At 49.6% G+C, this 72,089-nt stretch overlaps 1 protein-coding gene and 1 long non-coding RNA gene across 2 annotated transcripts; one reads left to right on the forward strand and one right to left on the reverse strand.

Moving 5' to 3' along the window:
* Positions 1-24,295: 24,295 nt before the first annotated feature.
* On the reverse strand, positions 24,296-28,318 carry egr1 (early growth response 1). The gene is made up of 2 exons (XM_049027675.1): positions 27,598-28,318; positions 24,296-26,876 (listed from the first exon to the last, which is right to left on the reverse strand). Exons 1-2 carry the CDS (start codon positions 27,806-27,808, stop codon positions 25,606-25,608), a joined length of 1,482 nt encoding a protein of 493 aa, XP_048883632.1. The 5' UTR covers positions 27,809-28,318; the 3' UTR covers positions 24,296-25,605.
* Positions 28,319-30,332: 2,014 nt separating this feature from the next.
* Positions 30,333-38,741, forward strand: LOC125750235 (uncharacterized). The gene is made up of 4 exons (XR_007400307.1): positions 30,333-30,779; positions 34,525-34,643; positions 35,626-35,689; positions 36,551-38,741. It is a non-coding gene; the product is annotated as an uncharacterized LOC125750235 (long non-coding RNA).
* The last annotated feature ends 33,348 nt before the right edge of the window (positions 38,742-72,089 follow it).

Consider the following 72,089-nt stretch of genomic DNA (forward strand, 5'->3'; position numbering starts at 1 on the left):
TGGCGCTCGACGGACGGGTAACAGATGAACAACATGTTGCGGTGCTCAGCTCCCAAATGTCAGAGGCGTGCGATCCAGCGGGGCGCGACCTTTCCCCGTGAATGGCGTCTCCAGTCAGCTAACACTCGCCGAGTTTCATAACCCCATTTATAGCCTTTCCCGTCAGTCTGTGTTACTTTTCCCACTTCAGGGGCAACGTCGAAGCCTTCAGCAGAAAATAACTTTCATGATTTATTGATGTGGGTGAGATTGATGCAGGCAGTGGGGGGGAGGGGATGGATTGGGGTAGCGAGAGGCCTCTAGGTGTGCGTTTGGCTTGCTGTCCACATGCGATCCTGGCAGCGTGAGGGAGCCTTGACCTCAGCCATGGAGGGGGGGGCTAAGACACGGTGTTCCGGTGGTAGAGGTGGACTGAGAGGCGGGCGGCTAGCGGCTGAAAGCTTAAAGACTGAAGAGCGGAAGGTTGTTGGTTCACGTCGGGGGGAGGGGGAACTGCTGGTTTGTATCTCAAAAGCAACAACTGTCCCCTGATTATGTGCATGGACATTCAATCCAGCAGACCCAAAACAACGACTTATCGTCAGGACAGAAGCTGGTTCTGCCGTTTCCAAAACACATTTTGAATTAATTAATTGATTAAGTGAAGAACATTCCCACAGCAGATACACCACAGATTGGGACAGGGGGGCTGCAGGTCTGCCTGCTGTGCACGTAACCCAATGGCAGTGCGACCCCAGCAGATGGACGGACAGCCAAGCAGGGGATCAGCGTGACATGCACCGATGCGGCAGCGGGCGCTGATCGGGCCCCGGCCAGGACCTTTCACACCAGCCTGGTAGGACTAATACCTGTCCTCACGTCCACCCAAAAACTGGGAAGAGCCGACTCACACCTACCCACCCCGCCTCAGATAATATTGACATAACATGGACTGCAGATATCCGGGACTGGAGAGAAACTGGAGAGGTCATTCGGCCATGTGTTCTGTGTACTGCTGACCTGCCTAAGAACGTACAGCACCGGACCCAACTGCTGATCTGCATAAGAACCATTCAGAACTGGACCAGGCTTCACATATCCCTGCTTTCTTCACCTCCACCGATTACACCTTTCCACCCATACACCACCTGTTACTATGGTTACAGGACCTGTTTATACCCGAATAGAATGAAACAAGGTTTTGAAACCCGCAGAGGATGAGATTATCCCCTGCTGTCGATCAATGTCCCAGTGGGAGCTGAGAAAATAAAACCAGTCAGTGACTGGCAGCCATCAGTAATCCAACCTACCCGAGGTTGGAAGTCTCGCTATGCCTGTCTCCATTGTCCCCAGCTCGCCCAATATTCCATACTGCCCCCCAACCCCCAGACACAGTGATGTAAATGGCACCAGCTGAAGGGGCCCCCATCACAGCGGATTTGCTCTGTTTACCACACGTCCTGCCATTTAGCTCTCAGTGCCGCAGACCTTTCCAGGGACATCAATGATTTAACGGCCCCTGCCTCCACACCAGGGTCGAGCGAGATGCCCCCATCTTCAGGGAGGGCACTCTCCCGCCCCCCATCAGCATGCGGCCAGCATACACATTAAACTGCCCCCCCCCCCCACCGCCACCAAAGCAGATTTAGTAGAACCACATCCTCCTCCAGGACCTCTTAATGTGCCCCTTGTTCCGCAGATTTTCATTGCGACAGGATATCCCGTACGCTTCTGCTTCCGATATGGCACCGCACATGTGCCAGCCTCCTGAACCGGGAACCGGACTTTTCAAAGCCGTTGAAGGATTTACTAACCTGTAAAACAAAGGCACACGCAGTGCATTTTCCACTTTCACCCCCCCAAATTAAAACAATGTGCATTTCCGTGGCGGTTCAGCTTCCTGGTTCTGCCAGCTGTCACAGACTTACCATCCTACCACTGACTTTTTATATCGGCCCTCGAGATGCGCGTCGGAGGTTCGTGCCCGTTGAGCTTGGTGTGGATTAATGCTCGAGGCGTCACAGAGTTCATCAGAGGGCCATCAGGCACAGCCCCTGGAGGAATAAGGCCTGTTCCTCAGCTGCTGTCAGGGGTGGAGAGCAGATGTGGGACCGGGAGCAGCGACGGAGTCGATCCCGGTGCACGGTCCGCTACCCATGGGAAACTTTCCATCCTGGCGCAGACCCGCCTTAATTCCCACCCAGTCTCCTTGGACCCCCTTGCCAGCCCTAGCTAAAGGTGTGAGCCTCATTTGGGGAAGAGAAGCCAATGACCTGTTTAGTCAAGTCAAACTTTATTGCTATTTAATTGCTCTTATCTGAGACTTTAAAAAGTTAACAAGAGCACATGTACCTTCAGTGAGGAAACGACAACTACAGTGAGAAGCCCGAAGCCCCCAGCCCCCCAGCCCCGGTGCCGCTCTTTGCATCCCTACACAGAATCAAACCCCACACTTCCTGCAGTGTTCAGCGTATTCAGGGCAGCCTATGGCCACCGGAGCGCCCCCCCGGGACGCCATCGGACCTAAACGGGGCGGCCCGCGTGTGATGAAATTCCAGTGAAGGGGTTCTGCACACAGGGCACTAAAAATAAAACCCTTAATGTTTGCGGTTCACCAAAATTACTCAGACCTGCAAAGTCCTGCAAGCAGCGTCTGGCTGGCAGTGCCATTAAAGTCGGGCTGATTGAACTAACAAACACAACCATATGTCTTCTGTGTCCCAGCCTCTCGTTTTCTTCTCTCCCGACCCCCGACCCCCCCCAAAACGTATATTAGAACATGTCTACAACTCTCAGAAAAACACCCATTTGCTACAGCGTATTATGTAATTTCGGTCTTAAAAAAAAAAAGATAAACTGAGACAGGCTCCCTTCAGTTTGAATTTGTCTTTTGAAAACACGACTTGTTTGACCCAAAACAGCCAAATTAACGACTTGTAAAGAAAAAAAAAACACAGACTAAACTTTTCTGAGTAGACGCTACGCAGGATTCCTGGGGCTTTCAGACAGGCCCCGCCTCAGCGGACGCTCACGTCGTGACACGCTGGACGGTAAACATCCTAATATGCACATAGTGGCAGAAAAACCACAACACAGCAGAGCAGTCAATGTGCGAACCATCCCATCCGCCCCAAACACTGCACAGATGGGGTATATTTTTCTTTTCATTATAAATACCTTTTCATCTGTCCCGGGAAGCTGAACCAGTGCCCTGTTAACCAACAGAGGTCAGTTCGGTCTCTGTATGATTTGGTCGTTATTTTTAACAACCCACCTGGCAGTTCCTCACACTGGTTTGGATCACAGCTGTTTCTTTGTGGGTGACATACTCACCAAATCTCCACCCAGCATGTCACAGGACGATTTCTCAGAAGCCCAAGTAACGCACATTTTTACAATGGCTGAGAAAAGAGGCTACGCAGCGACGCAACTCTGACCTGACAACTCTGACCTGACAACTCTGACCGCCTCACACCAGCTTCTACACCAACCAGGTTTGGGACAGAGCTTTGTAGCCCGTCAGATTTTAGCTTTCTGCAGAATTATTAACTGGCTGGCAGACAGACAGGTATGTAGCACAATGTAGCTGATACAAATTAAGTGGACATATGCTTGTAAACACTGAAGGACGAGCCTCTCACATATTTTCATTATATAGGATGACAGGGCCACTGGACTGGACCCACTAAAGGCCCCTGGGCAGCATTCTCAGCCCCATGGACTATTCCTGTGCTTTTCCATAAGAGCGGGACCTCTTGCTGGCACAAGGACAAATTAAAGGGCCTCTCCTAGGTGGAAGGAAAAGGCTTTTAAAGAGGGTGGCCGATGCCACACCTACAAACCCCCATCTAAACCCTCCTCTAACCCCAGTGAGGGAGGCAGACAGGCCTGGGAACAGATAATAAGGGTGACTCTTCAGGGAAAGGTTAGCAGAGTCAGGTGTGATACTGGGAGTCCCGTCACGGGGCAGGAAAACAGAGCCGGAATCTTCCTCACTGCTTTCCACACCTCCCTCATGCTACTGTCCAGTCAACCTATATTCCTCCTTCAGAGTTGGAAAGTTCAAGTCCAGAAAGTAGAAATCCAAGCCAAGATTTTGTTTCGACCAGCCAGATGAGTATAAAGAGTCACAGTCACAGAGGGCTCAACTGGTTGGTTGAAACAAAACCTTGGTCCGGATTTCTACTTTCCGGACTTGAACTGAAGTCTGAAGTCTGAAGGAGGAACTTTCCACCTCTGTCCATCTTCCGCTCCCTGGTCTTCCTCTTTACCTCCGTCTGCACTAACCTGTCCTCCTCCGTTCCTCCAGTGCTAAATGCTCCTTTTGTTCACGCTAAGGAGTGTTTTCGTCTGCTTTGTCATGCGGGGCATGCTGTATGCGGGGTTGTGTTGCAGGGAAATGCTTGAGGCAACAGCAGGTGACACAGTCTCAGGCTCGGTGACGGCAGTTCAGTGTCTGACCAGCGGATTCGCTCTTCCACAGTCAGCGGGAGCCTCGCACAGACAACAGGGCCTCTAGGACAAAGGTGGGTCCGGGGCGTCCCTTCCCAAGCGTCACTCAGGAGGCACGTTCAGCTGCACTGCCTTGTTTCCTCTGGCTCCCCGGCAAGGTGGAGAGCTTGTATGTCTTGTTCGGAAGCGATCTCACTTTCCTCTTATTAGCTGCGAGCAGGTAGAACTTGCGGCTGTTTGTCCTTCTCTCTCTCCTCTCTCTTGGTGCCAACACGATGGGGGGGGGGGGGGTGCCCTATGATGGGTCATTTTCTGGGCACTAAGCATTTTGGTGACAAAAAGCCAAACAAAAGGAGACAAAGGAAAATTAGTGTAAAACAAGATCAGACTAAATGAAAAGTAACATTCAGACGAAAACGGAAGAAAAAACTGCTAAATCAAAGCACAAAATGGCGAACATGCGAGCCAGAAATGGCACCATCTTGCAACACATTTACATTTGATGTGCCGATTACACGCTTTAAATGTTAAATTTAGTGAATCACTTAAGTTCGGTGTGAGCTATAGCACTGAAAGAAACACAAGTTAGATGTGTCATGAACTGCAAAGAGCATTTTTGCGACAGAGTCTGAGTGAGTCAAGGCAGGGCGTGTGGCTGGAGCGGTTAGGATGGGGGGAGCAGGTAGAGGCCGGGCGTTTGGCTGGGACACGGCGCGGGCTGCGAGTTCACATTTTTCTGTGACATACTAAATCAGGGTGAAGGTTGCGTGTGTCTGACAGACAAAGAGTGGGGGGTGTGACCACGTGTGTGCACACGAGGTGCTTCCCAGACTCGTCAGAATCTGCCAAGGTGAACCTGAGTCAGCGTTTTCCTCCCCTCTCGGCGCTGCGGTGGGAAGCGAATTTGCAAAGGAAATATTTAGAAGCGGCTGATGGGACCACGACCCCCCCCCCCATTTTGGCGCCAAGGAGACAAACAATGACTGCTAATTGGTGTGGTGACCCAGTCAGCGCTGCAAGCATTTACCACACTAATCTTCTGCTGCCCCAGGCAGTCTCAGTACAGAATTTAGACATGGACTGAGCCTCCGAAACACTACAGAATTATACAAAGAAAAATTACAAGTATAAATCTTCTTTTTAACAGAACTGACCAATAGTCTCATTCTTCCAAATTATATGTGACCCCATAAACACTGTATATAGACAAATAAAAGCATTACTCAGGTTTTGTCGAGTTCATTTAAACACAGTTTGGAATGAATTCATGGAATGAGACCAGGCATCTGTCAAGCACAGACGGCCTGAAGCGAAGCTCGCTAAAGGGGTAAAGGGACCCTCATCACAGCCCCTTTAGGCCTGCGTAACATGAAGGTGCCGCTGACTAATCCCTCATGCAGAACACGTAGCTCTCTCTGCTTTCCCAGAAATCCCCTGGCCCTCACAGTGCGTGGCCCCGTCCCAGCAGCGGGCGGCCTGGGGCAGTGAGTCAGTGGGCTGCGGATGACCCCAGCCCAAAGCACGGGCCCCCTGCCAAGTCAGAGCTCGGAAAGTCCCTGCCGGCGAGAGCCGCCCATCACAGGCCCCGGGGGCAGCGTCAGGGAGCCAGGGCTCACACTCTGGCGTAACAACGGCAATCTGCCCGGCCCCCCTAGACCACCAGGCAAATAGTCCCACCGCCCCATGAAAGAAGCGGGCAAGCGGAAAAAAAAACACACTAAATGTGTTTGCCTGTTTTACCACCCTTTTGTTTTACTCCATACATTTCAAAACCACGTTAAATGCTGTTTGTGTTATGGCCCGCAAAGCCGGTTCCCGGCCTCGAGCCATAGACCCTGGTGTGTGGCTACCAAGCCAGGGTGACGACTGCATGACGCACGGAGATGGGGGGGCTGGGGTCCTTCAGGAGGAGAGCTGGGGGGGGGTCTACTCTTGATCTCCTGAATGACACAGGAGTGAGCATCTCACCAGGCACACAGTGACCAACCTCGGGAGCAGAGAGACCTCACCCAAGAAATCTCTCGGCGCACCACAGCATTAAAAAGACCATGTGTTACACAAGGGTTAAGGGAAACTACACATCCGCAAAAGCACGGGTAATTAATGGGGAAGCAGGTGACACGCAGACAGGGATTTTGGGGGGTGTTTGATCGGCATGAGAATCTCACAGCCTTCACCCATCAGCCATTGCTGTGTGGTGCAGAAACTGTCTGCCCCACTGGACAGGAGCAGGACCACAGGGTCCGGCAATTTCCCCCAGAAGCCGCTCTCAAGGGGAGGGAGCGCGACAGACACCCAGGACAGTGCCACCTCCAGACCCTCATCACAGCTGTCGTACCTGGTGACAGTGTGACGGGGGCGACCAAAGACAGCCCCTCGAAGGATGCCGAGAGGGCGCTTGTCAGAGCACACACAGAGGGCGCAGTGGCCGTGCGCCGGGTTCGAGCGTAACTGCGGGGGTTGCAGGTTCGTGACCCATAAGTGACTTTTGGTTTGTCATCCCAGCAACTGTCACAAGAATGAACGAATAAATGAACAAACTGCTAGGGGAACGTGCGTGTGTGTGTGTGTGTGTGTGTGTGTGTGTGTGTGTGTCAACCACACTCGTCCCGCTGTAACGGCCAGACGCTGAACCAGGGTTTGGCTGGCACTGGGCACAGACGCATTCCAGCCACGCACCAAGGTGTCCGAGAGGCGGGGGCGGCGGCCCACTGACAGCCGAGCACAGACATGCCGGCACCAGAGGTGGGCCGCAGGGCGATGGGGCAGTTTTAACACTAATATGCAGGGAGCAACCGCACTTCTGTGGTCTAGGGCAGTTTCACAGGCTCCTGTTGGGACGACACACATACAGCATACAGTCTGACAGTGTCCGTGTCTCACTGTACAGGCTGTGCATGAAATAAACCCCCAATGATACCCCAAGCGAAAGATTAACTACACACACACACACATGCACGCACTCACCCACACACACACGCACGCACTCACCAACACACACACGCACTCTCACACATACACACGCATGCACTCACACACACGTATGCACACACACACGCACACATGAACACACACACACACGCTTAAAAACATCACGCACTCCCCATGCACCCCAAAAAATCCACTGAGAGAAGCCCTCCTCCTTTCTGTCACCACCCCCTGAAATAAAACAAACGCGAGGGCCCTTTTAAAAACGCGACATCTAATAAGGTTTTACTGCCTTGACGCGATCTGTATAAAGCCCATAATACTTTGGTCTAGACAACAGGATATCCAAATGAAAAAATGTGCCGTGTTTTCACTCTCCAGAACTGGATTCATTACGCATCCTCATTTGCTGAATTCACGCTTATTTCTCGAACAGCGATGGTACGGGCAGATTAAACGTGTGAAACGAGGGAATAGATAATCACCTGCCATTATCCCCCTTTAAGGCCCCATTTGCAGGGTCTCTACTGCGGCGATATGTTACCGTACGCATCCCGCAGCTGCCTGAATGCAGCCCACACGTCACTGGAAGATGAAGAAATCTCCAGGATGCCAGGATCACTGAGATTAATGTGCATGGAGGCTTTTACAATGAAGGACAGGTTTAAGAAAACCTTAACCTTCGAAGACACCCACACCCTACCAAGCATCCACGATCAAAACAGGAACTACATTTGAACAGAGAGAGAGTCCGGCACCCCCCCTCTCCTCCCCACAAGCCCACCAGATGGATAAATAGGTGAAGCACAGTGCGCTTGTAAGATCTGGGGGTCAGACTGCGTGGCATTCTCCACCTCAAGAGGCTATACAGACCAGCTGAGGGAGGGGGTAACATGTTTTTTGTGCCACTACTACCCTGAGCTAGCCCTTCAGTGCAGCCCTGCAGGGGGCGCCATTCAGCACACTCCCCCAGGCAGTCGCTGGAGGTTCTCCCCATTCACAACCCCATGACGTTTTTCAAACAAACAAGAAGCCCCAGTTGTAATGGCCAGATTGAGGGGGCGTGCTGAACGAGCCCAATGCCCCCTGAAATGGATCCTAAATGCTAACCCCCCCCCCCCAACATCCTGGCTACTGTTTAAATCTACATGGAGCATCAAACAAAAGATTAAGTGAAAGAAAGCATAGAAAATATATGCATTTTGTTAAATAAACCATGAGAAGAACCTTTATGAGTTCAAAAGGTTAAGTAAATGAAGTTGGGCGTGTTTTTCGAAATACGATTCTTGTGATCTGGAAGGTGATGGGGCACAGCAGCATAGCGGAACCAGGGCAACAGTTCGACGTGAGAGACCGTCCCATGATCCGACCGCTCGCCGGCCGCGGTCTGTCGCCATGTGTGCGAGCCCAAGTGATGCCCTCGAATCAACCCCCCCCCACCGACATCAAAGTGGTTTAGTCCAACCTGTCATCAGCCTGTATTACTGGCCCTGGCAGCCGGTTACGGTGACAGGGGGTGGATGGGGGGGGGAATGAAAAACTTCACACAAAGGGCTCTGAAAACCTCACACTCAAGGCCGTACCTCGCTCAGCCACAAGTGCAATGAAAGCCGCAGCTTTCTGTGCCAAACGACGGCACAGGTGAGCGATGGTAAGGATCCGTGCGTCAGGGCTGCGAAGATTCTCGCCTCTAGGTGTCAGCAGTGCTCACTGGGCGCGGAGCGAAGGCGTCGCCGGGCGCTGGGCTGACGGGCCGCCCGCCAGCCCCTCGACTCGCCCAGTGAGTGGGTTTTCGCAGATGCCTCGTTGTGTAACGGTTCAGCGCAGAGTATTGTGCGAGAAGCGTGTTGTGTAAGCTGGCTTCTTTTTTTTTTATTTGAGCACTGACAGCTCTTCTTCCTAGTTGCCGTGGTGACTCCTCTCCCCTGTGTGTCACACAGCTTCCCAGAGCCTGTATTGCACTAGTGGGGGTTTCATCTCTTGCATGCTTGCAGTGTTTGCATGTCGGTGAACAAGTGCAGCGTGTCCAGCAGTGACAGGGCACAGTGCTCCGCCCACATATGAACGTGCCACGCAGCCCCCAGGGGCCCGGGCTCACCGATCTGTCAAACGCCCCTGATTCGCTGGGGAGTTCTCGCACGCTTACCGGCAGCCCATCCTGGCACAGGGGTCGACTCTCCAGCGTGCTCCCCTGGGTCGGGCTGTAATCAGAATAACGGGAGCAGACCCGGGTCGGCAGGCCACTCTTAAAGCCGTTGGTATCGTTAATTGCGGCACTAAACGTGTTTGGGTCTCTTTGAAGTGTATCTGGAGAAGCTGTGTAAAAGATTGCAATTACCGCATGTCATGTACTGCTGCTTGACAGCGGGCCAGGCGAGGAAACCACACGTGCGTGTGTATGTATGCGTGCATTTTTCAGAAACTTATCTTATCAGTCGCAGTGTAAGACAACGTCCCGCGAAGACGGAGATGAAAAACACTCTGAACGACTTTGATTCGTGAGGTTCTGAAGCGATCCGGAGGGAGTAGGAGTAGGCTGCGGTCCAAATCATCCTTCACTAGAGATACGACACGGGCCATTCACTGAGCAAACCTGTGTTTTTGATCGGCGCCCTCTTCTGGGCCGTGCTGGGGTGCTGGGGGATGCGAAGCAGGACGACACAAAGTGCAGATTCCTGTTGCACCGGGGCTGCTACGCCTCACGCCGCAGACAGGCTTGCAGACTCAGATGGTTTGAATGCGACAGGTGCATGAGGGGAAAACGGCAGAGCGGAGGTTGGTCGCAGGAGAGCCACCAAACAGGGGGGGTCATTAAAATCCAGGCTGCGGCCATCCGGAGGAATCCCGCCCCCGCCGCCTCGCCGTCAAACCTGCCACCTCGCTCCTCAAATCTATTTCCAGGACGCGCCTCTCACCCCAGACCAAGCACTGCTGCCAAATGCAGCACCCCAGTGAGACGGCAGAATCCCGCGCCGGTCTCGGGCCAGCCGGCCGGCACCCTGCCAAAAGGGCCGCCCTGCCAAAAACACCTTTTTTTTTGGCTTTCTGCATCGGAACGGAACTGTGCAAACGCAGCGGAGGATGAGCAGGCCACTCTGAAGGCCCGGGAGCAGAAAGCAACGTTTACCGGGAAAAAAAAACTTTGGAAAAAATGAACTATTGTACTAGTTAAACTACTACCTCTGCAGATTTTCTGGGGAGTGTTGTGGGAATGAAGTTGTGGGGTGTCCTCGCATGGACAGAGAAGCGGCATTTGGAGCGGGTCCCTGGCGATACTGTCCCCCTGGGTCCGAATGGAGTGGTAAATTTCGCAATGGGCCCAGTCTTCCCATTCTCAGCTACAGACTGTCAGAGAGCAGCAAGACCGGAGCCCGTAAAGCCAAACAAAACACTTTAATACATGACCAGGCTACTTCAGCTGGGAAGGGAACAGCCCAGCCCAGCGAAATCGTCGCAAAAAAAAATGCTAAAAAACCCCATCGTCAGCTTGGCCCACAGACCGAGGCCTCAGAGTCACCCCGCAGGACCGTAAGTGGGTTTCCGTGCCCCAGCTGTGGTGCATTGTATACGCGCTTTCACATTGAACCGGCTCTGTGCTGCAAAGAAATTAGAAGATGGCTCGTTCCTGTCCTGACGTATCCTTAGCTTTGCACCAAGCTGACACGCCTTCCCCAAAAACCCACTGTATCGAGGCCCCGAGGCACGCCGACGGACTTGGAGAATCTGAGCATGCTACTATTAGAGGACAGGGCAGCTTCTCTGCGGAAATGCAAGCAGGATGAGCCGGGTCTGGGGAGCCGGGCCACTTAACGGCTGCCACTCAGGCGATTTCACTTGCCCTGGAGGCCAGCGAATGCCATCAAAGTAACGGTTGCCTAAATACGGCTGGAAGCTCAGCTTCAGGATCTCCTGTGTGTGTGTGTGTGTGTGTGTGTGTGTGTGTGTGTGTGTATGTGTGTGTGAGAGAGAGAAAGAGAGAGAAAGAGAGCAATGATTTAGCGTCTGATAAAACAGTACAACAGCAAGATATATTACCGACTTTTATCCTCAATGTGCTGGGCACCCAACTGCATGTGTGCCCTCTCTGACTTCCTTTGGAAAATGTTTTCATGTTTGATCCATCATGTAACATTTATTTAGCTGAAACTTTGATCCAAACAACTAAGAAAGCAGGATCAGCCAGTCCTTGGAACAGCTAGGGTTAAAAGCCTAACCCTAACCCTACAGTAAAATCGCTCTGCTGACACTGGGATTCAAACCTGTAACCTTCCGGTTATGGGCACAGTATTCAAACCCGCTGAGACCCCGATGGGTCTACATGTACCCAGGTGGGGGTTTATACGACCAAAGGCCCCCAAAGCTCAGACTGGCATGGATAATGGCGTGGTGGACGATGCACTGGATGCTGCATGGTCTTGTGATCGCTGCCATTTCACAGGCAAATTCATCCCAGTTTGGATATGAGGAATGAAATCACCCACCAATACGGACTGGTGCTGCATAGCACGCAGCATACCCGTGCGTGTAGCAGAACCTGCGAGGACCAGCACACACCGTCCTGACCCCTCGTTTACCATAGGAGTGTAATCCACCCCCTCCCTCATGCCGTAATTGTCCTGAAGCTCCTAGTAAAAGACATATGTGACATGTACAGCCCCCCCCCAGACAACACTGTATGTGATCATATCTATTGCCCTCCATAGATCATGATTCTGTCCATCAAGGGAACCGCATGGTAGCCCCCCCCCCCCCCCCCCGTTGTCTGAGACCCCCCCCCCCCAATCTCCACACAATGGCCACACTGTCACCGCGACCCTGGCCTTACGGCGTACAGTGAGGCAGCAGCAGGACCCTCGTTCCTTCACACAGCAGATATCATTAATCCAACTCCCTGGCCCGCGTTCCACACAGAGAGAGAGAGAGCGAGAGAGAGAGAAAGTATTAAGAGCAGACTGCCAGGGCAGGCGGCCAAGAAGAGAGGGGCAGGAACCACCATACATAGCCAGCAGGAAGACCGGTGTCAGGACAGGAAGAGCCTTTTATGGGCAGAGAGGTGGCTGGCTTCTAAAGGGAGTGACATTCCCCCTGCTGATTGGCTCCCAGAGCAGGGAACACATGACCCAGAGAGGCTGCGGAGCGGCCGCAAAGCCAGGCGGGCGGGACAGAGCCGAGCTCCAGTGCCACTGCCCGCCCTGGGAGGGGAGGAGGAGGGGAGGAGGAGCGCAGGGCAGCGCCAGGCTGCAGGCCTGGGCGCAGGCAGCACCGGGGCGGAGGGAAGTCGCCGCTGGAAACGAAACTTGGAAGCAGAAGAGGTTTGGGCGGTTAATGGCGTATAAACAAGGAGCGCAGACGCGCTCGGCCACGCTTACCCCCCGGAGCGGCCTGGGACGCGTCCGCCAGCCGCACCGGGTAACACAGGGGTGCAGAACGGCAGCCGTACTCTGCTGATTCCTGTTTATTTACCATGAAACTGGCACCAGGATAAAGCTCGTTCTTTTCCCTGCAAATGAGGCACAGATATAAAGACGCTGGTAGATTCTCACAGACTTGCAGGAGCATGAGAAACACTGGTCGCTCTGACTTCCTGTGGAAATACCCCCCCCCTCCCGAGGACCCCCGGCCTTGCTGCACTGTTCCTTTTAGCCATGGAGGTCAGCAGGAAAGCTCTAGGGACGGTCCTGCTTCATCCCATCCTCAGGGAGAGGCGCGGGCCCCCCCAGCCGCATGCGGTTAGACTGAAGCCCCATTCGGGCGAGCAACATGCCGGATCAGAGCACGGGAACCTTCCTGCACAACCACGCCCTCCCCACGTCAAATGGGAGACGGGAATCAAGGGAGAGAAAGTTACAGGACGGCACCGTGCACCTCTGGGGGAAACAGACGGCGACTGACACCACTCCCTAATTATCCAGTACAAGCATGTGAGGAATTAGGGTAAAGCGATACTCCCTCATTAAAGGCGGACAAATCAGACGCACAGCAAGCTTCCCAGGAGGCCGCGTGACGCCATCCCATCCCTGCTTAGAAAGACTCACAAATATATTCCCCTGTTCTTCCCCAACCTGGTATTTGAATGGTGCTGTAAACAAGGCCTTGAACAGGAGGGTGTCCCTTCTGCACAGCCTGGACCTGTCGGGGGCCCTGACGTATAAGCCCCCCCCCCACACATGAATAACTCATGTCACCGTGGAGGACTCCTGCCCAGTCATTCACCAGCCACGTGCATGGCGCAACTAGCATTCCTGTGTGCTACCTAACCCACCCCAGCGGGTGGGGGGCACCCACTGACTCAGGACTTAATACAGGGGATTTTCAAGCAAAACTTCCTAAGGGGGCTGGGGGGCCACTGGAAGGAAAATATGGCAATGACAGGAATGAAGAAAAAATGAATTAACCCCCCCCCTCCCCACCCCCACACAGTGACAGCACTCAGCTCTAAAATGCACCTTTCAGAAGCTTTTAACTTCACCACTGTTGTTATTCCAGTTCAGAAGGAGAAACAATTCTACATTAAGCAGAGTGTCACTGGCCGGGGGGGGGGCACATAACAGGGTAGTGTAAGAGGGCCTCACTTCACTGTCTGTGTGATGTTTCTGTGCATCATGGGAGGGGGGGGGATTAAATACTGGCCAGCTGCTGCCTAATAACGGAGGAGACACAGGGAGAGAGATGGGGAGAGCGTCCCCCCCCCCCCCCCCCCCCGCCTCGGATTTCCGAACTTCGCTGCTTTAACGTACCACGAGTCACAGCTTACATAAGGCCTGGGGTGTGTGTGGGGGGGGGGGTTCAGTTGTGTGAATTTCCACAGTGCGACACGGCTAACGCGGCGAGGAGAGCGGGGTGCTATTTCACGGCGGAGCAGGAGGGGGAAGTGGGCATGTGAATTACACTTAACGGCACGGATATTTCCATCCGGCAGCGCAGAAAAATCACCATCCAGCCCGCTCTTTTGTTCTTCAGCACAATTACCAGAGGCTTCAATCCCATTAGGGGAGTAAACCGAGCTGGGGGGGGGGCACTTGGGGGTATTTATAGTTTGCCACTTGACACTCCTGAGGCACTCAAGTCCGCAGCCTCATCTGGATTTTTCTGCCACGGGAAAAATTTTATGTGAGCCGTGTCAAAATGCTGGAAACTGCCAGTTGAAAAAAACAACACTCCCATCTGCCCCCCCCCCTCCTCCCCAGAATCTGCTTCTATTCACTGGTCCAACACAGACCAAAACTGGGGTCATAAGCATACTCGCAGCAGCAAGTGGGCACGCAGAAACCTGTGTGTTCAACACGTCGTTTTCAATCTCACACGGTACAGGGGGACAGGACAGCTGGAGAGCTGCTTCTGTCTCTGAGCGCCTGGAAAGAGAGAGTGGCTTTCGGCATGGCAGAGGGAAGCCACAGATTCTGTAGACCTCTTGTATGTTTGCTCACCCTGCTGGGATGAGAGCATGGGAACAGGGGCCTGGAGGGGGTAGGTACCCCGACATCTGTCCTAATGCCGCTAAGCCCCTCAGGAGACTCTCAGGCGTGAAGATGGTCACTGGCTCCACTTCAAGGCCCAAAAATAACCCTCCACGATTTCATGGAACTAGAGACAGCTGTGCGGAGGAGACCAGACGCTCACACGTGTGACTTCCTCCACCTCGAATCCCAGCCTCTGGGAGCCCTGATGTCCCACCCATGTCCCAATCCTGACGGAGTCACCGCATTGACCAGGGTTAGCCATCCCGGCGGGGGTCAGACCATGGTGGAAGCGGCACATCCAACCTATGAGGGCTACCTGATATTCACTGAAGAAACTCATGAAGAGAACCCGTCTGACAGACCGTGAAAGACCTCCTGGAACAAGAGAGCCTGCCTGCCATTTGCACAAGTATGAGTGGTCACCAAGTCCGTGCTGTTTGCGCAGATCAGATTCGAATTGGGACGTGACACGCGCCACATCTTGCAATAGATTTAGCCCGTGGCCAAGTTCATAGGTCAGAAGAGGCTGCAGGCTCACTCCAATACCCAGAAACACAAGGATGACAAGCGACCACGTGGAAGGTTGAGAGCCGGAGTGCGGTGGGAGCAGAGCAGGCATGAGGCATGTGTAGGCTGGGGGTCGCTCTCCGGAGGACCACTACTGTAGCAAGCTGATGTCCACCCCAATGCGGCTGGTGAGATCCACCTTCCCCCCACCGCTGTGGAAATTGGGCTGGCGCATGCCGACAAGTGCAGCTGATTCCCACCAGTCGCATGCAGCTGCAGACACGGGCACCCTGGACACGCCCAAGAATTAACACAAGCTGATTGGACGCGTCCGCAGGGTTTAGCGCAAAAGGCCGAAAATCCTTCCTAATCCCTGGAGAGTTATGGCAAAACACAGGCAAAGACATGCTCAGCAGAGGGTAGCCAATGGCAGACAAGACAATCCAAAATGCAATGATCAGCAATCTGGCGAGGAGGACCAATCAACTGGGTCTCTTTTATGCAGCAGCACTGCACACCATTGTAGCCTGGTTGACGGTACGAGCGCACTGCCAGTCATGGTGTCACCACGTGTGGGGGGGGGGGAGTCGTACCTGGCTGCCCGACGACGCCTGATGGGAAGAGACAGCTCTCCCGAAATGCCTGACGGGATCTATTTATCCTGCTCTGATGAACGGCACAGTGACAGGCCCCATTAGTCAGAGGGAATGAGCAGGAGGGGGAGCGACAGAGGCGTATCGTATCCATCAGGCTGCACATGCAGGGGGGTCTGACAATCTATTTATGCACCAAAAACCAACAAACCTGAAGAGAAGATTTGAAACAACAGGATTTCCATCGCCAGTGTCTCCCTTTTTGGGTTTTCCTAGTGCAGCTACTAAAATTCCCGGACAAGTCTACACGACATTGAAAATGTTCAGCATCTGTCTGTTCAACGTGGGCTTTAACGCCTTGACTCCAGAAAGGCGGATGCCAGCCTGCGCTCCCCGCAGGGTGCTGGGAGGAGGGAAGGGTGCTGGGTGACATTGGTCTGAACTGACACCTCAAGTTCCTGACATTATCACAGAGCGTAACAGCCAGATGTGCGACTCCTGGCAGAGACCATGTGACCCTGCTTTACCCCAGCCATTTAGAGAGCCAACAGGACAACAAACGAAGAACAACTATCATGCAAATGTGCTTAAGTCTGACTGCCTCCCTCTCTACCAAACCTGGTCTGTCATCTAGAGCTTCAGAATCCTCAATGGTATTTAGTATTCAGAGGACAGAACATCCTCACTCGGCCTCCAAGCCGCATCCATGTATCTAGTGTGTCGCGGCTCCGAGCCCAACACACGTCGACCGAAGCTTCTTAAGATACGGCCACCAGAGAGAATGTAGAAGGTCCCGGGCTGCAGGGCAGGACAAGCCCGGGGGGGGGTACCTCTCCTGCAACTAACAATGTGAAGCTGAAAACCCCACCCATGACTTGGAAACCCCACCCATAGCAGAGGAAACCCCGCCCATAGCAGAGGAAACCCCGCCCATAGCAGAGGAAACCCCGCCCATAGTGAGCTGGGGTGAAAATCCACCTACAGCCGGAGGAACCCATTGACGATTTCTGCCCAACTCTTAGAGAGGGGGATAGAATATGGAAAAATAAAGAGGAAAAAGCCAAGACTATTCCAAAAAGAGGGTGGGGGGTGTTCTGTGAAGTCCTCAGCATTTCACCAGTGCCTCTAAAAATGCAATATATGACCCAACCCTTTCTGCCACCCTCCATCTAGGTGTGTGGTCCAGCTCACCCAGGAAATTGCTGTCTTTCCCATCACTTCAAGACCTGCCCCCACCTTTGCTTTTGTACCGAGTCTGTCTGGGTGCACTGGAGGAGCCTACGATCCGAATAAAAACCACAATAATCACCATCTATACCATCCTCCTTGTGAGGGCAGAAGAGAGTGGATTATATGAAGAAATACGTCTGAGGCAGCAGATGAGAAAGGGCAGAGGTTAAAAATTCACCCGGCTCCCAATCGATACAAGGAAGCCAGAGTGGGATATCAAATATGGCGAATTCCAAGGTCTTTGTTAGACGCGGGGTCCTTCCTGCAAGCGGCCATGCTCAGGGACAGCTCATACACCAGTGGGAGCCGACGAGATCTCACATCTCTCTGGGACTGCAAAGACAGTCCAACCTGGCATTGAGTCGAAGGCCGTGTCACGCTGGTACCGCGTGGGACCGGTCCCAGGCATCGCACCTGCAGACCCGTGACTCACGGCCACCCGAGGGTCGTTTGTTTAACGTGAAGTGAGCCGGAGGTCCGAGAGCACAGAGATTAACGAGCAGGAAAAGCGAGCAAACAAATAGAGAGAGCCGAGACAGCCGAGGTGTCATGTGAGCGTGTGGATCCCGCTGAACCGAACCGCTCCGGACGGCTGCCTCAGTGCTGGAGCCGGCTGTGAGCTCGCTATCTGAGTGCGCATAATTTAATTACCTCTCTGCTAAAAGCCCCCACATATTCACCCCCTCTGACAGGACAACCACCACTGTCGTGTTCTCCCTCACACCCCCCCCCCCCCCCCGAAATGCTTCCCGCTGCTCTCCATGACTCCGCGCCCTGGGTCCATCACGTTACAGAAGCAAACAGATGCATTCCTTTAACACAGCCCCACTCTTACTCGATCGTGTGTGAGAGGAGCGTAAAGCACTGTGGGTCAGCATCGGTAGGGGGGGGGGGCACCACAGGGAATCCCTCTCACTGTCCTTAAAGAAGAAACCATCCCTCAACATCCACCTCAAACACACAGACGTACAGTGAATTCTTCAATCCATTTCATCATTTTCATAACTGATTATCGAGGATAGGGTCTTGAGTTACTGGCGCATGGAGGATGCAGACACACACACACACACACACACACACACATACATACATACCACTTGATTTGGTGATATCTACTGACATAACTACATGTTTCTGGACTGCAGGTGAATAGCAGAGAAAATAAAGCAATCCACCAGATCCTGTGAAGAGAAACCGGCAAACGCCACACAGAGAGAAGGTGTGAGGGTCTGCATAGTAAGAAGGACACAGTGATTCGTCGATCACCACAAGCTCGGACTGGTGCCATCCTAAAAAGGCAGCATGAATCAAGCCCCCGGTCCTGGAGGTGTGAGGCTAAAGTGCAACCCTGACATGATGAATAGAGAAAGAGTTTTGTGCAATTAGTCACAAAAGTAAGCAGCAGAACCACTAGAATTGTGAACACAGAGTCCAGTACAGCAACCCTGACTGCTGAACAAAAAGCTCAGGAAAGGCACTGCTAACTGCAGCTGCCCTCGCATCACGGCCTTGAGGTCACAGAGCAAGTAAACCAATCAAGGTCTTTTAACCAATCCCATCCCAGAAAACATCCAGAGGAGAATTAACCCAAAGCCCCGTGCTAAAAAGGACTGACGTCAGAATACGCCGGAAAAGGAGGAAGGCTGCAGAACGGCGAGCTGGAAACTCCAGCGTACGGCAGGGTTTTAAAAGCATTAAGCGTCCTCAGAGGCCCGCAGTGCGAGCTGGAGCGCGCTCGGGAAGAGCAGCGTCTCCGTCTCTTATAGAGATGGCCGATCGGGCACCTGGAGCCCAAAGGGAACACATCCCGACGCCCAGCTGCCGTATATCTCTGCGAGTTCCCTTCATAAAGCTGTTCAAGGGCGAAAGCATGTCGCACTGCATCCTTGGAAATAAAAACAGAAAATAGCTTGAGGCTGCCCGCCTCCCCCACGAATATGAAATGCAAACCAGAAATATATACGGGGGCCATTTTCAGTGAGTCAGGCGGGACACCCTGTGGAGGCGAGTCGCTCGGTGCGTCAGCTCTCCGAGCCGCTGAGGTGTGGGGACAGCGATTCGGAGGCTGTCCTTTTACGGCAGCGAACGCAGAGGCGACAGCGCACAGTCGCTTAGGGAACACATTAAAGGAGAGTTTAATCACTGCGGGGAGAGTTCGGGGGGCTGGGTTTTCAAACAGCATACTGCACAAAGGGCTGTTAAAAGGCCAAAGGGTTCGGCTCAGGGGGGGTGGACTGGACCGAACGGTGACCATGCCCGCCTCCACGGGAGGTTCTGTAGCAGGAACTGAGGGCCTGAATCTCATCACCAGGCTGGATGCAAGCAGTAGGAGATGAGCTTCTCCGCTATCGTGCATCGTAACATCAAGGACGAGCCACGTGCGAAAGAAGGAGTGCGATTCACAAAGCCCCGCCTTCGCGGTTCTGCGAGTTAAACGGGACACTTAATTTGGATCCATTCCATCCAATTAGCGTAATTAAGAGTGCGTGCTTTTACCCTGCGTGAGCCAGAATTTTTGTAATCTCATCTCCTTAATGATGCAGAGTCTCGTTACCGGGACATCCTTCCCCGCGTGCCGTTTGCTCGTAAGTCGATGCGTCACTTCCAAACGTCGTGGAAGGATTGAGGCTCAGAGGCCCCAATTTAAATGGAAAGAAAACAGACCTTGACCCAAATTAAGAAAGAACAAAGCAGACCCCAGTACAAAATGCATAACTCATCTGCAGGAATGTGCTGTAACATTCCAAAATATCCAAAGGGCCACATGCCTCATGATGCCCAGCTGTGGGGTTGATCGCCATAGCGACACAAGAAGCCCTGTGACTTCACCTGACTTCCCATCATGAGATGCATAATCTCCATCAGCTGGAGTCCTGGAGAAGGCATCCACAGAATAACCACTTACCAGGAAGTAGATGGTATGAGGGATTCTCCACTGGTGAAAACCAGCCAAGCTGGATGCAGTCACTCTGGTTACCAGTTACCTTCCCATTTACCTACCTCACATCTTTTGCATTTCCCTTCACCACGTTTACCTCCGTCAGTTTACAGAAAACCACTTTTGCCTCCAAAAGACACGCAGATGCTTGCTGTTCCATGTGTTCTGAGCGGCTGCACAATCTTTACATACCATAGCCTAGATTTGAAAGGATGTGTGTTCCCATTAGACCCAGGCGTGGCCCAAACCCCCCCCCCCCCCCCCCCCCGCCTGGCACTACCCAGGGAGTCACTGCGGTTTGCATGCCGCTGGATGTGGCTAACTGACACCACCGAACGATACATCGCATTTCCCACGGAACTCTGGCGGTCCCGGCGGATGGGCAACAAGCGGATGAGCAGAGCGGACTCACCGTACTCAAAGAGCCTGGGAGGGCGGGGGGCTGGGGGCTCTGCTGCTGTAGTCACGTACCTCCCCAACAGTCCTGAGATTCCTCAAAGCTGCTGCCATCTGCACGTCAGGAGAGCTGCGTTCTGCGGGACGTCGCAGCACTTACACGCCGGATGCAATTTAGTGGTCGGCCAAACACCGGCAATGCGCAGAACATCTGCAGCGAACCCGGGGCCGTATGAGAAGCAGCGCAGGCTGTCAAACAAACGACAGCCAGAAATCATGAATATGCAAACGCAGTCAGGAAAAGATGCTACGTTGTAATGATGTTCTTATCTGCTTAGAAGCAACCTCACGACGATATGGTGGTATAGCCACAAAACCAGCGATATTCAGCACAGAACAAGTCAGGTGCATCATTATTGTCTCTCACCCTAAGTCGTCGGGGTGCGGTGTATTACAGGGTGACCTGGTCTCTCAGCTTCGCTCTTCTGTGCATCCTGCACTCAGGTGGCATCCAGGCTGTCCCCTGCCATGTGGTATGTGTGTACTGAGACATGCGCCAGGCTCACCTCAACCCTGTACTGGATAACTGAACATGAATTAGATGGATAGATTTCAGTTTCCATCCCATGACACATTGTTTCAAATAATCATAGCTTTGCATCTACATACCTTGCATACTTAGGCTCACACGGGTGATGCAAGGGTTACTTCTTAGGTTTTAGTCCTCACGTGTAATTAAAATCATTTCTTGGCCAACAAATCAAAATGCGTGTCAGTGCAAGTCAGAATCGGTCCCTCCCCGCGAGACTAGTACATGCAGCGCAGCTTTAGAACCGAACAAGAGTTACTCCAAGCTGGGCCAATGACAAAAGGATTATTAATGATGGCGATAATGATAAAGCGGAACTAGAAATAAACGGTAGAAATCGGTCCTTCTTTGCCTCGAGACTCCCGAGGCCCGGTCGCAAAAAGCAACGACACGCAACAAAGTTCAAGGGCGTGAGTCGTACGGCGCAACAGGTAACCAGCGGCTGCAACATACCGGCTTAGAAAAAGAGGGAAAAAAATAACTAAACGTCAAAAGCAGGCCACAAACACCGATGCCTTCTCATCATCTCGCCCTCACCGAGAGACTGGCGAACGGATTTACTTCTCTATTCGCCACAATCGCACAGGCTACACGCTATATATTCCCCACATGCCTGTCACATGAAAGAAGCGCAGGCAAACCAAAGCGGAGAAGGACCACTTTGGATCCTGTCTATAATGAGGCCGTGCCGCTATAAAGAAGAGGGGAGAAAACAGGGGGGGGGGGGAGAAGGAAGAGGCCTCCCGTATCATTTGATCTTTCCGCGCACAAGAGAAATTAGCCTGAGCAGAGAGCGACATTAGCATTTTACATTAGTATTCATGTACGAATGAGGCGTGTTAAAAGAGACCGTCTCAGAAGTTACAATTTTTTCAAGTTGGACTGAAACTCAGAAAGGAAAAAGATTTGCAGGGAATGACCTGTAACATGCAGAGAGGCTGGTGCTGTAACTATAGGATTAACCAAGAAAAATTAATAATAATAATAATAATATAACATCTTCCTATTTAATTAACGCTCCTGCGCTTCGTAATTACAGTCATCTTATATGTCATTTTCTGGCAACATTCCTGCGCTCCAATTTGGATAAAACTCCATTTGGATAAAACACAATTTGGATAAAATAATAGATTACGAATACCAATAAGCTGAAACTAAAGTGACATATTATATATATATATATATATATATATATATATATATATATATATATATATATATATATATATATATATATATATAAAACATACATGCATCCATACATACATAAATACATACATACACTACTAAACATTAAATAGCATGTAAATACATAAAATGAAGTAAAGGTTACGCATTTAAAAAGAACATTTATATAGGTTTACAACCGAAGTCCAGGTGCTGAAACTTAAGTTTTAAATTTGATTTCCAGTAATGATATTGAAATGTTTATATAGGCCTATATGTATACAAGTCAACCTGAATGTTTGTGTGTTATTTCTTCGGCGTCTTTATTCATATTGGTTTTACCGTCCCTTTCCGGGTTTACAAGAAAACGCACTTAAAGCGCAGAACTGTTTAATGAGTAGTGCCGCCATATAGGATCCCTGCTACAATGGTACACGATTTATGCTCGTAAATTACAAAAGTCATGACTGCGGAAATGCGCAGCTCTCTGTATAAACGCATAACGTAACCGCAACTCTTTCATTGAAAGCTTCTCAACAGCAAAGAACACAATGTACTGCGATAGACAGCATGGTGTACCCCAACCTTGTGCCCCATACTGTCGGGGATATGCTCCAGGATTAATGAATGTGTGGTATAATAAAATAACCGCTAGCATTACCTAATGGAAAAGCCCTAGGATGATTCCTTAACATACTCAGTGCTGCTCTAAGATCAAAAAAGGTGGCCTTTTCAGGTGCGTTGGAACCGGTGGGACGCGCAAGCCAAAGGAAGGGGTACCCGCAACAAGCCAAGCAAAATAAAAGTCACGCTAAAATCATTGATCCTGACATTTCGGTAATTACTTTTTCCTGGGAGGAAAAAGGACACCGTTAGAGCCCCGATCATTAGTCATCAAAATTAAATCTGCCAATGCGAGAAGCTTCGGGGACAGTGTCCTGAAGAGTCGAAGTAAACTTCACTATCGGTTATGGTGTACATACTGTCAGATAAAACGGCAAGCCCCGTTTATTCCTCAAAGGCTTCACTTTCCTTAAAGTATTCATAAAAAATGAATCCTTTCTAACCTCATTAAGCTGCAATGTCGATGGTAGTTGTTGGAGATTTAATCCCATGAACTTTCACACTTTAATAGGTAACCGTTTGCTAGTGGATTCACTTATTCGATCAAATATCGAATCGGATTAATTAAGCGATAAAGGGCCTCCCCCTGGGAAATCCGTCTTATATTACACATCGAGGGCGCACATTGGCATTGTAATTATTTAGTTAATGTAAAGGAACATCCACTATTTCCGTGATCTCGGACTAATGGCTTATGGCCTCGCCATCACAACATATATTTGGTAATCCCTCTGCAAAAGTGTGTACTTGTAATGAAAAAGCGTGTAAAAAAGGACACAGTGCGACAACTCTAATCTTTTCTCTTCTGTGAAGCAAAACAGTTGAACACAATTTCCATGCTGGTCTCACGTGGCGCGATTAACGCAAGGCGACGCTTCATCACTTACGTATGGGATGGTTACGACGTTAACAATAGGAAGCCGTTTCGAAGTGAGATATGTCGGTATAACGATCTGCATGGTGTCATCCGTCCACAAAAACTGGGTGTTTAAATTTACCATTTTTTAAAACACAGAAGTCTTGGAAATCGTGAATTGCTCTGTGGCCCTATATAATTGGCGAAATGAAATGGATCCCGAGAGATTCTTCTACAAATGAAGGTCGATGGTCTCAACAGCTTTGTCATTTCAGTGGGCAGTGAAATTATGCTCTTAGTCCCTTAACAAACAGAGAATGAAATGAAACCAGCTCTCTGCGCTTTCTAAAGTAAAGGAGCGACCCACCGAGGGCGAGTCTGTGAGAAAATACGGCGATTACAATTTTCACTGCACTGGGATTAGATGCGTAATGACACCAATTTAGAGGAATTTACTCTATTGATTTGATGGGTCTTACAATAGGCTGCCCTTTTATTCGATCGCATTGAACGCAGCGTCTGTGGTGTATTCAGGTAAACGAAACATTGGTCAGGAAAAAAAGAGTAGGTCGGCGGTTTTGTTTTATATATATTTATTTTATTTATATTTCTTTTCTGGGAGGATATCTTGTACACCAAATGTCCCATTGGCAGTTAAGCGCATTCGATGTGTTTAGAAGCCAGAAACAGTCACTTGGTATAACAAACACAATTACAAAATAAAAATAACCACAAAATAATGAACCGCATGTAAATAACATACAAAAAATTCCCATGCCTACTCAGTAGGTAACTACAACATTCCAACTCCTGAATATGTGGATATTTACAGTTCAGTTACAAAAATAGACTTTAGGTATTCTCGTTTTTCCTTTTTGCTTACATTCTAAAGAAATGAAGCTTTTTCCATCGCCGTTTTCTTCCGCATCCCTTTAAAATCCCGCGTACATTCCGTAAAAAAACTTCCCTCGCAGCTTAAGGCCAGATGCGACGCATCTAATCATACACATACATAGTTGTGTCAGAACGTCAGCAAGGCTTCACAAAAGGCACCAAAAACTTATGAAAACTTGTTTTTTTTTTTCATTTTTAACGTTTTTTTTTAAACAGATCTTTTAGCCACACGTGGGAAGAAAGACAGATAGTACCAGTGACTGGGTGATATTTACAAAAGAATTTAAACCGACGTCACTCTTACGCATGCTTGAATACTTAAGTGCTTTGCTCAAACAAATTCAAAACTCATCACATAATTTTCACTGTGTAAGAGAGAAAATATTTATTTAAAAAATGGCCCTGCTAACTTCAAATAATACAACATAATATGCAAGTAAGTTTTCACATCAATAGTACCGAAGAATGAAAAAATAAAACATGGCACGTGTACAATATACATACACTGTAGCTTATGTATGTCTTCAGAGTCTCTGTCGGGTGTCTCTGATTGTGTAAGATCTGCTTATCTGTCACTGAGTCAGGCTGATTGAGCATTAAGTTCCCAGCCGTCGACCTGCCGACAAGATGAAGTCCCTATTTGTCGCTTAGGAGCGTTTTTTAAATGTCATTTCAGAATTCCTGTCTGAGCTCGCCGCCAGCGTTGCTGCTCCCGCATTTGCCCTTAAAGTCTCGTTTTTATCTGAACTGCTCCGGTTCATCTGAAGAAAGGAGGGGGAAAAAAATCCCTTCTTGACCTCCATCATCTTTGCTGAGTCCTTGACATTTTCTTTAGGTACCTTAAGATTAATGACTAAACAGGGGTGGGGAAGGCTGGAGCTTGGAGCTGGGGGGGGGGAGAAAGTGCTTGTCAGGAGAGAGTAACATGTTATTATAATTTTGTTTTCGTTCCGGAAGAAGGAGAAGCTGAAGATGATGGAGGGATGAGCTCCTTAGCAGATCTCGATTGTCCTTGGCGAGAGTGTGGACTGCATGTCTGACAGGGGTGTGGCGACAGGGGAGCTGTAGATGTTTGTGGCTACCTGTGTCTGAAATGCGCTGGACACTGAGGGGTAAGTGGTGGCGACGGAGGGGGAGGGGTAGGAGGTGTGCACCGGTGAGGAGTAACAGGAGGACACTGGAGAAGGGTAGGAGGTGATGGGAGAGGGGTAGCTGGAAGCTGGAGACGGGATGGAGACTGGTGCTGCCACAGCTACTGCTGCCTTCTCCACCTTCTTGTCCTTCTGCCGCAGGTGGATCTTGGTGTGCCTCTTGCGCTCGTCGCTGCGGGCGAACTTTCGGCCGCAGATCTCGCAGGCGAAGGGCTTCTCGCCGGTGTGCGTGCGGATGTGGGTGGTCAGGTGGTCGCTGCGGCTGAAGTTGCGCATGCAGATGCGGCACTGGAAGGGCTTCTGGCCCGTGTGGATGCGGATGTGGCGCGTCAGTTCATCCGAGCGGGAGAAGCGGCGGTCGCAGGTCTCCACCGGGCAGGCGTAGGGGCGCTCGTGGGGGGGCGTCTTGCTTGGCCGGTTGGGGTACTTGCGCATGCGGCTGGGCTTGATCAACTGTGATTGGTAGACGCTCTTCAGGTCTTGCGAGCCTGTTTGGGTGGCGAATGCTTTGATGGTGGACAAGGGAGTCAGGGAGGGCTGTTGCCCGGGCTGGGACTGGAAGGGCTTCTGGTCGGGGGGCACCAGGGAAATCTCACTCTGCTGAGGGGGGAAGAGGTAGTCAGGGATCATTGGCACGGGGAAGCTGGAGGTGCAGGCCTTGGTGTTGGGGTAGGCAGGGGGTGGGTACTGGATGGAGCTGCTTACTGCAGGGCTGGGGAATGACTGGCTTTGTTCGGGAAAGATTTCGGGGCTGGCGCTGGAGTAGGTCGGCGCGGCGGAGTAGATGGGGTTCGGCTCGCTGTGATGGACGGAGCAGCTCAGGCTGGAGCTTTGGGTGGAGGAAGAGGAGGAGGAAGAGGAGGAGGAGGAAGAAGCTGAGGAGGTGGAGGTGTTGGTCGGCGAGGCGGAGGACGACGGGGCAGAGGTCGTTGGGGGGTTCATCCCCACCAGCCCGCTGACCAGGCTAAAGATGGGTTCTGCCCAGAGACTGTTGCTGCAGTTGACTGCGGGTTCGAGGGTAAAGCGCCCCGTGTAGGATATGGGTGGCAGCCTTTGGGTGGAGAAGTTCTCCAGGGTCTTCTCGCAGTTCAGGGAGATCTCAGGTAGCGTATCTGCAACAACATCAAGCAAAGGAGGTATGGGGATTAAATTACTGCTCATTCGCTGACTAGCCAGTCCACCTTCTGACAGCTGATGTTTTTGGCTTTTGCAAGGTGCAGAGTTAAGGTTAGTCCCAGCAGCATGCAGAGTGGGGTGTCCCACTCTGCGTGGGGGCGGACAGCCTCTGCTGATGCAAAACAAAACAAGAGTATTCTCCTGTGATTCCCTGCACCCCCCCCCCACCACCAATCACCTCCTCTATCCCAGGGTCTGAGCATCTAAAGCTCTTGCATGTCTCAGCGCAAGCTATTCACAGACACCTTCTGCCTCCTCTCCCCTACCAGCCTCATCCCTTCGCTAACGGCATTTCATTACAGAAAATGCAATTCAGCTGATTTCAGCAATGCCATTTTAACACACCGCGGGGTCTTGCGCCAGGCAGCATTAAATCACTGACTGAATTCTGAAATCATGTGAGATATAAACATATCACCAAATAATACTTGCAGAAAGTACCTATTTTTTGTAATGTACTCATTATTAGCTGCATGGATCAGTCATTTTTGCTTGAAACGGCATCTTACAGCAGAGCCTCCTGCTCAATCATCAGACCATTAAAAGCTGTTTAACACATTAAAGGCAAATTTGCAACCCAATCTCCGCAGGTGCTGTTTCAAATTAGGGTACATATACATCAACATGTCAAGCAAATGTAAAGAAATCAGCTCTCACCTCCAGGCAAATGGTCGTACTGGTCTCCTGGCTCCCCACTCCCAAAACCTGCCCCCTCTGGGGCTGAGGCGCTCAGGAAGGGGGTCCCGGTAGAGTTGAGGAGCATCATCTCCTCCAGCTTGGGGTAGTTATCCATGGGCGAGTGAGGGAAGCTGAGAGGGTCAGAGATCTGCAGAGCAGGCAGGACCATCTCCGTCTTGGCTGCAGCCATGCCACTGCCGTTGCTGGTGAAGCTACGGAAGTTCAGAGAGGGCAGCACCACTGCGCACAGGTGAGGGAACCACCAACACACCTCAAGGGAGCAACGCGAGGATGATGCTGCCACTACTACTGCTCGCTAAAAACACACTCTGGACGGTCTCCAGGTTAGTCTGCTGGATGTCAAGGCTTTGCTTCCCCCTTCTTCAGAAGAAAAATCCACTCTTGTTTCAAAAACAAGTACCGTGTAGAATTGCGTCCTTTTCGTTCATTCCATAAAAATGAAAATATCTGCCGTCGATTTCTTATTCTCGGCTTATAATTGCGAATAACTTTACAGTTTTCGCTTTGAACACGTTTTTCATTTATGTGAGGATAACTGCACAGTTTTCGTTTTGAAGACGTCGTTTGTCATTTATGTGTGCAGAGACTGCGCGCTGTGTGTCTGTGGCTGTTTCGCTCTCTACTGGTAGTGGCTCTGCTAAGCTCTCTGGGCTCTTTCTCTGTTTAGAGAATCCCCACTCCTTTATATATACTCTTGCTGTGACGTAGATGTCCATATATGGCGTGGAGGAAGCCCATATTTAGGCACTGCAGTGGAGGACACATGACGTTTGCCTGGGGGAAAAGGCAAAGCGGGGAGACTGTGAATTAAGTATATGCAATAAACCGAATGGCACGTCCAAGGCTTTTTCCCTTCCACCTCAAATTAATCGCTTCCCACAATGAAAACGCATGATATTTGCACTGCGAGCAGCGGCCCCGGTTGCGAGCGGATTTCCCGTATAAGCTGGAGCCTGGCGCGTGCCGGAAGACACGCCATATAAGGTCGTGTCTACATAAGGACTGGTTCCGGTGGGTTTCCACTTCCTTGTCCTTATTTGGAGTTTCCTGAGGTAGCCTGATCGGAGCTTGGCAGCGAAAGAGAGATTAGGGAGCGATTGAAGTCCGGCGCTGGGCGCAATAACGAATGTCAGCACTATTTTATACTTGCACTCTACATCCTTGCAATGGTAAAGAAACGTTACTTTTTGTAAATGTGCCACTTCAGATGCATTTAATAATAAAACGAATATGCATATTTATATGCATGATCCTATTATATGTTAAGATACTCATACATGATGTATGTTTTTAAGTACCTCACGGAGAATACGTTAACACGTGTATATGCGTAAAACAGGTTCAGAACTAACAATAGTAAATTATATTAGATTTTACGTTTTACTTTTCTAATTAACAGTAACTTAATTTAAATGCATAAAACAATATCGAAGTGCAAGTATTATATCTATAACTTAAAGCTGTCGCTGTCTGCAGATAGGACAGTAATACAGTATTTCCACTGGCGGACGGAGAGAGTAAAACGTCACTGCAGAAATGTTTGGTGATAGAAACTGAAAACAGGAAACGTGTGTGTGTGTGTGTGTGTTTTTTCTATGCAGTTTAGTTTTTTGGTTTTATGGTTATTTTAGCATGCTACCGGCAAACTGATGCTTTTATTGCTGACTTTTCGCGAGAGAAGGCAGAGTAAAAGAGGGGGCTTTCCTGCCAAATTAAAGTTAAAATATGCGAGGGTTGTCTGCGCGTAAAGGTTATAGTGAATAGATTTTATTTCCGAGACGGTACCAGACTGCAATAGCCCATGCAATTACCTAGGTTAAGAAAAAATACTAATGCAAAAAAGGCATAACATTGCGCGTTTGTTAAAAAAAAACGTGAAAAAAGACGAAAACGTGATGCACTTTAAGTGAGCGTTCGTAGTTTTGAATTGGGGACGACTAAGTATTATAGGTTATATCAAGGATACTCCGCCTAAATGTGCTTTCAGTTGTCATTTAAAATATCACGAATGATGCTGCATGCGAAAATATAATTCCACTTGGTGATCGCGATTTAACAGGTGAAGATACGGAAATCAATTGAGCCGTCAGTTAAAACCGTCAAGCATCGCGCATCCAAAGAAACGCCCTGTCGGGAAAAATATGGGAAATGTGATTTACTTTAAACAGTCCAAGCGGAAGTAAGTTATACGTGCAAACTGTCTTTCTAACACTGAACAGACTCGCAAAAAGTGACACAGATTTTTTTTTTGTGCCGAATTGCATTACGTCTAAGGCACATCAATCGCAAAAGAACCTTCCAGATCTCGTTGCGTTTGAGTTTGTATAAAAACAGCGGCGCACGGTTCAAGTTTTGAGAAATCTAATAACTTTAATGTTATCTGGGTACCACAAATGCGGTGTTAATTCGGACTGGAGAGTGTGCAGGACGCGATAACCGATTACAGCTAATCTGGGTTCTGGTGTGTGACTATGTAAGTGACAGGTGCGAGTCTGCAGGCAGAAGTAGGTAAAATGCAGCTTGTCGCTGCCAGATAGCTGGAATCAGACTTTGAACTCTAATCTAACACACGCCTCTGACTCCTTTTTCGGTGCTTAAGATTAAACATTTTATTACGTCCACTATAAAACCAACAAGTCGACCATGATTAAATGCATACATTAAATGAAGTCCTGGGTCACAATCGCAAACCTACGTTAAGATGAAAACACGCCGCTCGGTCCGCCGTTATCGTGCTACCGGTACTTTTAGGGCGATCCTGGTTCGATAGGCGGGGATTCTCTATGTCACTCCGCATAACACACGCCAAGTCGTCCTGTTTATAAAATGCTGCTATCTGCGGGGGGAGGGAAATCTATAGAAGAGGCACCTTGGTTCATTGCTAGCGATATTGTTTTTTTTTTTTTTTTTTTTTTTGTAAGTTCGCTCAAAAGCAAATTGACTTGTTGCCTCCGCTGCTGACTTGATCCAAGTCGGTAACCTCGTTATTAAACCGTTTCTTTGCCGGGTCAGGACACATAATATAACGAGGTGTCGATTCCCCGACGAAGGCGTTTAAATAAACGCCGATCGATCTCGCCCCGGCTCTCCAAAGGAAGCCTGTGCTCCCCGCTCGCCGGCTTCCCCTGGATCCCTGCCAGGTACATTCCTCCGACGCAGTGATATCTCACTGAGCATGCTCACGAATCGCCCGCCTATGCTCAGTCTATCCCGACCGACGACTCCCTGAAGTGCGGCGGCGGAGCAGCTGCTTTGCAGAGTAATAGCCCGATGCATTGAAATCTACCAGTATTTTAAAGGATCCTGGGATGATGAAAAGCGAGTACGGATGCGAGTAAGCGTAGCGTGTTTGCCTCACCATACTTCATTTACCCGTTAATGATAATTGTGCGAGATGCATATTTAATGATGAGGCGATGAATGAACCGGACGGATAGTCGATCTCTCCTACATGTGGGCCCACGTGTGGGCCCCAGCATATAGTATTCGATATTTTTCATTTCGGTCGGTTGCTTAGGATTCCCTCCCAGCTGTCTCCCATCTTGCCAGAGGCCATGTGCCTCTACTTTCACCCTTGAAAGTGCTTTTAAAAGGCTGTAATACATAATTAATGGTTGGGAATTTGAACAGGTTGCAAGAGAAAGTCACAAAATGTGAAATGAATGGAGAAAGGGGGCAAGGAAATGTATACGAATTACAGTAGAGATTATAAAAATTTTAGCTGTGTAATAATTATTTAAAAAAAAGCCAAAGCTAGACGAGGCTGACTCGGGTACATTCAGAAATGTGCTTTTCTTCCAAATGCATTAAGGAGTCAACTAGGATGGTAATGCTACCAATGAACTTTAGATCCGAACATCTTTTTCTTTGGCGAGGATGAGGAGGGGTGCCATGACAACAATGTAACTTTTCAGATAGGAAATGAGGGGGCAAGAAATCTCCACGACAGTTTGCCTGCATCTTCTGTCAGTGATCCCACACTTGGGGAAGCCCTGTTATATTCTGAAAAGAGACAAGTCATTAAAAGCAGCAGCCTGGATGGCTAGATGGGTCGTCACTGGGGGAAGATAAAATCGTAATGAGTAACACGAAAGAGCAGAGGATGCTAATGAAAAAAAAGGCAGGGATGTGTGGCATATCTCTCTGGGGTGGCACTGCGGAGGCTGAGGAGTCACCCTGGGGGGGGGGCAGCCCAGCCAGGCCCAGCCCCCACGTGTTATTGGAACTGCGGCCCACGCAGCCTGAGCACCGCGGAGTCCTCGTCTGTTAGGGGCTCTCCCCTCACCTACGCACCACGCCCCCGTCCGTCCGTCCTCGCGCGGCAGTTAATATTTAATTAAACTCCTATCCTCGCTTTCGGAGAGGAGCAGTCTCTGCTCCCCCCCCCCCCCTCCACCCCCCCCCCCCCCCCGCTGAAACAGGGAGCTCTGCTCGAATTAGTCAACATGGCCACCCGCCTCTTCTGGTGTGCCTGCCTTCACTCTGTTGTTGTTTTCAGTGTTAGCATACAGGTGAGCCTCTGTAGCCATTTGAGATGGAGCTGGAGGAAGGAGGGCGCTACAATCCGGGTGTTTAACTAACCACAAGCCGTTAACTCATCAGACACTGCGGAGGGCAGGTGGCAGAAGGTGCCACGACGAAGGGGAGCAGTGAAACCCTCGGGACTTAACAGACACTTCGATGTCCACCATTTTGGGACGTATCATCTAATCGGCGTCTGATGGAAAACCCCTACCGTGAATTATTGGTCTGCGCTCAGGCTTCCAAATAAGACACAGGAAGTATGAAAAGCAGACCTTACAAGTTGCTTGTTGTCCATCTCTGCAGGGTGTCAAGGCGTCACTAAGTAAGAGGATGACTTCTGTGGTGCTGAAGTCTGACTTTTGGCTTCAGGTGTCAGTGCCCCCCGTGCATGTGGCCCAGTAAATTCCTGGCTGACGTGCATGCAGCTCATAGCGGCCAATCGCATTCAATCACTCTGAAAGTCAATAAACACAGATCCTCTAAATCTAATAACCCGCAATGGACTCCTGGGGGAAGCCGTCCCAATTTGTTATGATTTATCGGCCTTATACTGGCGTCGAAGGCCATCGTGAGACAAAACGAAATGCACCGTGTGAATAAACAACAGAAAAACACCCTAGAAAACCACCTTATGCACAATCGTGACTTAATCTATATCGTTTAAGTGAAAAGTAGAGTGGCAAGCGCTATCTCTGCTGAGCGTCTCATTTCCACCTGCTTGCTTAAAGGAAAAGATAGCATCTTGTAGGTACGTGGCAAGAGAGATCGATCGCTGTCACGTATATCCTGATTTAAACAACGATCTGGCTGTGTGACCCTCTTTCTCTGGGAGCTGCATCTCCGGGAAGATTGTGGCATCCGCTGTTCACAGTGGTGCCATTTACAGAGAAAAAAACCCCCCATAGCACCATGGCTGGAGAGTAGCTTTGCCACCAGGGGAGCTGTTACTGACACCCCCCCCCGACATGGTTGCGCTGCCCAGAGCAACCCCAGGGGGCCAGGGCAGACCCTGCCACAGCAGGCGTGCTACGGAGAGAGTTCACTGAGGACGGAGCTGCATCTGTTTTTGCGATGCACTTGAGGAGCACTCTGATGGCTTAGAAACAATCGAGAGGTGGAGAGGCAAGTACTGAAGGAAATTGCTGATTTGCCCTATAGCGAGATACTTAGACTTGGCAGCCTCAGTTTACAAGCAGCTGTATAAATAGTTTAAATATGTAAGCTATGTTAGTCACGCTCGACACCGGGGAGTTCTAGTCAAATAAACAGTGAAACGTTATCTCGTGGATCTCAGACAGAGCTGCGTAGCTTGTCTGACATGACCGATGTCACATTTTAACGGGAGATGTTCCGGCGTAAACCGGACGGTCCCACTGCGTTTTCCGGCCGATAGCACGTGACCTCTGTGACCTGGTGTACAGTTGTGGCTGTTTGATGTCTTTGGTGAGATGAGTGATTTCCTGCATCTGTGTGGCTCGAATGAGTCAGAGCCCTAGAGACGGAGGCCTGCCGTGGTAAGGTAAGACCTGCCTCCCAGATGTTATCCGGCTAAAAACGTATCAATGCTTGGTAATGGGCAGTGTGTGATGACAGCTATGGCGATGGTTGGCCATTACCACCATCCACCTTCCAGCTGCTTGTAATTCATGGTCTTGAAATATTGAAACATGGGCCTTTAGCACGTCATGCTAGGTGGGAAGCCAGTCCATTAAAGGGAACATACAGTGGCCATTTTACATACATCAGTTTGCCAAGATGTGCACTGTGGTAGGAAGCACTACAGGGAATACAGAAAGCAAGGGACAAGATTGGATGCCACAACCCAGGAAACAGGAATTAGCTGTTTCCACAGGAAGCTAGGAATTACCCTAGGAGCCAACCTGCCGTCCGCTAACACCTGCCACTTTAAGCTGACTTTGTGGTTGAAGACATAGTATCCATAGCTCTGAGTGACAGCTGCAAAACTGAGGCTCTGTGTAATTACCAGTAGGTATGTCGTAAAACCTCTGACCGCATCTGTCCTGAGCTTCGTGAAGACGATTCCCAGGATAGACATTCACCAGACATTAGCCGAATGCAATGCATACCAGCTTGGAGAAATATGAGGACCATTGTAGAGATTCCCGGGACTTGGGGATAAGCATCCGAAGGTCATGCTTGACTGAGTTGAGACAAATCCTACAGACCAAGACAAGGTCAGCGTTGCACCACCTCGCCTTCTGGGTCTTAAGTGTGACCATGACCCGGTGGGTCCAAACCCCAGCCTGCTGGTTTATTATTGTTGCAAAGTTCACCTGTGAGCAGAGGGGCGGGCCATGCCAGGTCACTCATCCTTCCCATTTTTCCATACATCTCTCCAAGGCATGCCCACACACTCGTCTACCTGACAAGCTCTTCCTCATCCACTGCTATTGTGTGGACTGAAACTGATTATTGCAAAGGACAAAAATCAGTAAAGAAACCGGCGGACGATTCACAAGGTTAGTGAATAGGGCAGCTCCTCTAAACAGGACGGTAGATGAGTTCTCTGACATCCACCAGGTTCAAAATTGCCAGTGTGATAGGCACGGCTACCCTCCATTGTAGGATGACCCTGAACTAGCAGGGCTTCTGACGGATGCCACAGCGACTGACAGATCGAGGGCAGGGAACCGTGGGCCGGCGTTTTGTCATGCTCGTCCGCTCTCAACCTGTTGTCCCTTTCCAGGCACTTGCTAATTTATTTATTTCGCGACCATGCGGGAAGAGGTAAAAAAATACCCAGGCTGCTTTTCAGGTGGCGGCGGTTAAGTGTGTGTTTACGCGATGCCCGTGCCTCTGCCTCGTGTGCTGCATTCAGACTTCAAGGGCAGCACGCGGATGGCATCGCAGCCTTTGCCGCCCGCGAGCGCGTCGCGCGCGTACAAAGGCTCCCGTCTGATGCTCCTCTGCTTTGTCAAAACTTAAGGCCCGTCAGCTGCGACAGAGAGACCTTTTTTTTTTGAGGATCTGCCACATGCAAGGTTCCTTTTGTCTGCGTCGGGCACGGGCGCGATGAGGCGTACCGGTCTGCGTTTTGTTCTTCCTCCCCGTGTTGAGACGACCCTGAGCCGCGACGGTGCCTTTTACACAAGTTAAACTCTTTTAAAAGTTTGTTTATTATTATTTATTTTTATTGTTTATTTTATTATATACGTTTTCCTGAAATTATTCACAGCGAGGCAGGTTTTCCCCGGAGTCTGAGGCTTGCAGTGGCATGTAGAAATTCAGCCGCGGCCCGTTGTGCGATTGAGCAACTCTGCTCTGGTTCTTGTAGGATCGAGATCCTTGAGTGGGAGCTGCTGCTGACACTTAACGCACCACAGAAATTGCCCCGGTGAACTGTATAGCTGTTCAAAGGAAGAAAGCGATACGTATTGTTTTCTATGAAAGTGCCTGGAAGCAAACACGGTTAATTAATAGCGGCACCCCTTTCGTCTACAGTGAGCCCTGATTGGTTGGGTGGAGCCTGAAAAAAAAATGTTGACTGGAAAACTGGATTCCAAAGGTAGGACCCGGAGTATAAAAACTTCAACCGATACTGAATTTACTCAATTTATTGCCGAAGGCAGTTTAAAACTGCTCACTGATTGGCTGAGGGTGTTGATGAGTTTTGGTGGTCCAGTCTAGATGGGGGGGGGGGGCTTGACTCTGAATCTGTAGTCTGACCCGAAGAAAGCATTTGACAGTGGTCGCAGCCATCTTAGGTGTCAAACAGACTGTCAGAAACGTTCCAATAACACCAAAGTCACCCATGATACAAGCCAATGTACAGGTTAGTGACTCACTCTCTGGTCAAGGAGTAACGGTGGTGGCTGTTCATTAATATGGCTATGTTTTACTTATTTTGTCAGGGAAACACACTTAGATAGACGCTTGCTGTCCCAAGGGACAGTCAGGGGCTGTTCGCTGGGGAATGTAATTCCCCGCAGACTCATGCCCAAATGCGTGAGCTTCACCTACTAGCTACGAAGATGGGAAGAAACGATCCTGTAAGAGGAGCCAGGCTGGCTGGCAGGGGAGGAGCCAGGAGAGCAGCCGTGATTTCCATTGGTGGCTTTAGTTTGTTCTGTCTGGGGGAGTAAGAGAGTCCCGCTTGACGTAAAAGCATCGTTTGTTGATCCTGTTTGGTCTTGTGTCCAAATTTGAGCCCTTTCACGAAATACTTCCTGTTTACACGCGATGCCTACTGAGCCCCGGCCTGCACCTTCCAGGAGATGGGTGAACAGACAGCAGGGTTCGGTGACCGTCGGATGGCCAGGCGGCACTGGCCCTCCATGCAAAGCATTGCTCTCTCTCTGCGTGACCCCGCTGTCCCCCATGTCTTATCCTCTCTGATCCATCTGTCCTTCTCATTCCACACCCCTAGGCAAGCAGGCACCAGCAGAGGGAGGGGCCGACACAAACAGAGGAGCTGTGATAGCCAACTGGGCCATACCGAATTAACGCATGAAGGAACCTGCTTAGACTCACCTACACTGGCCTGGGGGGGGAGGGTTAATGAATCAAATGCATTGCCACCATCTGGGAATACTGGGCACTCTTTCAAAAATTATTTTTGTTAAAACCTACTGGATCACAGGGTTTACCTGGCAATTACCTGAAAGCTAATGACCACCTTGTCACTGCCCTGTCATGTGACACAAGATGGCAAAGCCTCTGACCGGGGCCCTTTCTGATTGTCGGGGACACAAACAAGCAGCCTACTGGTGTAGGAATAGCCCACCGGTGTTTGCACGTGGCATTTGCATTGTCATCAAAACAAAAGAAGAGCGCACAGTCGCACACCCACGTACAATGTGTGTATCACACTAATGCAGCACGGCGTCATTCAACAAGGTGTTAGTGTGTGGGATGGTTCATTTCGCAAGATAAAGATAAAATATAATTTTAGTATTATTATGGCTGTAATCCATCCATCCATTCATCCATCATCATCTAACCACTTATAGGGTTAGGGATGTCTAGCAGCATATTATGTGTAAAACATATATATTAATGCCAGCTTAAATGGGAGATCTGGAAATTAGAAGAGGTTTTTGACTTTTGACCAGTTAACTACTAATGTGAAATCGCGAATACATGCCACCTTTTCAGAAATCAGGCAAAAGAAGAAAACAACAACTTATACAAACCAAAATCTAAAAGGTCACATTAGTTTAGGGACAGCCTGTAATTTTGTTACTCTCAATACAGATGCACAATTAGGTAGCGTTCAATCGGTTCCCACATTCCAAGACACACTTGTGGTTCACAACATGTGGTTGCCATGGCAAGGAAAGTCTACTGGTCTCCAAGGTACCAAGTCTATTGTCTAATGTTTCCTTATTTAGAAAAAAGGGATCATTTGTCAATGGCAATACATGGGTATTATGGGATGGGTTGTGGGCAATATTTCCTGCTAAGTTTCACCATTGAATAGTCAGTTGAATCTTTGTTTAATGATTATAATTTTATGGGTAATTTCTATTCATCTAACATCACAGGTTCCAGGAAGTATGCACACTTACTTACAGTATGTATGTGTCAATGGTTAGTATTTCCATTCCACTGTAGTTTATGTACACCCAACTTTATGGGTAAAAGCCCGCATTTGACTGAATGACAGAATTAGCCCTTCCAAAGTTCCACTTCTGTCCCCTATGCAAAAGCCTCATATTATAATGAGCTGTGGTTTTGCACCGGAGTCAGAGCCATGGCAAAAAGTCAGCTGACAACGTTTCAGGGAGGGGGTAGGGCCTTGCTCTGTAGAGATGGCTTGGAAACAAACGTCTGCTCTGCTACTGTATGTCACAAGAAGTTCACTTACTGTACATCAAGGAAGAAACAAACAGCTTAGAGTAAAATAACCACAGGCAGTGCTAAGCCATTCACACAAATTCGTTGTTTTTCAAAAGCATTCTGCATGTTTCTTGTCCTGTGGTTTTGCTTCAATGACTAGATTTGCAAAACAGGAAGTGATGTCGAGTGCTCTGTGATATCACAGCACTTAGACAGAGAATAGTCTGCTGACGGCTGGAAAGAGGAAATGGTCTGTTTCATTTTCTCGCGCAGCGTCAGCGCCACTCGCATGCTAACAAACATGTGTACTTATTTAAGACCAGGGGCCGAAATAAACTAATCGTGTGGTCTCTATGGCACCTATCTGCCTAAAATGCGGGCTGTCACCCATGTTGTTGATCTCCATCCTCAAATAACATTTTCCTTGGCAGAGTACATTAGAGCACTTCTTTTTTTTAAATGTCACAATGTTGAATGGCCTCTTTTTGTATTTTGGTCTGTTACCAAACCGTCTGCCTCTCAAGGCTATTGCTCGTCTGCAGAAACATCCTCTTCGCGTTACAGTCTTTCTGTTAAAGTCTAATTGCAGCATATTTTAAGGGCTTTGTTTAAGTCCGTTTGCTTGTTTTTGTTTATGTAACTAAAGACAATTCGGAATATATAACGTTTGCGGCTCGAAAGTGACGGGGGGCCTCAGGCGGGATTGTGCCGCGCTTCCCTGCGGGGTGACAACGTCGCGGGCTGCCGTGCCGTGTGACAGGACTCTGGTCCTTTGACGAGCTGTGAAACAGGAAGCAGACTGAGGAGCCCTGTGTGTCAATTTCTACATGCTGCGTGCACACTCCTCATGTGGAAACGATGACGCGGGGCCCAGTGTTCGTTTCTTCATAACGGCTGGTGGAGGGGGGGGGGGGGGGGTGCTGCGTGTGCTGTCATGTCTATTGGCGACTGGTACTTCTCCACACCTTCTGCCTTGCAGCAGAACCGACCGCCTCTGGCCAAGGAGGAGCTGGCATTGCCTGACGCCACTCCCACCGACAGGGACTGAGCCGCACAGCTGAACTCCCGATAAACCTCCCTCCGTGACTCGCAAGCAAACATAAATTCCAATTAATAAATTACACAAATACTTTCCCTGCACAGACACTATTCTGCAATCGTATCTCATGCTTGGTTCACCTCTTCGCGTGGGACACCCACACCATTGTTTACCTTGGATCCAATTCCAAACTGAGAGAAGGAGAGTTAAGTTCTCCCGTACTTGTCTTTTAAATTGACAGGCATGTTTTTTTTTTCAGATTCCTTAACATAATCCACCAGCTTAATTGTCAAACCTTTTGTGAACTCAAACACAAAACTAACCTTTTCAGCCAGTTTCTCTCCGGATGACATCAGGCCCTGTGACCTGATAAGAGTCTGTGTCAGTGCTTGCTCTGATCACCAGAAAGACCCTAGAAAACGCATAAACTTACACACGCATAAGACCTTCTGATCTCCACAGTCATACAGCACAGATTTTGCTCTTTATATTCCTGTCTTATTTTCATTGCTAGGCCTAGAGATATCTAGATTCCTGGGCATCTTGCAAAAGAGTAGGGGTGGTACCCCATTGTTCTGGTAAAAGTCTAAATCTTACAAATCTGGCCACCTAATCATCCCCTATATCTTACTGGTGAATTTTCTCCTGCTCCTTCACCACCTTAGCTAATGTGTGGTGAGGTACTGGTGCAGAATGACACCCAGGTGGGTGCTACACAGTGGTGGTTGCACTGGCGCCCCATTGCTTCTGTAAAGGGCTTTGGGTGTCTTGAAAGGCGCTATATAAATGTAAGGTTCATTCATTCATTATACTGCACTCCCTGTGAGGAATCAACAGTTCCTGTGGTGTCCTGATTGATGGTTACATGGAATTTCTTCCTCTGCAAGTGGGTGCTCATGGTTTTTGGGTAAGAAGGTACGAAGGCACCATGCTGTTCTGAGAACATGAGGCAGATCATGGAGAAGGTCACAGTTTTATGGGCAACAAGATGATTGACACCATGTAACACTCTAGAGTGGAAACATCAGAGGTCCTCAGGCCGGGATACAGTTCTCAAGGGTCTCTACCGGTTCCAGGAGGCGTCATGGGTTCAGATTCCTCCAGCGGTCTGCTGGAAGCATGTGACAAGCGAGTATTTTAGAGAGGGGAACAAAATCTAAGAATTTCTCATTAAAGACGAATGAGTCGCTCGAAGCATCAGCAGGACCCACGAAGGTCAGAACAGCTGAGATCAGGGACGATAAATTAATCAACAGGAGTAAAAGGCCAAAGCAAGCTCTCTGAAATACATACCTGAGAGAAAGAGGGAGAAGAGAGAGATTTAAAGTGTGGGAGAGAGGAGGTGGTGAAGGTAAGGAATGGGACACTCGAGGGAGTCCTGGGTGTCATCCAGGGGAATTCCGATTCACTCCAAAAGAGCAACCACTTCGTCTTATAAATAGGTCACAGAAATAAAAGCAACAGGTCACATCATAAATGCCGATCGACCCAACAGTGCCGGGCAAAGGGAAGGTCATGCCCCAAGATACAGACACACCCAGCCAGGGAAGACTTCCATGCTACAAGTCAATTGAACTAACTTTACTGAATTTGTTTCTAGTAACGATTATTCCACATTCAAATATATCATTTACTGGTGAAAATCTGGAAAGAATCTTTGAAGATCATGTTTGCCAACTCGCCTACTTTTCTGCTATTAAAAAAGACTCGCTTCCATGTTCAGCGACAAAGTCAAATATAATGCATGACTTCGCTGCATAAGTTTGGTGAATAAAAACACAACACCAGTTGAAGTTTATGAAAATCAATTGAATTGTACAGGGTGTGCTACAAAGGTGCACTTAGTGACACTCTTAAAATGATCCTGGTTTTCACGATCCAACCCCCGCCAAATTATTCTATTTTTAACTTGCCCTTTTCCTTTTTATTTATTTATTTTGGCTCTCTGTCCCAAACAAGAGTAATAATCAGGTTCCTTTCATGGTCGATCGTCTTAGTGGTGTAACTCACACACTGTTATCACACCATGCTGATGGATGGTGAAAAGAGAGAGAGAGAGAGATCTGTTCGTGCAGCTATTTCTGGTATGTAGACAGCGCATAGCCCAGCCTCCGACCTCGTCTTTCTTGTTTGGCATTCTGTCGTTCCTTCTTTCCATCCTTCTTTCTCGTTTGCTCCTCCCTCCTCGCGGAAGGCACCTCCTAATTTAGAAACTTTCCGGTACGCTTCTCTCTCTCTCTCTCTCTCTCTCACTCACTCTCACTCATCGTCTTAAAGGAGAAGTGTGATCAAAGTCCGGAGCACACTGCGTGTACAAACACAGCCGTCACGTCACCTCCGCGGTTAAAAAAGAGCATTTCAACAGTTGTTTGTTTTTCCATCTATTAATATTCTAAACCAATTTCCAACTATATTGTCCACATTAATAACAGAGGTGACAACACAATTGATAGCATAAGAAACGTGGTTCATTGTTATGGCAGAAGACACTTCTCCTGTGATGAAAAACCTGTACTATAATCACCTCTGACGTTTTGACCTGCCTGAAATGTAAAGAAGTTCGACTATTAAGTATGAATGTGTATCATTTAAGCGATTTATAGGGAACAGATAATTACAGACTTATTTAAAGATACACATGCTTAATAACTTACAGAAGTTCACCCGCTCATGTTTCTAAGCATGATTGCTAAATTCAGGCAGTCTCCATGGAAACTGCACCTTTGCGTCTAATCAGAAAGTAAGTTAGCGTGTTGTGTGAGAAAAATTACTTGCAGGTGTTGCGAGGGGCGTTCCACGATGCAAGGCTGTAACTGCGAATGTGACAGTAAACAGCACCCTCTTCGCATACAAAAGAGTTTGTGACTGAAAGGGAGAACTTTAAAATGGGGCGATTTCCAGTTCGGTGACAGGTGTCATTCATGTCACTATGATGGTGCGCATGGAGGTTATATATATATATATATATATATATATATATATATATATATATATATATATATATATATATATATATATATATATTACATTGTGGGGACCATATGGCCCCATGATGTCATAAAAAGCTGTTATATTGATGTTGTGGGGACCACTTTTTTGGTCCCCACAGGGAGAAACCCATTTTTATGAAGATCTGTGACTACACCAAAAGGTGTGTATTTTGTCTGTTTACTTATTGTTAAGGTTAAGGCTGGGTAGGGGTTAAGGTCGACCTTAGATGGAATAACAGTTTTGCCTATAGAAATTAATGGAAAGTCCTCAAAAAGAATACAAGCGTGTGTGTGTGTGTGTGCATTCTGAGTGTCCTGTTTCTGGGGGGGGGGGGGAGCATAAGAATCAGCCCCGCTAGCCTGAGACCCCTACAGCAGCCGTCTTCTGGTGCCAGGTCCCATCCCACTGCAGGCCCTCTGCCCTCTCTCTCGCTTCCCTTTTCACTAACAGGGACACTTCACCATGATAGCGTAACCACAACGCTGACATAAAAGGACGGACTGATTCTATTTCTGTAGCATCATTTTCCACTTCTGAACGGGCTGGGATTATGACGCGGAGGGACGGCTGCCATGTGACTGATTCATCGTGAGCACATCGGCCGGTCGCGAGCCCCCTCATCATCATGTACCATGGCGACGTTCTCATCAAAACAGCTGTTACTATCGTTCGCCCCATAAACACGAACCCTGACCCTGTAACAACAACATCATTTCCTGCGCTTCTTATTCAACCCCCGCTTTGCTATATCCACACCCAGTGTCAAGGGGACGACTGTCATGGGCTGGCAGCCACATGGCTTGGATTTATACAAAAAGTACCGATTGTGCAGTTTGACTGATCATTTCGTATGAACTCGTCACATAACCCTTTAAGTATCCAGAGCATTTTAGACTACGTGGTTGGGACTTTGATCGAATCCCTTTTAAAGTGTTGGACCAGAATGGGTTTGAGTCCAGTGCAAAGGGCCCCCCCACAGCTAAAATCAAGGACCTCATGTGTATGACTTCGTAGTGATGTATATGACTTTGTGCCCTGTCATAGTGGGAACAGAACAGCGTGCTAATTAAACCCCCCCTCACCGCAACAACACAGCCCAGCAGTAAGGCAGTGTAGGGCAGGAACTTTGGACGCGGTTCTACCGAACTATTGTGAATGGTGCTGGTGTACCTGGATGTCGGATCCAGCCGTAGGTCTCCTTCAGAATTTAACGACCGACCTTGGTGTCCAATGGCTCGCTGTAAGCAGATGGATCGTACAGGTGAGCGGCGTCTGCCAGCCAATGGATTTATAAGGCTGCGATTACCTGGGTCAGTCTGAAGGCTCCATGCTCAGCTTTCCTCCATCGTGGCTGCGAGCCGAAACTCTCCAGCCCTCCTTACGACACATGAGCTGGGAAATTATCGACTCGATTTATGATTATATATCATGATTTATGATATATAAAATGAGACATTTGAAAATATATGTTAAAAAAACCTTTTTCTTATAAGTACCGAATACTCTCTCCATACTCCTAAATAAAAAAAACCCAGAAAGTTGACTTTGGAATAAATGTTAGCAAAAATGTCGTGTCACATATTTTTAAACCAAACGCAGCTGTACGTTTTGAAAAATATTTGTTTTCTAAGTCACTCCTGCTTATTAGCACTTCTTTCCGAAGGCTGTGCTCTGACCATTACCTGACCTTTTCTGGGTTCATTTACAGCTCTCCCCCAAACCGCCGTCGCGACCTCTGACCTCTCGCCTTGCACTAAGCTTTATGCCTGCGCTCGGCCACAAATGTCACAGTTGAGCAAAATGTGTATTTTCCGTTTTTTTTTTGTTTTAAACTTAAATATTTTGCATGTTTAGTCTGAGATTAAATAACATTAACAAGACTGTGACTGAGCCCTAGAGGGTCAGAACATGATAAATATCCATCTGTTTACCCATTGGTTCATCTGCCTGTCCTGGCCATATAGCACAACTTGCACTGGATACAAGTCAAAACACCATATCTGCTGCGAAATATTGTGCCACAAGTTATAGATGTGTAAATGAATGAGGAAATATATTTTTAAAAATATATGGGTGTATCATCATATCAAAATTTGTTAGTGCAGTAAATATGTAGTTATTTCACTGTGAGGAAATGGTGCTGTGGTGTGGCAGCAGGGTAATAAACAGATGCGCTTAAAAATAGCTCACATATGGTTAAATAAAGTTCGCCGTTTTGCCTAAACGTCTATTCTGAGCATCGTCATCCTATTATTGGCTTCTGGGGGGGGTAAATTTAGACCCATGTGGCTTTCTGAGTCGTGTGGAAAGTGTGACAGAGTCTGTTTTGCTGCGAAACTTCCTGCACGTCGAGAGCCGCGACTTGACTGCGGTCCCCAGTGACGCGCAGCTCGGAAAAAAAAGAAAGAGAAAAAAAAACACATTCAGTTGTGGAAAATGACATGGGTGACGGGGGGGAAGTTGGCCGCTTTTCTGAAAAAAGAAGAAGAGAAAGCCTTTAAAGAGCAAGGTTAGTCTAACCAAGACCCCCTGCCGCCCAATCCCTCCCCTTCTGTAAATAGGCTAAATGAAACTGCCATGTAAAGAAATAACAAAGAGTGTCTGAGATAATGTCCTTTTTTGGGGTGTGTTGGAAGCTGCAGCCTCCCCCCCCCCCCCCCCCCATGGTGCACCAGGTGCATGACGTCAGCTGGCCCTGGCTGCGTGAGCCTGGAGCCATCATATTAATTACAGCTATTATTTACAATTATCTCTGTACCAACAGCGATGTCGCCGTTAGCGACGGAGGACAGCACCGTCCTGGCCACCTTTCCGTGACGAAGACGCGCTCTCCGCATTCCGAAATCCCGGGACAGTCGATTCGGGGGATTTGGCTGAGCGATGACACCAAATAAACCGGAGAGACCGTCGGACCGGCCATATACATGCCCAGCCAAGGCAACGTCAATTTCATCAATGCTGGACTATCTACGATCCATCCTGTATTGGCAGAGCTTGGGGGACACATTGAACGGGGTGCCAGTCTATCGCAGGGCATCGCTGCTGTTCTCTTTCTTGAAGTATTTTATTAGATGACCTCTGGAAAACACAGAGGGAGACAAAATTATATAACTGTTTAGAGCTAAGCCCTGTTCACCACAGGGGCAAATATAACATGGGCTATAATTGGATGAAACAAAACTCAGCAAGATACATAGTTTTGTTATTTCCCGTGTTGTGCTCTGTTTAACCCCGTCTGGGGAAAACGCTGCATGGTATCCGTCACACAATGACTTTAAACGCATATTCATGGGTATACAAGCGCACTGAAAATACAGCTATTTATACCCCTAGCTATTCATAGCTTGAGAACAAATGAGTAAGTAGTGATGTTTTTAGAGTTGATTCATACCAATTAGTGAAAGAAAAAGAGGCAGCCGCAGAGGAGGCAAAGCTAACGAAGATTCCTCTCTCGTTTCCTAAAGAGTGGGAGTCGAGGTCTGGCAGGTGTTAAGGGTCGGGGTGAAATGAGACATAGACTGCACTCACTGTCGAGCTCAACTGTCCTTCTGCCTGTCCCATGGTGGAGGGGGGGCTCTGATGATGACTTTCCCCTGAAAGATGACTTCCCGTGGGGGCGGGGAGGGCGATCGCTGCAAACCACCACGGTGGAAGCTAGACGAGGCACGGGGGTACAGTAAGACCCCGACCGCAGAATGCCACAGTTAAAACCACAGACCTGTGACCGGGTCAAGGGAACTTCTCTAACAATGATCAGCCATCGCGCCACACCATCAGCTGGGGGCTCAACCACGTGAGCCTGCTGTGTTTCAGGAGGCGGTGGAGGGCACCGTGTCATGGTGAATCCGGGCTCTCATTTCAATATCAAGGTATTCAAAATTTTTATAATGAATAAATGGATGGATGTTTGGATGGATGGAGGGAAGGAAGGAATATAAAGTTGGTTAGCTGTTGGCACAGTGGTGAAGAGCACACACACACACAGACACACACACACAGACACACAGACACACACACACACAGACACACACACACACACACACACAGACACACACACACACACACACACACACACAGACACACACACTTGTTGAATAGTGTCGGCCTGAATCCCAGGAGAAGCCCTGCTCTAGAACCATTAATCGAGTCAGAAAATTGTCTGCTGGACAGCGGGAATAAAAAGTTGCAGGTTATTCTTGGTGTGAATGCCCGCCAAGCTGCGATAATGTTTGCAGAATGCTAACGGTGGCATGAGGGTGTGTGTCCACGTGTCCAATAAGCTGCTGAGGTTGCTGCTCTAGGGTCCCCACTGAGATTTGGCTGAAAGAAAACCATCCTTTGCGCAGAGGCTGTTCCGCTCTCTCGCCGCCCCCCTATTTCCCCTGGCTGGTTAAACCACGTCCTTCTTCCTGTCTGCTGCTCACAGTCGCTCCCAAGGCCACACCCCCCACTGGGACTTTCCTCAGGCCTCTTGGGTCGGCTGCCCCGTCTCATGTTGGCCCTCAGAATCCAATAACACTCTTGACAAAAGCTCTTGAGACCTTGTATAAGCAGACGGACCACAGTGAGGCCAGACGCTCATCCGAGGCAGATGCAGGAGCCTCCACAGGAGAGCCGATAGGCACCCCTTTACAGTAGCACCGAGGAATGACATGATGAGTCACTAAAGGTTAACTAGAATAAATCTTTCTTCTCTCACGACGGTTCACAGTGACAGCACGGGCTTACTGTTTCCTGCCCATAGCTGATCAAGTCTAGAACTTTTATTACCCATAATTCCGCGCTGGAAAGAATCGAGACAAATCAAAGCACCCAGGAAACACATAAAGATGGCAGTTCTCAGCCAACTTCTGCCATGCTGAATATCTTAGGTTTAGTTTTCCCTTGAATGTCCCAAGTGCCCCCCCTCCCCCCCCCCACATCTCGCCCATACAGCACTGTGGGTATCTGATGCTGGTGTTTTGACACCCCATTTACTTTCTGCAGAGAACTACAGGGATTATGCAGAAATGAAAATACCAGCCAGTCACTCTTGTAAAATGCGCCTTAGCAGACTCCGCATTTGGCCTTTGAGGTATGGGTGACCTTAACGCACCCTACACGGTGCCAGGAGCGCCTACTGACGGCTGCTTAATTAGCACGAGCGATCCACAGTAATGAATGGAGAATGAATGGTGAATGCTAACATAGCGCCATGTTAGGGATGAGGCTCACGAATGCAATTATCACTTCTGTGTTCGCTTTCTTTTAAACAAGTAACTGATTATTTGTTCCAGCTAAAAAATGTATTGTATGTTTATTACAATCAAGGATGGAATTTAATATGATTCTGACTCACACAGAGTACTTACATCTCTAGCTAATTAAATGTCTTCTCTATGAGGGTGCTAGAAAACAGACTGATAAGGAGTCATGTGACATCCTTATGCAAATGAGCAGCAAGCCTCCTATTGATTTCATTGGCCAGCAAGGAGTAAGCTCTTTGACTGCTCATGCTTCATTATGGCGGCCCACTGCTTGTGTGCGACTTAAGTGACACACGCTCCCACATGGACACCACATGGTCACCCAATGGCGCGACGGACACCTGGCTGGGCGCCCTAAAAACTTCCCAGAGAGCCGGGCCGCACGCTTCCCTTACAGGATCAGCTCGGAAGACGCCGGGGTTCGACGGCGAGGTCTTCTTCAGCTGCGGGCTAAAATAGGCAACACGATTGGGGTTGCCATGACAACTGCATTTCGGGCAAAGCGGAGAGATCGCCAAGATGTGCAGGAACGCGAGGGAGAGGAGATGAAATGAAGAGAACCAGGGAGAAAGTGTGAGAAACATTGCCGACCTCCCGCCTGCCTCGCCTCGCCTCGCCTCGCCTCGCCTCGTGCTCACAGCCGCAGCTCTGAGCTGCCCTGGGCACTGCTCGCTTCCTCTCAGCATCGAGGCCACACCATGCTCCGTTCCTGACCTGCCATGCTCACACACAGTGAACGGAATAAGCCGCATTCTCTCCATCGCATGGCTGGTTGGCCTCGTTGCGGCAGCCATCTGCCCTTTGGTTTCCTGTACCGTGGCATCGCGATCTGGCCAGGAGGGAGTCCCTGGGGATGCGCAAATCGGCCTAGGAGGGCCCATCGGGCCTCGATTTTACCGGCTGGGCGGGTCGCCGCTGTTTAAAGTCATCTGGAAGTTAAAAGGCAACGACACGGGGGCTGTTTTTACGGCAGATAAAAGCCGCGCGGCGGGACCGAGCTCGGAATAACTGGGAATCTGTGAGTCACAAGCAGATGTTTTCATTACCCTCTGAAGAAGAGAAGGAGAGCAGAGCGGCCTGTCTCCAGGAGTCGCTCATATTTATTCATGCTCTCGAAAGCTTTCCCAACACCTCCCCCTCCCCCCTTCATCTGTCATTATCCTTTTTAACACTGAAATGCTGCCCCCACCTCGCCACAGAGCCGTTTTTGGCAGGTGGGGGTTAAACGACGCATGGGGAGCGGCTAAAAAAAAAATACATTGAATGTAAAACCTGACAGGGGTGATGTATTCCTAAACAGAGCTGATGAAAAAGACTGCTTTGAAAAACGACACATGTTGTCATGTTACCCGGGGCAGTGGAAGCTCCTCGTGTACCGTGAGCGCGAGGGAGAGCGGACTGGGTGTTGCACTTTCACCGCCAAGGCTGTCTGACAGCTCTGATGGAGGGGTGAAGGCCTTACTGCTGTATCTCTTTCAAAAAAAAAATCCCACCTGGTTTCCTGGTTGTCATGCAGCATGACAGGATGTCTAAAACAACAAATACAAATCTGCTTCCCATCGCAGACAATTGAAACCGCATATTTCAGTTCATTAAAACTACCTGTTGACACGGTTTTCACACCATCGGGCTTCTGTTCCTAAACACTACCCAGAATGCCCCCCCTATCCACCCCCAGCCCGTCAGTCCTGCCCCAAATCCGCTCGCGCGTCGGTGTTCCCGGTAAGTGGGGTGACGTTAGCCTCCACCGCAGCCAGAGAGGAGAGGATGTCTATTCCACAGGAAGTTCCTTGACTTGATTCCACGTTCGGACCACTTTCCCAAGCCTTCCACACCCATGCAGCTGTCAGTAGAGGGATTTTGGTATTTAGTAACCATGTGTCACTGTGATGATGACTAAGTGTGTGAGAGAGAGCGCCTTCCGACGAGAGACCAAAAATCAATTCGGTAAATTCATTGCAGATCTCTTTTACTCATGGTTATTGGTTTTGCTCCTGCTGTTAAAGACATTGACTTTAATAAAATAAAGACGGTAAAGATTACCAAGATGACTCATGTGAAGCCATGTAAAGACAAAAAAAAACAAAAGAGATTTTATTAAAAAATACGTTTTTAAGATTTGGGATAGTGTGAAGGGAGAACGAACATAATTTTTCGGTAAGCCTTTATCCTCTTGGGATTCACAGAGCGTATCACTCTGTATATAACGGAGAGAGGAAGAGTGTTTGTTGGCCAGGCAGTAATAAACCATAACAGGCTTGAATACACAGACAGAACTACTGTTAAGGCATATACTATGTTCCAGATGGACCAGTACAATCACATTACCAACACAGTTACATCACGAATGGTGTTCCCCTCTCACCACGTTATCAGTGCAAAGAACTCAAAGCATCTCAGAATGAATCTCAGGCCTAACTCAGATGGCCAGGCTGATCTGAGAACAATGCTGTCAGCTACTGGTATCCTTTCCGAATCCCTGCAGAGCTTTGCGTTCTGATTGCAGAACTAACCACATGTAATCAGTGGCATTCTCAGCGCTGAGGGAGGAGGCGAGCTGTGTTAAGGGAAATGCTGCTGGGGATCTTTCCACATGTGAAAAGCAGAAGGAAAGCCCAGCTTCAAGAAGTGAGCCATAGGAGGAGTCAGGTGACGTTACCCCCCCGTCCCGAATCATCACAATGGATGTCACATTGTGTTGTGTTTCTCCGCAATCAGAAAGAAACTATTCCATCAACCCTGTACAATGAAAAATGGGACTTAATTATTTTTAATAATTTCAGTCCTTCGTTTTAAAAATACTGCTTCTTCCGCTGTAGCCAGGCGGCTGAGGAGAGGTGTGAAGACGCGCGACGTCCCGCCAAGCGCCGCCAGCCGCCAGCCAGGAGCACACTCCTTACAATCTGCCGTGAGTAAAACCACACTAGGAACGTTGGGACTGAATGGTGAAAGAGCAGCAGAGGATTTTTGGGTGACGCAGAAGCACCTGGGGAGCAGTCGGCTGACCCCTGACCCATGTGATGGTGGTACCTCCCTTTCAGGTTGGTCCACATCCAGTCGCCACCACTCAAGACTGAAGAAACCCACCAGGCAGCAATGATTTAGAAAATAAATAAATAAACAAACAAATCCAGCCCCTATTGCGTCGAGCCATTCATAATGATTCAGCCCCATCAACAAACTGCCTGACGGAACAATCTAGGAGACCAAGAGTACCCAAAAGATTCAGCTCCTGACATGAGCTTATAAGTCATTTCTGCCAGCTAAGCGCTCATTACCTCCAAAAAAGCCCCACTTTGCAACTGTCACTTTGGGACTGACAAAGAAAATGTTCTCATTAAAAAAAAAAAAAAAAAACGTCCCATCGTTTATCGCTATCACGACTCTTATCCAGTTACATAACGTGTAATTTATATAACGCTAGGCCCGCACGGGAACGCCAGTAAAAATAAGATTAAAATAATAATCATACAGGTCTTATGCTAAGCTGCAGGATGGGTGTCCACGGTGTGATAAATGCCCAACATATTGGACCCCCTCACTGGATTCCACCCCCCATCTACGCTGCCCCCATGACCCGAGCGTTTCGATCTCTGACTGAAGCACCATATAGCTAGCACCCTCTACAGGCAGCCGGGCGTATTACCTGGCATGCATCTGTCTCAAAATCTCTGCCCACCCCTACACCCCTGTCCTTGATTGCCTGATTGTCCGTTTCCTTAACGAAGCATTCAATTAATTAGTGGACTGATGCCGATGTTCCCCTTTAGTTCTTATTAATTCTAATTGGTGTAGTTTTTTTTTTTGCCTCTTGTTCCACTGGCTTTAACGCCACCCCCCCCCCCTTCCTAGCTTTAAATTAGCGCGAAGGAGACGACAGAATCTAGCCGTTCCTGCCTCTTTGACAAGTTAGCCTTAGCGAGTGTCTTTGGAAAGGCTAATGGCAAACTGCGGCCGGGCTCAAATACACCGCAAACAACAGCTGTCACTTTTTGTCTTCACCAGGCACGGGTCTCGGTAAGCTTTGGCGATGAGAGTGTATGGTCCTCGCAATTCCGCACTATAGCAGTATGCCCACAGCTGCCTCAAACGCATCACCAGCGAGACAAGGCATGTCCATACAATATCAATCCGAGGGTCTGATTTGGCCACGTGGCGAGAGGATCTCCCTCATCCATCCATCTACATCCACTCCGCCGTCATCGTTGGTAACTATCGTACCCTTTTCCGTTACTACCGGCCCCATGGTCACACTTTATGGGCAAGGTTGTGTCAGGGCACAGAGTGATTGCGGTTTAACCGTAATTCAGCAGGTCGATTGGGGCTGACCTCTATTTAATGTCTGTCTAATATCCGCAACCTTGAATTCCCGGTCGTCATAGAAACCAGAATGTGACTCTATTCAAAACACAAGGCTGCTGGAGGATGTAGGAGAGCTCATTCCAGAAACTAATAAAAAATATTAAAGCAGCTTGTAACAGGGGACTAAATAAATCTGGTGAAATTTAACAATTTCATCCTTGGGTTTGTGCAGAGGCGAAGACGTCAACCGTTTTGAAGGCAGCGTGTGAAGCTTTTTATTTTAGGGCAATTTTGATTACAGGCCAGTCCGTCTAAATCAAGAAATTCCTATCGTAGCAAAATTGCGCCCAGCCGCTTGGGTGACACCTCACTAATAACACCCCCCAAACTAAACGAGGGCTCCCGGGACGCGTGAACGCTGGACACACGCCAACGAGGATCTCCGCCAAACGTCAGAGAGCTCTCAGCCCGTGTGTAAGTGGACGGTCCCCACGGTCTGCTCAGGCCCATTCTGGCTCTCGACGAGTCCCTCCTGCGATTTACCCGTTGGATAGATCTTTCGTTCTTCTCATTTCCTGTGCCCACGCAATGTAAATACCATAATCCCCATGTTAATTGCATGGATATGAGGCAAGCACCACATTTTGAGTTTTCTTTTACCTGCTCCTGTTTGCTCGTTAGGTATGAATTCCGGGTCTGGAGTTAATTGCCTCATTCGTCGTTAGAGTGGATGTCAAGACAAATTTATTTAAAGTTGCCGGGGGTTTCGCTGTTTGCTTGTTTGAATTATTTTTATTTGCCTGTTTTTCTCTGTCTCCCATGCAGATGAAACTCTCAGCACAAGCCTGTCAGCATTTAAATGTCCCCCCCCCCCACCACCACCACCACCAAACATAATGGCTTCACCATCACGCTCCAGAAGATGCATCTCCACCTGCCTGCTCCCACGGCTTCGCCTGAAAAGTCTGTGCCGGCAGCAGACGGCACATGCGACATGGCCGAAGGTGAAAGGCAGCAGAGACAGCATGGAAATGGACAGTAGATGTAAAATAAATATAGACAAAAATAGGTAAACAGGGCCTGGGGGGGAGGGGGGTCCACCTCGGGAGCGGCGGTCCGTGAGCGATGCGTGTGACAGCTCACAGACCCGAGGCAGGTTGCTCTGCCTCATGACGCCCCCCATGCAAAAATCACCCTCTCTCCTCCAACTTCTCTTTTATTTTACTCTTGCTCAACTAACCCTGTCCCCCCCTTCGTTCAGTCACAATATTTCTATTTCCGCCAGCCCGCCTCTGTTGTCAGGTCAGCGGCTGCCTGCCCTTTCTGGATCGGGCTGTGAGTGATACGGGCCGACAGCACAGCGGTGAGCCGGTGCTGGCCAACACCATGACGGGAGGGGGGGGGGGGGGGCTCATTACAGCGTATCCGTGTAATCGGAGCGGGGAGCTCGGCATTGCCGGCCGGTGGTCAAAGTACAGGGGGTCAGATTCCAGTGGTTTTACCCGACCGAGCAACCATCTGAAAGCAGAGGAATACGGAGGAAAGGGACGCAAAAACACACACATGCAGATACAGGATACTAAGGCACAAAGGTCCAGTCCTGCAGGTCCTCAAAGGAGCACCAATACAGGTGAGTAAGAACAGGATACTCTGTAGAGTACCAATACAGGTGAGTAAGAACAAGGAACTATGTGAAGCACCAATGCAGGTGGGGAAGAACAAGGTATTATGTACAGCACCAATGCAGGTGGGTAAGAACAAGGTACTATGTGGAGCACCAAGCCAGGTAGGAATGAACAGGATACTCCGTGGAGCACCGAGGCAGGTGGGTAAGAACAAGGAACTATGTGAAGCACCAATGCAGGTGGGTAAGAACAAGGAACTATGTGGAGCACCAATGCAGGTGGGGAAGAACAAGGAACTATGTGAAGCACCAATGCAGGTGGGAATGAACAGGATACTTTGTGGAGCACCAATGCAGGTGGGAATGAACAGGGTACCCTGAAGAGAACCAGTGCAGATGTTCAATCACACCCCTTCAATTTCCGAAGAAAGCTCTGAGAAGCCACAGCATTTCTCTCTTTTGTCTATGAAGTTCTCAGAAGGATGTTAAGCACTGACTGTACAACAAGAGTAGCTGGACACCAAGAACATAAATCAGGTAAGATTTTGAAACCAAGAACCGGATATGGAAGGAAACCATTAAAGATGCACTCACAACTTACAAATATGAGAAACCTTCCCCAATTCAAATCAAATAATTTCTTCAATGCCATTTAACCACCCCACGCTCCCAACCCCGCATGAAAGCTTTCACGCATGGATATCGGAAAAATTACTATGATGCTGACAACCTGTTACGGAATGACGGAGTTCACAAAAATTGCAAGTGAAAGCATGGAAGTTTCCGGCACTGAGAATCACAGCAGTAGCCCAGACACCTGCGGCAGAGGGCAGGGTGGGGGGCTGCAGGGAATAATCTGCTGAACCATGTGATGAGATCTGACAGAATCTCCTCAGTGCCAAAGCAGTCCAGATGTTCGTAAAAGACCATTTACAAGTGAGGTCCTTTTTAAAAAGCGAATGAGTCAGGTGATACGACTCCTGCCCCATTACTTCCCGACTACTGAGACCTGCTGGGGGCATGGGGGCTTCCTGACTGCTGAAAAGCCTCTTTTCTAAACCAGCTGGAATAAAAATAAATACCTGTACTGTGAAAAATAATGAAAGCAGATCGGCTGGGAGCCAGGGTAACGGAGCGGCCCAGTCCTCCAGCCTCCTGAGTGATGGGGGTCCTCACCATGGGGGGGGGGGGTTTCATTGTTTAAACAGAGCTTGGGGGGAGGAAACAGGTTCGCTTTGACTTCTCAGCTGCTCAGCTCAAATGTGGTCCTCCGGCCTGAGGGAGGCAGCCATCTTTACCTGCTGACCTCCAGCCATTACGCCTCCCTGGAAATCATTGGAAGGATATCAGGAAGCAGTGTTTCCTTGGCCATTGTGGCAGGGATCAGCGTGCAGAATCCGGTCCCACTGTGAGCTGACGAGCTGCTCCCGGATCAGCCCGGACAAAAGGCGGGTTCTGCTTGCCTCCGTCGTGGTTAGACTCCACGGCCCGAGCCGTACCTGTCTCTGCAACGGACACGTCGGTCTTTGCGGCTGCCAGTTAGCGCCGCTGTCCCAGCTGCCCGGTTAGTGGAAAACTCTCCAACAAGCCCACGTCTGCCCCCCCCCCATCCTCTCCATCCCACAGATCCCCCCCTCATTAACTTCTGAGCGCAGTGCTCCTCCCGTCCTCGCGGGCTGCGGCAGCCCAGCAATTACCGGCCGTCTCCCCGAGTGGCTGTCACCGCCCCGCTCTCCCTCTGCTGTTTGTGTGGCAGCCGCTCTTCCCACCGGCACACTGACAGGTCAGGCCTGCCGGGGGGGGACTAGGGGGAGCTGGGCTTCTGCTGCTTCTGAGACATGTGAAGGTGGCGAGCGAGGGGGGGTGGGGCTGGCAAATAAGCATGTGCGCATCACACTGCAGGATGATTCACGCCATGGCCCCCGACCTGACCCACGCCAGGACGAGAGCCGCTCAGAAATACCAATGTGACCTTAGGGGATTTTAATCAGCAATCTCAGTACAGCCGCCATCTTCTGATTTTATTAAGCTGCCTTTTCATCCGGAATCTACATCCCTCCATTCCTACCTGTCGCTGTCCAGAAATTCCGACTCTGCTTGGCGGTTCTCGTGTGGATCTGATTCGGCGTCACTGATGGCCATTGGCTGCATCTTCCTTCCTTGGCATTCAGAACATGCTGGAAGCTTTCACACATCACGTAATCACACCCCCCCCTTCCATGAATATCACATTTTATTTGGAGTATCCAAAGTTTTTACATAACTCCCAATTAAAATTGTACTTTTAGATTGTGGGGGCAGTTTAAGGGTGCGTCCCCCCCACCCTCATCTGTAATTAATTAATAGTCAGGTGGGGGAGGTAAATAACCCCAACAGGGGGGCTGCGTTAATCCTTCTCAGACACTCGAGAGACTCGTCTACAGCACATGGTAAAATAGACCACCAATACCTGTGAGTCTGTCAGCACGCCTTGCCTGCTCTCTGCGACCAAGCGCGTGAAAGCTGGTGTCCACAGACACCTCCATCCCTCTGAATCCCAAGCGGAGCCGTCTCACGGAAAGTTCCAGCACCTGCACGCAAGATGTGAAAGTTTGAGGGCACCCATACGGGTGTCAGCCAAGTGGGAAAATCTTTGCCTTACGAGACAAACATGCACCCTGCGGTAAATTCTAGAAACGTTCCCGTCTTGCTGTTTGTAAAGCGAGGTGACAGTTTATTTCAGCAAAGCCCTCATTACTTTTTAACAAGTATAATCCTGCATGCTGTGATTCGTGAATTATTTAAGGGTGATTTCCCATAACAAAACGACATGGGGGGGAGGATGAGTATGGTGGAGGGACGAAGGAGCAACAGGCACAACAACACGCTCTGAATCATCTCTTTTCATCTCCCCGCTGGGTCAAGAAAATAGGTGTTTTTTCCCATCTGTTCTGACAAAAACCAATACTGGGGGGTGGGGCTGCTTAGGTTGTGTGATCCTCGGTCCCCCGCACTTTCATCACCCAATTTGTGTGACACTACCAGCTGTGAAAGATCGCAGCACTTTGCATGCACCTGAACTGCGGTCTCGCCGGATTTCAGCACCAGCTAACACGAATCATGGCTCGGCAAACCATCTCCTTGGCCCAAGTGAACAGAAGGGAGCCCTTCCTTTCAACTTCCAACAGTTTTCTGTCGGCGCCTGGTCAACCAGATCCCTCAGTGTTCCATCTAGAAACCAGCAGGTGACACCACTTCCCATTCGAGTGAGTCAGACTTCCCAACGATCGCATCGGCAATGTGTCTTTGATCCCGGCAAGGCCGCGGAGCGGGACGCACCCCAGTATCCTCCCGGGAATCAAGAACGGGGTCTGACTAAGTTTTTACTCATCCCCATATCACCCCCCCCAAAAAGTGGGGCAGAGCCACACATGAATAGAGTGGTGGTGGGGGGGGGGGACGTAAAAATATCACGGGGAAAAAAAATCAATCCAATGAGTCATAAAACGATTTCGCCGTCGGCACACCTAAGCTATTTAGCTTGGAAATAAAGATGAAAGTTGTCAGGGTCCATAATGTATTCACTGTGCGAGAGAAGCCCCAGGCTTAGCAATGCGAGCTGATCTGCACTCATTGAGGAGAGCCGCACCGTGTTGCTAACATTATGTTTGGAGAATCCACCCCCCCCCCCCCCGCTCCGCCAACCTGCTTCCCTGCACATCCTTGTGATTCAGACGCCTCATTACCGTCACAGCAGGTCATACCGCCATCAGGGAACGGCTTCCCACAGGCAAAACCGAATCCAGAGGCCAGGTGAGGTTCTGAAAAGCAAGTCCATTGGGCCATTGAGGGAGGTGGGGGGGCAGGTATGTAAGCAGGTGACGTACCGCCCTCGGGTCATGGAGGTAACACCGGACCGGTCCTCAAGGCTCACAGCACCATCACCCCCAGGTAGGTTTCCCTGGCAGGTGGCTTAAGAGCACCATGGTTTTTCTCATCCGCTGGGAGACGTAGCACCTCTCTGCAATTACACACCAATTACTCAGCATAGTAATGACTGCTAACGACCGGCTCCTTCCCGCCGATCACCTCACATAAAAAGGCAACGGCTCCAACACGGAGGTGCCTCTTATTCCGCCTCGCCGTGTTTCCAGCACTTCCCGTAAATCCACACAGAACCTTAACATTATCGCAGCAATTGGCGCATTAATTAGTGGCAGTTAATTAAAACTTAAGGAATGAGACTCATTAGCCCCGCATTTAGTTAGCGCACCTCTCTGGCTTCGGGAGTCTTGCGGGCCGCTTCGCAGTCAGAGTTTTCCGATTTTACACGTTACGCTCCCTCCTGCCTTGTCTCTATCAGCCCGGGTTGGCGTCATCTGGAGAAGGTGCTACTGGAGACTCCTGGGCTAAATCCGGAGCTCCATAACCTCGGTGGCCGTGACATGATTGTGACCGCTCCTGTCACACGTCCTCCCCTCTGCTGTCAGCAGGGAGGGTAAAACCTCATGTGCCTCCGCCTCATTTAAGGAGTACTGAGGCATGCCTGTGTGCCCACCCGCCCGCCCGCCTCTGCCGGGAGAGCCAGGGAGAGCCAGGGAGGGATGGCTGTCACTGGGAGCCTGACGCCACGGTGACACAGGCGGGATTTTACCGCAGAGCCGTGATACGGAGGCGAACAGGCTGAGCGGAGCGGCGGCGTGTTCGGGATGAGGCGTGCGGTGTTCCTGTACCCTGAGTCATCCCCCCCCCCCCCCCCCCCACCTCCTGCGGCAGCCCCGGGACCCATTATCCCGCCATTTGACAACTTTGTGGAAACTCTGCAGAGTTCTCGCCACTCCCCTGACCTAGTTTGCCTAAATCATTAATTAGCAAAAACACTGTGGGCTTCTAAAATGAGCCAAATACACAAGTGAATTCAATTAATTTGGATAATGTGAAGTATAGTGTTAAAAACCCTAATAAAGTATCTCTGGACTCTTATGTTTCACAGATAATGCACTAGAGAGCTGTGTGATAACAGGAATTTTTATGATAGCTGCTCCGCTGGCATCTGAGCTGTGGGGGGGGGGGAGAGACCGATGGGGAGAGGAAGGCATCTAAAGACCGACGACAGCGCCAGCGATTCATAACGTCCACATCAAGCAAAGCACCCTAACCGATCGGCCACAGCGTCCCCCAGGGGGAATGTGATGTCTCCAGAAGGGAAGGAGACTATTAAAACAATCAGATTACGGAAAGTGGGAGGCAGGGGTGCAGAAATGCTATTCTGAAATTATTATAAATAACATGCTTAATGTCTCTGGAAGAACTCATGTGGATCACGCCAGCAAGAGAGATGGAGGTCATCTCTCGGAACATTCCAGAGAAGAGGACACAAAAATAATCATCTATTCCAAAAAGAAGATAAATCTGAAAAATATATATATTGAGTTTGCACACATCCACAGACTATTTTAATGTGGTGAGGTACGCTGTCTTGCTAAAGAACCTACGGCATGCTGCCCCAGAATGCACTACTTCCAGTGACAGGTGTTGGATACCCATGGTGAGCTTTGTCCAGAACTTTAAATGGTTGGAAAATTTTTTGGTGAAGATTAAATATTGCTTAAAAACATTACATCAAACACACATCTAACATGTACTCCTCTGGGCCTCATGTTTCATGTAATTGTGAATTACATCTGTAGAAATTGGTTTATTCTTACCTCTCGTTATCTCACTGAGCTTAAAAAACTGATTTTTGTCTCCCTGGGAATTTTTAAAAGTAGGGTAACATGTCCCCAGTCTCAGCGCCTGCTCCCTCCCCACTTTGAGCAGTCATCTCCTTAAGCCAAAATTTACTTAACTGAAATTGAATATGCCAAACGTTACATTTTGATTTTATTCCTTTCATCGGTCCCAAGGAAACTATTGTTACTTGTTTAAAATCCTTTATCGTTAATTGGATTATGATGCAGTTTCTTTTATTTTACATGAAACTTTCTGGTCTTCTTTTCAAACCAAAGCGAGATGACTTGATTCAGGAGCATGGGATGAATTAAGTCACCGTGCGCACTCATCAGGTATCAAACGCAACTTCAAATCTACGCGAAGAGGAAATGCTGATAATTACAGAGTTTTGCCGGGCCGCGCCGATGCGATAATGAGTCTGCTGCTGTCATTTCAAACCGGCAGGGAACATAACAAGAGGCGTGAACTTCAAACGGGCATTATTCTGAACGCAGAGAAGCAATCGACCTAAATATAGAAGCCAAAAAATGAGAGGCAGAATGAGGAGTGGCGTACAATGGTGGCAGTGCGGGAATGGAGCGTACATATCACCAAAAACCGCCCCCAGAGACACGGGAAGTGCGTTCAGAGAAACAACGCTCCCGCCGCCGCTCAGCACGTAAAGCATTATTACGATGCGGCTGCTCTCCTCACATCACACGCCGAAACCATTAAGCATTATGATGATACTTCAAGGGAAGTTGAACGCATACAGCCGGTTTCACATCCATGTCCTCATTTTCAGCTAAAAGGAAGACAGGTGACCCCTTTTGTTGACAATATGAAGCCAAACTTGCCCCGTCGGGATGTCCATAACCGCTTCATGAACAAAGCCACCCAAAACCATGACCTCCTGGCAAGCTAGAAGTGCGCTGGATCGGTGATTATCACCTCGTCATGAGTCTTCCTCTGACTGAGAATCCTGGGGGAGAAACATGGTCAAATTAGTGTGAAATTCTTTTGTGTGTCCACAAATTCCCAGGGGTACTTTCGGCAGCTCCCAGCAGCCATGCTGGAAGGCAGCAGAAGGTGGCTAAAGGATGCATCCTTAGAATGGGGTCCTCACTTCTCCTTCAGTCCTTCAGGCCCTGACTCCAACGCCCTCGTGTTGTGTCACAGCGTGGCAGACGTAAACGGAGCCCTGTTTGTCAACACGGCCCCCAGACAGACGGGGTGCGACTAACGCGACAGAAGCTGATGGAATGTGATATTTGCTGTATGTGATTGAGGCAGGGTTTGAAGGCCTGGGGTCTGGTCACACATGCCATAAAGCACTCTCTATACAACAAGTATGCACACACCTACAGCAACCAGAAGATCACCAATGGGAAAAGGGCTCCTATCCCTTTAAAAATGTTACACCAAAGGGAGGAGGGAGGGCAATCTGTGAACCAGAATGACCTCTCCCTTAACCTCTAACTCCTCTAGGGGTTCCTGAATATCCATTAGCCCTTGTAGCACATTCTCCAGGTGTTACTCAACCACCTGTATGTTTTATAAACAGTTTATAACTTTGCCTCATCTTGGTGTGAGCCTTTCTTCATAATTGTAGAAGGATTATTGTATCACAGAGGTGTCAGCTGGATTAATAGAAACATGGTACAGGAGTTCAGTCGACTGAATGACAAAGAAAATATATGCAGCTAATGTCACAGGCCTCCTTTTGGGTTAGCGCTGTCGGTGCTAACTGCTGTAGCGTCGACTCGGGTGCCATTTCCCCGTAGAGAGCTTTCATTATGAACTCCGTCAGGAATGTTTCAGCGATTCTGGACATGCTAGAACTTTCCAGTTCCTCGTCAGGGTTGCACTTCTTGCTTGAAACATTCAGCTGCTTCTGTACTTTGCTCCGTCTCAGTCATAACAGAAAGGCCACTCCCTGTTCAGGCCCACAGGATGAGCGGACGCAAGGATGGCATGGGGTGGTTTTACCGACACCCTCGGGATAGGGAATCCAAACACAATCAGCACTTAAGACAGATGATGCGTGTCAGTGCACTTCAGATTGAGCGTAGGTGTAAATTAGCATTAGCGTGTATGCGTGGGCATGTGTGAAGCGTGTGTGTTCATGGTAATCATGTGTGGCTGTCAGTGTGGACGTGTATGTGCGCGCGCTTTTTATTCATTACGAGGCGACTGTATCAGTGCGTATGTGTGTGTGTCATTGCTTGCTGAAAGGTGAGTTTGAAGTTGTGTGTGTCTCTCTCCCTGTACTGCCTCACACCCCCCGCCTCAAAAATAAACATCTCAAACTATTTGTGCGTGTGTGTGTGTGTGTGTGTGTGTGTGAGGGGGGGGCGGTTGGGACTGGCATTCTCAAACCTCCATGTAACCTAGGGCAGCCAGCCACCCCTTCCCCCTCCCCCGAGGATGAGAGACAAGCAGGCTCATCACTACAGAGATGCTAGCTGCCCCCCCCGACCCCCATGCAGCTGTGCGTACCCCCCCCCCCCCCCACCCCGACGCAGAAATACCCTCCCTTTTCCCACTGCTCACCATACAGCCCTGTAATTGCTGACATTTACGGAGCACAATCGCAATCACCAGCGAGCCGGAGAGAGACGGAGACCTAAACACTTATTATGCTTTGTATTCCCTTGTTATGTAAAAAGGGTTAATTTGGTCCTTTTTGGTGCTCAGGGCTGCTTGGGGCCCTGCGGCACTAATCCCCTTCCCGCACACCTTCTCCTCACAGCCTCTCTCACCCTAACTAACACCCATTACTGACATCAGTATTTCGTCCTTGAGGACCCAAGGTTCAGCTATTAGGTCCAAATGCACTTACGGATCCAGCCTCCTCTAACTTGCATCTCCGGCACTGCGATCGACTCTGGAAAAGGCGGGAAAGATGGTGAGGCAGGATCCTCTCACACAGGGTTTCCCTGGCAGTCCTCAGTGTACCACACGGAGGCCGTCTGGGCGGAATCGGAGACGCGGGAGGAGGGCGGGGTGAAGCGGAGGTTGGCACATGCCGCTGTGAGAGGCCACAGCAATAATGGCTTTGCTCTCACCCAGAGAGTGCCCATCAGAGGAGGTAAATAACCTCAGAGACACACGCAGGCACACGCAAGGAGCTTAATTAAAGGTCAATTAGAAAAACTGTGCAAAGGCAGGGGGGCAGGGAAGCTGGGGGCGGGGGGGGGGGGGGGGCAGGAAGGGGGACTCCCCAGCCCGAATCCCAAGGGGCTCAGCAGTGAGGGAGTCGAGGAACAGCAGCAAGATCACATGCTCACTGAGGGCTGGGCTCCTGTTCTCCTGCAGAATGCCCGCTGGCTTGGTTTACAGCAATTAACAATCTAAAACCCTACATCCACAAAAACACTTATGAAAATTGATAACAAAAAAGAAATTTGTTTTCAGCAAGATATACAAACAAACACATGTTTTTATGCAACTGACAGTCAGCCATGAAACCCCCCTCCCCTTTAGTTGACACTAGCATGTATTACACACAAAAAAACTCACACAACGTCTGTCCAAATGAAAGGTTAGTATATAATAACTCAGAGTTAAGTCCAAACTTAAAGGGCCAAGTAATCAAACTCCGATAAACAAGTCCAATAAATGCAACAGATTATTGCCAATTAGGGTGATGTTTAGATATGTATTAGTTGAAACAGTCTGAAACAGTCAAGGGCTTTTACCGCAGATTAAATAAATACTATGTCAATCATCACAATTTACACAGCACTTTCATTTCAAATGCAAATTATAATTTTTTAAATTCTGCTTTAAATGATGAATACAAATGATCACGCATCTTTGAATATGTTTTAAAACAGGAAGCTTTCCTGCATGATTAATATTAACTACAGCCCCACCCCCCCCGCCCCCCGAGTCTGTGGAGTCAGGTGACCCCCGGTAGCCCAGCTGTGACCTCGCTCCCCCCAGACTGCGAGGGGGGGGCGTAACTGACAGCAGGCAGATAGCTGCTCCAGTATCGTGGAGGACTCACTGTACTAAGGGCATAAAGACACGATTTGTACAGGGGTACAGAGGAGTATATGTGATCATGGCTCCTGCCCCATCACCTCCCCCAGGCAACAGAGTCACTTCTCTCCCTTTAGAAGCAATTATCCAGCTACTACTGCTGAATGTGAGCCAGTATCTCAGAGCTTCAAGATGGCAAGAGGTGGGTGGGGCCTCTGAAGGAGGTGGGTGGGGCTCTAAAGTAGGTGGGCGGGCCCTCTGAAGTAGGTGGGCGGGTCCTCTAAAGGAGGTGGGCGGGGCTCTGAAGGAGATGGGCAAGGCCTCTGAAGGGGGTGGGTGGGGCCTCTGAATTTGCCAGATGTTATTCTTCCCATGATTTTCCTCACGAGGGACAAGCACACGCATTTCACATACCCCAGTACATTAAGGCAAACAAAGGCTAGTTGGACATAGCATAAAACCGCAAGCCGTCGCAAATCCATAAACACAAATCCCACATTATTCGTCATTGGCACCGGACAAGGTGATGGCAGACGTTTCAAATTCACCCGCAGAAACATGGGGTTTGCAGCAGAGATGCTCCTGGACAGCTGTCTCCCTCGCTTTATCTATCTATATTTACATTCCCCTCACTGAGCAGCTCCTTGTCTACCGCACTGCTACGGAAAGGTCTTTGCAACAATTACCCATTAATTACAGGGAATTCGAGGCAATTAAAGGTTTTGAAATATACAATTAGCGAGTGCATTTCCTGATGGCGAGAGTTTTTTCTTCCTCCCTCTGTGTGCGAGATTACAATGCTATCACGTCTCCTGCGAGTCCCAGCCGTGAGATGCTCCGTGGGCTTACTGTGGAGGGGGGCAGGATTTTCCTCACTGAGATATGCGGCTATGAAACGCTTAATTCAGAATCAGGGTAATTATCCTGCCGTTTTGTTCTACAGCCTGGTGTGGAACAGATCTACTGGTGCTCTCAACAGAGCCCCAAATGGTTAAATGGCAAAGCAGCAGAATCTAGGCCCAATCCTGTGAAGTCTCGTAGGCTCTCATTTTCATATTGCCATTCTCACTCAGATCGGAGGCGTCTCGGTCAGTTGGACTGTGTGGCATTCCCGTACGGCACAGTCGTGAACTAATTGGGGAGTGTGATCGCTCAAGAAGCTCACAGGCCAACGTTCTTGGGTGAACTTGTGTCCCATTTCCCCCTTTGCTCCCTAAGCACTCATTCCCTGCCCCCTTACAATTGGGACTCAAAGCTTAGATGCATCCCCCATAGCTCGACCAACCCGGCCACCTGGCACCAGCGGCAGTTGCCGAAGGAATGCCAAAAGCAGGGCCCATCCACGCCCAGGTAACCTACTTTAAAAAGTGAGGCAACTTCCAGACACGAGATCTGAGCATCACGTGACCTGTGCCGCCGCTCGCACTGAGACTGAGCGCGCAGAGGAGAGCGAGAGAGAGCGAGGAATGAAAGTTGTGTGCTACAGGAGCGACGGTGTCGTGGGTCTCCTGTTCCTCTCCCGCTCCTTTCCACGCTGCGCTGCCTGCAGCCATGCCCACAGATACAGACAGAGACTCTCGCTTGTTTGTTTTCCCTGATCTTTTTATTATATATATTTTTTTTACTTCCTGGGACCCATGAGACAACAGCAAAGAATTGTTTTCCATAAACACAAGTGTAAAACACCTCAAACGAGGGGAAAAAAAACAAAACTCAACACCCAAAAACAAACATGGGCACGCTCTTTGAGGGAGGGGCTTTTTTCTCTGGACTTTCGCTCAGCAGACTGAGGTCAAAAGGCAGGTGAACCCAGCTGTCTGGCATCACGCTTGGGCCTGTTGCTGTCAGCTCCTCTTTGGCATGGCGGTGAGTGATGACCAGCAAGGTCACGCCACACGTCCACACACATCAGAGGGGTCAGCAGAGGACGGACCCGGAGCGCATCTCCTCGTCATGGAAAACGCCCGGAGGCCACAGCGAGAGACGAGTCCCGAAATAGAGAGCGGACTTCAGGTCCCAACGGAAGTTTCCGGTGATGCCTGAGTAACTGGGGCTCATCTGACTGCGCTGGCGTTGCCAGGACCAGAGGAGAATTTCTCATTCGGTATTAAAAGCTCTTGATTGCTGATCGACCCCCTTCGGTAACAGTCTGCATCAGCTGAGGTCGGTCCAAGGGTCGATTTCCATTGGTTTTGACAAAGATGTCGCCCGTGGACGAGGCCCCTGGATGTGGAACGGACTCTGCACTAGCCGACATCGGAGGTTCAGAGTTATTTCCAGGATCCGTGAACTGACACGCCCCCCCTTTCCCCTCGCATCGCGTCTCCAAAGTTTCCAGCGCAGGTCTGGTTTTAAATCATTGTGTTTTCGATTCTTTATGTTTGTTTCCTTTTAAAATCTAATGAATAATCCAACACATTCACTCATTGAGTTACGAAATCCCCATCTGTCTGTCAAAAAAAAAAAGAAATAGATTGAGTTTCTGCGCTTATATAAAACATGAAATATTTATATGCGTATGTGTTTTGTATTTTTTTTTGGCAGCGGACATTTTTCTGCACTTATTTTCTGTCCTTCATTTATGAGAGGAGTCGTGAGGCCTGAAGACAGCAATGTCCTGTCTACCGTGCACCTCCATGCTAATGCAGCCCTCCTGAAGGGGGCGATAGTGAGCCAAAAAGCAAGGTCGCCAGGCCACCAAAGTGTGCAAACCCCTACCAAAAACATTCTGGCTCTCTAAGGGAGATCCTGTGTCAGCCCTGTGACTTTGGGTCAGAGTCATCTTCTGTCTTTTCTCTGCATTGAGTATTTGTGTCCCATGACAGCAGTAGACGGCCGTAAGAAACGAGACGAGAGGGTGAGTGAGTCTGGAAACTTACCGATGCAGCACTGCACAACACAAGAGGCTCTAAGGCTTTGGTCGGAAGCAGGAGAAGCCTGCAGGTACGCAGAGAGCTGCAGAAGCAATGGTATCACTACATACTGGAGTAACATAGTGAAAAATTTACACATAAGAGTAACATCAATCCATCTTCATAGCCCCACATCCAGTACAAGGTGAGGACATATACGTGGGATGCTAGTCTATGTCGGGGAATACACTCACATACACAGCCCGTAAGGTAAATCAAAATGCCTTAGATTTGCATTAAATTTGCAATTACATTTATATAGGAGGAGTTTCTTTTCCCCACAAGCGATGAACATATACACAGCAATCAAGAAGTGAACCAAGTACGAGTGCAGCCCGGCCAAGCTGTACAAGCGCAGCACAAGAACACAGCCTAATGTGAGAAAAGCTATTCAGATTGCACAGAGGTGGGATCGAGTTTAAATGCAGAATACACAAAGAGAGCCAGTGAAACCATTTCCCAGGAAGGAGGAGGGCCAGTGGGGGCTGCTGCTACGATGAGGCGTGGGCATCCAGCGCTGCACACTGAGGAAGTCTTTCCCTCCAGTTACCGGGTTAAAATTTATGGGCCAATTTCAAAGGTTTTCATGTAAACAGGCAAGATAAAACAGTAAAATGAGTACACTACTTCTTAATTTTTTTAAAGTAATTTTTCACCATAAAATCTGCCTAGAAATGAACAGATGCTCTAGAGGATTGCAGGAATGAGCAGGATGATGTATGCTATAGGATTTCACTGTTCAGTAGCTGTTTACCAATTAACGCAGTCACAGCTACCCCCCCCCCCCCCAGTTCTTTTGGGGCTGTTTAAGGGGTAATTAGGAGGATCTCTGATGGAGATGGAGGAAGGGAAGGACAGGAAGTGCACACGCTGGCACCTCTAACGGTTCCTCCACCTCGAGATGTGCGAGGGGACCAGCCACAATTTCACCTGGATAATTTTCCTAGCACAGCACTGGCAAAAACAAACTGTGATGGATTTTGTTGCCAACATGGGGGCGTTTATGCAACCTCCCATTGATCAGAAACCCTGCCAATCATAGCGGTCGGCCATAACCAGTGGTCAGCGAGGTGAGGTACATACACAGCATGATTTTCCACAACCTGTGCACCAGTTTCCCAGCTCCCATGCCCTCTCCTTCCCTATGTCTATAATGCAGACCAAGAGCAAGCACTGTGCCGGGCTCTCCAGCCGATCCGGGGGCACCCAATCCTCCCCCTCGCCTTTCATTCTTCTTAAATGACTCATTTTGAAATTATCGCCCTTCTGCAGGAGGAGAGACGTAGGTAGATGGAGCATGGCGATAATTACTCATCCAGCCTGGGGAGAAATCCCGACCTAGCGGTGAATCCCGGGAAGAACCTGCGGAGGCGAGCTCAGGACCACGAGCATCAGGGAACACCGCCGCGTCAGCAGTCACTGTGGGGGGGGCGGGGGTTCCCAATGAGTATCCTTGCGGCTGGCTAACTGGCTCACCCTCAGATGCCACACACAGCGTGCTCATAGTACTTCAGGGTACAGCGTGAAGAATTTTTAAGAACAACAAACAGACACATGACAATGGCTGGTGTATTTGACCCCCTGAGTGGCATAGGAATAGAATGGTAAGTGGAAGGAAGAGGGCAGGGTAGGGGTGAGGGTGGAGGGAGTTCTTCCTCATAAGGAATAAACTCACAAAGCTCTGGATGGCTCTGCGTTCCCAAAGCCTCATGGGAAACTCAGACAGACACCATCAGGAGGCTCTGTGCCCAATAAACCCGCAACACACAGATTTCCTCCGAGATCCTGACGCTTTCATGCCCGGAAATCCACAAGGCAGGGAACAACAAAACTGGGGGGGGGGGGGCGGAGGTTGGTTATATGTGAACGCGGTGAAAACAAAATTCAAGAGATACGGCAATCTTTCATGTACAGAGACAACAGCGGCAGAGAACAATCTCGGGCCACAAACAGGATGGTGGCGTACGCATCGGAGCGGCAGAGACCGGCTCCGCTCGCTTCACGTACTGCTTGGTTCTGACTAACGACCTCCTTAGACACTAATTAGCCAGTTTTGATACTAAGCAAGCAAAAATGTGTGGATGATGTGTTTGTTAAGGGCGAACATCTCCCTAATGAGAAACCGCGGGCCTCACCATGTTTGGCGACACTGTAGCATGTTTGGCAGTATTTGGGGGCCCCACAGCATGTTTGGGAGCCTCACTGCGTGTTTGGTGGCCCCACGTCATGTTTGGTGGCCCCACATCATGTTTGGGAGCCCCACTGCGTGTTTGGTGGCCCCACATCTTGTTTGGGAGCCCCACTGCGTGTTTGGTGGCCCCACATCATGTTTGGGGGGCCCACATCATGTTTGGGAGCCCCACTGCGTGTTTGGGGGCCCCACATCATGTTTGGGAGCCCCACTGCGTGTTTGATGGCCCCACATCATGTTTGGGAGCCCCACTGCGTGTTTGGTGGCCCCACATCATGTTTGGGGGCCCCACGGCATGCTTGGGAGCCCCACATCATTTTTGGTGGCCCTATGTTATGTTTTGGGGACCCCACTGCGTGTTTGGTGGCCCCACATCATGTTTGGCAGCTCCGCAGCATGTTTAGTGGCTTTGGCATGTTGGGCGATTCCAGTGTGTTTGGCAATTCCAGAGTCTGTTTGGTTGATTTGGCATGTCTGGGGACTCCGCATCGTGTTTAAGGACTCCGCAGCTTGCTTGGGGTCTCCACAGTGTGCTTGGGGACTCCGCATCATGTTTAAGGACTCCGCAGTGTGTCTCAGAGGCTTGTGACAGACAAGCTTTGGCACAAGATGTCCTCCATCTGAATTTATCTGTAGTTATTGACGCTGATGGTCCCTGAAAGCCAGTGTAAAGATACCACAGTGTGAATCAGTATGTGTGTGTGTGTGTGTGTGTGTGTGTGTGTGTGTGCGTGCATGTGTGTCCTGACATGGTCCCTTGCCTCATACCCTCTATTTCTGGGGATGGATGGCTTAATGACGGAGAGGTGGCTGGACGGATGATATTATTGTACATATCATGAAATAATTGCTCACATGCCAAGAGAAAGGAAAAGAGACGACAGGCTGGAGGCTGAGGGGCCTCAGAGGCGGAATTCAGAGTGACTCACAGTGGGAACACAGGCGCCTCCCCAGGGTCCCCCATATCAGTGACTCAGGCAGGCACACTGGAGGGGATGTACCACATGACACCACCCTCTAGGGGGAGCCCCAAAGCCAGCAAGCTCAACCTGACTTGTCCATAATTTGGGAGTCGTGGGTGGACTGGGGGCTCCGATATCGCATGGATGAGAAAAGCCGCCCCACTTCGTTCACTCCGTCTCATTCGCCGTTCCTCCACCCTGAAACTTGAGTCATTCCCTGTGAACACCCGCTAACTTTCTCCCCTTAATTGCCCCATTCAGAGACTTGCTCTGGGTCCCTCATACTTCCCTTTTTTTCTCAGCACTCCTGGCCCCATCTGTACAGTTGCGGGTTGCCTCCGACGCGCCGGTGATTCAGTGCTGAGCGGCCCGTGGGCTGCAGCTCCCGATAAAATCAATGTTTAATTCAGAGTGCCTGAGGCCATTGACAGAATGCGCGGAGGCCTTTCATCTACAAAGGGAGGCAGAGAAACTCCCGGCGTGAGGAAATCTCGCAGATTAATGAAATCGTCGGGAGCCGTCCCATTTATTACACGGAGCGTGCGCTGTCACCGGGAAATGATCCGACTGCCTGGTGCAGGAAGACATCTGCTATGGAAATGAGAGGGTCCCATTCAGAGCGAGAACCTGCATCTGAGACGAAAAGCAACATGTTGTCAAGTTTTAGTGTGATTGATTTAAGGACGGTCCTTCCCCAGCTTTTACAGAGGTATTATGGGTGCAACGGCACATGCCGGCTTAAGGATGGTCTCTCCCCCCTTTCTCGGAGGCATTAGGGAAGCAAAAGCACATGTTAGCTTAAGGATGGTCTCTCCCCCCTTTCTCGGAGGCATCAGGGAAGCAAAAGCACATGCTGGTTAAGGATGGTCTCTCCCCCCTTTCTCGGAGGCATCAGGGAAGCTAAAGCACATGCTGGTTAAGGATGGTCTCTCCCCCCTTTCTCGGAGGCATCAGGGAAGCAAAAGCACATGCTGGTTAAGGATGGTCTCTCCCCCCTTTCTCGGAGGCATCAGGGAAGCAAAAGCACATGTTGGTTAAGGATGGTCTCTCCCCCCTTTCTCGGAGGCATCAGGGAAGCTAAAGCACATGCTGGTTAAGGATGGTCTCTCCCCCCTTTCTCGGAGGCATCAGGGAAGCAAAAGCACATGCTGGTTAAGGATGGTCTCTCCCCCCTTTCTCGGAGGCATCAGGGAAGCAAAAGCACATGTTGGTTAAGGATGGTCTCTCCCCCCTTTCTCGGAGGCATCAGGGAAGCAAAAGCACATGCCGGCTTAAGGATGGTCTCTCCCCCCTTTCTCGGAGGCATCAGAGAAGCAAAAGCACATGCCGGGTTAAGGATGGTCTCTCCCCCCTTTCTCGGAGGCATCAGGGAAGCAAAAGCACATGTTGGTTAAGGATGGTCTCTCCCCCCTTTCTCGGAGGCATCAGGGAAGCTAAAGCACATGCTGGCTTAAGGATGGTCTCTCCCCCCTTTCTCGGAGGCATCAGGGAAGCAAAAGCACATGCTGGCTTAAGGACTGTCACTCCCTGCTTTTGCAGAGGCATTACAGAAGCGATGGCACTTGCTGATTTAAGAGTGATCTCACCCTTGTACAGAAGCATTATAGGAGCGATGGCACTGGTCAACTTAAGGACATTCTCTTCCTGCCTGTGCATAGGTATCATGGGAGTTTCAGCACTCACTAACTTAAGGATGATCTCCCCCCACTTTCATAGAGGCATTACAGGAGTGATGGCACTCACCGGCATAAGGACGGTCTCTCCCCCCTTTCTCAGAGGCATCATGGGAGTGACAGCACTTGCCGGTTTATGGACAGTCTCCCGGTGCTTTTGCAGACACATTATGGGAGCGACGGCACTCGTCGACTTAAGAATGGTCTCTCTCCACTTTCACAGAGGCATCGTGGGAGCGATGACACTTGTTGGCTTAGAGCTATGGCATTCACCGGATTAAGGATGGTCTCCCCCACTTACACAGAAGCATTATGGGAGTGACGGCACTCCCCAGCTTAAGGATGGTCTCTCTCCACTTTCACAGAAGCATCATGGGAGCGATGGCACTCGCTGATGTAAAGATGTACTTGCTACACTTTCACAGAGGTATCTTGGGAGTAATGGCACATGCCAGCTTAAGAGCGATTTCTCCCCACTTTTGCAGAGGCATTACAGGAGCTTGCCGGCTTAAGGATGGTCTCCCCCTGTTTTCACAGAGGCATTATGGGAGTGAAGGCAATCGCCGGCTTGAGGACAGTCTAAATGAGGATAGCTTATAGGTTAATCGACATAAATGCACAAATACACCCCCAGTTGGCCAACCCCACCCTGTCCAGTCACTCCCAGCAGAGGTACTGCTGTGTGGAAAAGCCACTGGAGAGGGCACCTCGCTCCACCTCACCGCGCTAATTCCAATCACGGGCTGTCAAGTCCGTGACAGGCGTATGCACACGGACGCCATCGGAACACGTATGCCCGCAATCTCAATCTCATATTCAAATTACCCTCCTGCCACTGGCTCAGTTCTGACACAACTATCTGATAAATGCCACTATAACCATCCAGAACCTCTAATTGAAAACACTTCCATCACGTTGCATTACATTTCAACCCAGGCCAGTAGACACAAAGATACTACCAGGAGACCCCCTCCCCACTCCCAGCATGGAGCATGGAGATTAATATCAGCTGAGCCGGGAAATTCGCGATCAATGCAAACGCCTCACCTGTCAGTCAGCAGAGTGCTCACCCTGAGAGTTGGACAAGGCACTGGCAGAAGTGGGCTGGCACGCTGGTGTGGGGGGCATCGCAGAGGCTGCACGCCCCCAGGCCTGGCGCTCTACACCCCGTCCACCGCTCGGCGTGTGGAGTTTGCGTGTTCTCCCCGATTCACTGGGATTCATGGCATTTTCCTCCCGCATTTCAAAAACATGCGGTAAGGCAAACTGGCGTCTCGGATCTGCCAATAGCGTGTGATGGTGTGTGCCCCGTGCCGGGCTGGCATCCCCGCCAGGGTGTTCCCCTGCCTTATGGCCCGTGTTGCCAGGGATCCGCTCCAGCTTCCCCATGACCCCGTGCTGGACGACGAATAGAATAAAACGGCATGGAGGATCCGCCGCTCTGGGTTTCTGGGTTCTTCCATGGCATGAGGCTCAGCACGGCCCGGGGCCAGGAAGGTCGGGGAAACC

The sequence above is a fragment of the Brienomyrus brachyistius genome, chromosome 10 (genome assembly GCF_023856365.1).
Source record: "Brienomyrus brachyistius isolate T26 chromosome 10, BBRACH_0.4, whole genome shotgun sequence".
Taxonomy (NCBI): domain Eukaryota; kingdom Metazoa; phylum Chordata; class Actinopteri; order Osteoglossiformes; family Mormyridae; genus Brienomyrus; species Brienomyrus brachyistius.

Coding starts and splice junctions, on each gene's coding strand:
- egr1 (XM_049027675.1), bottom strand. CDS start 27,808: ATGGCTGCAGCCAAGACGGAGATGGTCCTGCCTGCTCTGCAGATCTCT. Junction 26,877..27,597: donor GTACGACCATTTGCCTGGAG/GTGAGAGCTGAT, acceptor ATGTTGTTGCAG/ATACGCTACCTGAGATCTCC.